The sequence below is a fragment of the Rutidosis leptorrhynchoides genome, chromosome 1 (assembly GCF_046630445.1).
Source record: "Rutidosis leptorrhynchoides isolate AG116_Rl617_1_P2 chromosome 1, CSIRO_AGI_Rlap_v1, whole genome shotgun sequence".
Classification (NCBI taxonomy): domain Eukaryota; kingdom Viridiplantae; phylum Streptophyta; class Magnoliopsida; order Asterales; family Asteraceae; genus Rutidosis; species Rutidosis leptorrhynchoides.
In genome coordinates, this window is record NC_092333.1 from 184,761,434 (window position 1) to 184,833,522 (window position 72,089).

A 72,089-nucleotide genomic window follows, 5' to 3' on the forward strand; every position below is an offset into this window, starting at 1 on the left:
ATCAATATATAATTATACGAATATAATTATATATGTAAATACATATACAGAATATCGTTGTATATATATATATATATATATATATATATATATATATATATATATATATATATATATAAATACAGCTTTACATATATAAACATATATACAAATATGGTTATTTATATAAGTACGGGGTATACAACACAAGAAAGTATTCTGCTGCTATCACAATCTAACTTTCTTAATTTGATTTTCCTGTCTGATTGATATCGTACCACAGTCAGCAATTATTTGAATCTGTTAGATGTCCTTGTCCAGTTTCAATTATTTCTGTTCTTTTCTCATTGAAACGAATATCCTGTCGACCATATACTGAATTTAATCGATCAACATTCACACTGTAATCCAGTGGTTCCAATCTCTCTTCACTATCCATATCAAATAACAACATTAATTAAATTCTGGTTACTAAATTGAAACAGAAACATATAGCTGAATGCCGTCGACCCTGTGTCACTTTCATTTTTTTTTAAAGCTTGATTTTGTATTTAAACTCAAAATGTAATAATGACGCTCTGTTAGGATTGTTTCATTAAATCTTTCTGCAAGAGATGATCTTCCAAATCATTATAACAAATCCAAATTTCAGGGTCAAAGTTTTTAAACTCAAAAGTCAAACTTTGTTCTTGAACAAAATTCAAAATTTCTGATATGAATTAGGTTAAATTAACGGATCATATAGTTTCTAATAATGATCTAAAATATTTTTCATGTTATAAGTATAGTCTGAAACGTCCTTAAAATTCCAATTTGATTTTGGGTTTATACGAACTAATACAGCCTTTTTAATTTTATTTCCTTTTTATATTTTTTGTTGTTTTAATCGATTTAGTCACCCATATGTCGTTTCTGTTTCTACTGAAGAATTTAAACTTGTTTTGTAATGAATTAAATTGATTACTATGCTCTGGTCGACCTGTTCATGGGAAGAGGAAGGAATAAGGAGGAGTTTATGGACGGCCTATAGAAATTAAAAGGTAGGATAAAACAGAAAGGAATGGTTGGAGCCGTGGTTAAGTGGGTTAACGGGTTAGCGGGAGGTCTAGAGTTCGAGTCCCGTCCGCGGAAATTCTTTTTACTCAAGGATTTTAAAGGGTATACTTTGTTATTTTATTTCTATTATTATTATTATTATTATTATTATTATTATTATTATTATTATTATTATTATTATTATTATTATTATTATTATTATTATTATTATTATTATTATTATTATTATCATTATCATTATTTTTATTATTTGCTAGTATTTAGTATTATTGTTATAATTGTTAGTATTACTATCATTATTATCATTATTATGAACATAATACAAATTATCACTATAAATATTATTATTAGTATCATCTTACAAATTGTTAGTAATATTATAGTATTATCAACAAAGGTATTAGTAATAATATCATTATTGTTGTTAATATGATTATCAGAACGGTTATAATTAAACTTATAACCATGATTAACAAAATAGATATCTCTATAATTATTATTATTATCACTATTAACATAAGTATTACTATTATTAATAATATCATTATCCTTATTAGTATTATTATTAAAAATTATTATTTTTACAACTATATTATTATTAAAATAATCATTTTAGTAAAGTTATCATTTTTATTGTTATTATTAGTGAAAGTATCATTTTTATAAAAATTATCATTTTTATTTTTATAACTATTATTACTAGTATTATAGGATGAAACGACTTTTATTTATTATTATCAATATTATTTTATCAAATAACTATTAGTTATATAAAACCATATTTACTTCGTATAACATAACTATATTAATAATTTTATTATAAATATCAATCAATGTAATTAATTAGATTATTAATGAAACACATAATTAAAATAATAATTAAATCACTAATAATACATAAATTTATTCGATTACCATTATATGTGTTAATATATATATAAATGATATAGGTTCGTGAATCCGAGGCCAACCTTGCATTGTTCAGTTCCGTCGTATGCATATTTTTACTACAAAATATCGTATGGTGAGTTTCATTTGCTCCCCTTTTAAATGCTTTTGCAATATATATTTTTGGGACTGAGAATACATGCGCTGTTTTTATAAATGTTTTACAAAATAGACACAAGTAATCGAAACTACATTCTATGGTTGAATTGTTATACCGGATATCGCCCTTGTTGAACTTGGTAGCCTAAGAATTGGTGTTTATTAGAATTGCCACCAATTGACGCGAATCCTAAAGATAGATCTATGGGCCTTGACAAGCCCCAGTCAGAGAATTTGAACTGCTTTGGTACTTCGATTATATGTTTGGGGATATTCTAGATGCATTTTGTTAATGTCGGTTACCAGGTGTTTAATCCATATGAATGATTTTTAAACACTTGCGAGTGTATGATTATTGAATAAAGGAAATCTTGTGGTCTATTAAAATTATGGAAATGATTGATTTCGATAAACTAATGAACTCACCAACCTTTTGGTTGACACTTGAAAGCATGTTTATTCTCAGGTTTGAAAGAAATCTTCCGCTGTGCATTTGCCCATTTTAAAGATATTACTTGGAGTCATTCATGGCATATTTCAAAAGACGTTGCATTCGAGTTATTAAGTTCTTCAAGATTGATAAGAAGTCATTGATAGTTTGATATATTATGAAATGGTATGCATGCCTGCCAACTTTCGATGTAATGAAAGGTTGTCTTTTAAAAACGAATGCAATGTTTGTAAAATGTATCATATAGAGGTCAAGTACCTCGCGATGTAACCAAATGTAATGTATTCGTCCTGATGGATTAGGACGGGTCATTAAAACCGCCTCCACCCACCACAGAATGTCAACAACACACAGCCTTCCTAAGTTGACTACAAAAGACAACCTCCAACCACCGTCGCTAAACACAACCTATAGCAGCCTTCCTAAGCCTATCTACCCCCCAACAACCGATACAGAAACCGGACACGGCCGTAACCACAAACAACTGCTGGCAACCCACAAAACAGTCACCAACCAACAACAAACATTCGGTCACCGCAAGCAAACACCAACAGCCATCAATGGCGTCCCACCAGAGACCCAGAAACATAAACAAAGCAGCAAATAACACCAGAGAAAACTCCGATGCCCCCGATCCAAACCTTCCGAACCACAAACACAGCACAACCCAAACAAAATAGTCACCCAAACACGACACCGGCCACAGATCTCCCGGAGGAGATCGCCACCTGCCACCGGCGGCGGAGAAAGGGCAGTAAGGTCGCCGGACAATAAAAAGGACAGTGGCTCACAAACACACAACGAGACAGAGAAGCCAGAAACCATACCTACGAAACGAACCCGCCACAGAATGCCTCAGAGGAGCCATTCGCCGCCTGCGCCGGAAACGAGCCAAGGATGATGACCGGAAACCACCAAACGCCGGAGAAGGAGCAAAAAAACGGTAAGGAACCAAGGGAAACGAAAAATTAAGCGTTAAAATCGTTCATCGGACCTCCGGCGAGGAGCCGGAGGCCGGAAAGTCCTCGCCGGAGGCCGGAAAGTCCCAACTGAACGGAGTTTGTGGTTATGAATGTAACCTTTGATGATGTTAATATTGGTGGTTTAATGGAAAAAAGGGATCTATCTAATCTAATTCAAATTGAATATTAATTCATGCTTCAGTTTTATTCAAATCATGTTTCAGTCTCACGAAATTACGAAAACATGTATTATAAACTAGTGGTAATAATAACAAAATGTTACGGAGTAATAGATACCTATCTTATAAATCATATCCATAATTCTGTTAATGAGTTAAATGATTGTATATTTTGAAGTAAAAGAACTTCAACTGCACATTGATCTTCATATAGTCAATATCCATTCACTTAACATTACACAAATATAAAGAATACTCATAATGTATAAATATTATAATATTTATATATTTAACTGAATTAAGGGAGTACTTATTCATTTAAAGATTACCAGTGGTAATTAATTAAAACAAAAAGACCTACATTCTATGGAAAAAGATAAAAAACGATTTTGATAACAGGGTTAAATCCAGGGAGGGGGTATACTGTATACAATCACCTGATAAAATGATGTTGTTCATCTTTTTCAGACTAATAATTAACAAGCGCAGCAGCAGTTTAGACCAACTCGTCTTAAGCTATCTCTCGTCTTCAGAGTCAGTTTCGATAGATAGATACAATCTTGGCCTTACAGATCGCTTTTGACGGGGAAATGAAAAAGGGTTATCCGATCTTTTACTGCCAGAGTTACTACTACTTCTATTCACTCCTAGAAACAAAGAAGCTGCACCATTCATCACCATAATTAAAATTAATTATTAGCTCCCACATAATTATTCTACTTCATTGTTAACAACAAACCAAGGCGTAGATTTCACTTATAAGACATAATAGCTAAAAACTAGAGAGCAAAGTTGCAAGTGTCAATGTTTGTCTCATATTAATTATGGGATTAACCCGATTAGACCATGTACATGAACGGGAAAAACATTATCTGTTTATGTTGCGTCAAATATAATAAAATTACAAAAATATATCACCACAATAGTAGCTAGTTCATTGTATAAAATAAGGGCAAATTTCACTAAAAGGTAACATTTTTACCTCAATTTTCTATTTTAGGTAATCTATGTTCATTTTGACGTTTAAATGATTGTTTTATCAAATGTTAATCAAAAAGATAAGTATAGTTACTTTTAAGTTAGAACTTCGTCAAAAAATTAACGATACTCCAATTTTTTATGTAAATCATATGCATGCCTAATAATTGGTACTTACCTAAGGATAATGAACATACGTGGGCCGTTAATCTTCTACGATTATATTACAAGCAAAACGAAAATTAAGTAAATATCCAGTTCGTAAGAATCATCATTCACGAGGTCTTCCATATCAAGCTTGCATTTGATTTACTTAAAAAAAATGGAGTATCGTTAATTTTTTAACAGATTTCTAACTTAAAAGTAATGATACCTTACATTTGATAAAGCAATCCTTTAAACGTTAAAATAAACATAGGTTACCTAAAATAGGAAATTGAGATAAAAATATTACCTTTTAATGGAATTTGCCCTAAATATAAATGATGCATAATGATGCATTTTTTCCCTTTCAGGCCCAAGTGTCAGACTCGCTTTGCGAGCAGACTAATCTCGAGGCGAAAACCTGCTTTGCGAGCTGCCCAGAGGCATGCATGGTGATTACCAACCTTTTTAGCTATTTTCTCTAGTTAAGGTGCAATTTTGTATACATATTTAGACACTTAAGTATTAACTAGCTAAAAAGAAAAAGTACCAGTATCTGCCAATGTATCCAGAGCACCATCTTTGGACCCTGGTTGCTGGCTCGTGTTCAACCCATCTGTAGTAGCCGGTTCACAATTTACACCACTGCTGCAGCCACCTAACCGTAAGGATATCCAGTCATCACTATGCAGACCACCTTTGGACACGCTCGGCTGATCTCGTGGGCCCACGTGGTCCGCCACTTGTGATGGTCTGGTGGGAAGAAATAACCGAAGTGACGGGTCATCGTTTCCAAAAGCTAACGGATTATCAACCAACCCATCGTTAATTTCAAGATTAGATTGATAAAGTGAAGAATCGGGTGCGGGACCCATGATAAGGTCATCTGGTAATGTAAAACCATCAATGGAAGAAGTACCATCAAGTCCATGATGCACCACATTATTATTATCATCTGAACCAAATAACTGAAAGCTGGATCCCACTTGACTAGTAGAAGGCAACGACCATAACGGGACCCCGTAATCATCATTGTTGTTAAAAAGACCTAAACTTGAACTCCCACCAGTGTTTATGGGCGGGTCTTCCATTTGTGGGTTGAGAATTTCATTAGAATAAACATTACCATTATTGTAAACTAGTCCAGACGACATTAGGTTTGGAGTATCGTCATCTGAGTCACTAAGAACGATGACATCAGCATCGCCAGCTGTAGCTGGTGGGTTGAGGTCAGCAAAATCAGCACCATTGGTGGTAGAATGACCAAAATGCCCTCCACCATCTTGATTAATACTCGCATCTTCACCATCTCTACCACTTCCAGTAGCACTACTCGTTAAAAGACCATTTTGCCCATTGGACACAAAGTTTTCGGGTAATTTATTGCCGGATGAAACCGAATCACGATTTTCAGGTTTGCTAACTTCCCAAATTCCGTTTGAATTTTTCTTAATCCCGAGTTTTAAACCTGTATTATGACCTTCGGACCCACCTTCTTGTTTAACCTGTTTTAAAGATTCTGGTTTAGGTTTAGACTCGACTTCAGTTGGAATGCATAGATTACCATCGGGTAAATGCCACTGGCCAAGTTGACCTAAACTTGGTTGACCCGTTTCAGCCTTTACACGCCAAGAACCGTCTGGTTTTACCTCGATTTCTGTTATATCTTCTCCACAATTTCGCATCTTTGCAGATCATATAAACATGGAGATGAATAAGAAACGAATTCAATATAATCGAAAGTGAAAATTCTTTCAAGAAATACCTTAGTTGTGATACGAGTGAAATACGGATCGATTATGACATTCTCCAAAGCGTAGTTCTTGAGACAAATAGGGCATTGCCACTGCAGGTAACCCAAGAACAATAAATATATATACATATGAGTATGCATATATGTATACATATATGTATATGCATATGTGTACGCATATGTGTGTGTGCATATGCATTTATGCACATGTGTATGCATATATGTGTACGCATATGTGTGCATGCATATGTGTGCATGCATATGTGTGCATGCATATGTGTGTATGCATATGTGTGTATGTGTATGCATATCTGTGTGTGTATGCATATGTGTGTCTGCATGTGTGTGTATGCATATGTCTGCATCTGCATATATGTGTGTGCAATTATGTATGCAATTATATGTATCTATACGTACATATGTATGCATATATGTATATGCATTATAACATGACATGCATATACAAATTAGCAATTGGAAATGTAACAATATAACAACTTGTTATATAATGCTTGCCTTTCGGGACCGTTGGTTCATTTGGACAAAAACTTCAAGATCAAAGCAGCCCATGTGAACACAAGGTTTGAATCTTCCAGCAATTTTCATTCTCGAGCCACTCATCTGAATCGTATAAGAAAAGCATATAAAGCCAGTAACAGAAGTATATGTATAAGATAACAGATTAACATAAAATGCAATTCTTTTGCTTAATAAAGTTATAAAAAATGACTTATTCAAGTATGTCAAGCATTTTTACTTACAGGACAGCGTAGATTAACAGGTATAGAATCGGACACGACCTCCAAATCACTGTCACTATCTGCATTTTCTGTAGTGGCCCCACCACCAACACATCGACAAACACGTGCAACAGCATCTTCAAATTTCTCACCATCAGATTCTTTCGGTATCAGGTTGAGAATCTTTGCAGGGTTGTCATGCAACAAAAACAACATCAGATGTTTGAACACTCAATGTTTTATATTAACTGTGGTCGGGTTAATATGACCCATGGGTGGTGTTACATTTTAAATAAAACCAAGTAAAAAAATTTAAGTTCAAAGGGGAACATATTAAATGAGTTGAAATTATAAATGTTTACTTTTTGATGAATAGAAAACTGTTAAATTTTCATCATTAAAAAGAGAGTCAAACCTGTTGAACAGTGCGGCGTCTGACGATTCTAACACCTAAACAAAACACACGAGCATCACAGCCTGTCAACGAGATTTTGTTACTTCCATCACGTGTGCAAGTCGTGATCTGTAAAATAATAATAAAAATAATAACCAAGTATACACCTTTAAAAGCTAAAAACTTTTTACAATTATCAAAGAAAGCAACAACTTATGAAATCATATGCCTTATATCATCCTTCATAAAGTCAAAGTCAACCACGAAAGTATAGAAACTTACAATAGGGCCATCGTCACGCCCATTGGCTCCCAGAAGTTGAGATCCAGGTCTATTGATTGCTCGCACAGACATACCTGTCAAGTAACATTATAATTTATTAAATGTTTGTGAATTTATGATATGATATTATAATTTATAGAGTCAGTAAAATCAAATGTTGCATACCGTTGACTTGTAAGTCAGCATATTGTGGCCATTGCATCCTAAAAGAAACCTTGTCATTCAAAAGCATACACCAGGCCTGTCATTTATAGTTAGTCATTTATTTATCATCAGCATCTTATAAAAAGGTCAATGCCATTTTAGGTAATCATCACACAAATATGTTAATGAAGGCCCCACCTGAAGTTCAAACTCTGGTTTCGTCAATAAATCCCTGTCAGCTTTTGTAAGCTGAAAAGTCTTCTCAATATTCTGCACTGGGCTTGTACTGAAATAATTTGTTTATACCATTCAAAAACATATATCAATAAAACCCAAATACAAGACCCACAACCATAAAGCGTAGTTTTTTTATACCATTCAAGAACATATAAAAAATAAAAAATAAAAATTATACCATTCAAGAACATATTCACAGACTCACCCATCAGTAGGATTAGTTGCAATAGCCAGCTTTACTGGATATAAAGGATGACCCATTGTTACCCAAAACCTGCATATCCATAAACAATTTTTTTAAATATATACCAAATGTTATTTTATATTCAGCAGCTCCAAAACTCAAAAAAGCTGTAAGCTTTAAATAAAATAGAATAAAATAAAAGAAATATTATGTGACTTACGGATCTGCACGACAAAGTCTACAAAGTTCACAATAAAAAGTTGCGGGTGGTACTGGCAGCATACCCTCCATTGGCTTTTCTGGAATAATAACACAACCAATATGTTGCCACACGTTGCATTTTTTATCTTCACACTGAAAGATAAACACAAACAGAGAGATGATGAATCAGCAACATCATAAAATGGTCGAATAGTAACAACAAATAATAGATAAAGAGATGAATTGTTAGACCTGTATCATTGAATCTGCTTGCAATGAACTTCCACATAGACAACGAACTTTTTCTGTCTGATATGTATCTTCAATTTCATCCTTAAATGTTGAACTGATATTGACATTTGATGCATTTTGACCTTTTGATGCCAAGTCTGTTGCACCAGGGATCTGTAACTTTCTGAACAAGGGAGAATTGTCAGGATAAGGTGAACTGAGACAAAGACGAATAATTATAATTACCAAAAAAATAAAGGCGAAAATATATTATTAATCAATACAAGTTGTCATTTTTAATATGAACCAAGACAAAAAAAAATAGAAAAAATAAGGTGCACCTGTAGATGTCTTCAACTAATTTAGCCACCTCTTCCTTCCTAACAGCACTTTTCTTTGCCCACATTCCAGAAACTGATGAACACGAAATAAAAATGCAATGTTTATTGGGTAAGAATATAAGTATAAGATCATGATAATAAGAATATATAATAACTTAAAAACCGTAAATAATTATACTAGTGTTTGCCAAACTAAACGTACATCAAGCATAAATATTATATTTATATTCTTCAAGTTATTCTATTAAAATTAACCTAAGAAAATAGAATCGTCTCTATGGAAACAGTATTCCTAGCATGTAAACTGTTGAGGCAAAGTAATCCACTCAAAAGTGTCTTTATTCAAAATACTCCAAGTGGATACAAAGCAATTAAGCATAATGAACATAAGAGGTCTAGACTCTACACTTAGATGTCATGAAACTAATTGTATCATACATGAATTAGGGTCCATACTTCAAACACTAAAGCACCTTAAAGATTTAAGCACGGTACACGGTTGATAAGAGTAAGCATCGATGTACACTAACACTTCACATTTAGCCTCTAAATCATAATTGATCAAATCAAATACTAAAGACTGGTCCTTATGAAATAACAAAGCAAATAATCATGTGAAGTCACAAACCCCAATACATGCTAGGCGCTCAAATATAAAAAATGACCGCAGAACTACCATTTACCTCGATCATCCGAGATAATAGCTATAATCCGGTCAATAAGATCCTACAAGCAAAGTCAAAGCGATAATTAAAGAGCTGTAATCGTTCATAACAAACGAACTGAACACTAAACAAGAGTAAACAACTAGTTGAGATATAAACCTGCTTCTTTCCTTGTTTGGAAAGGCCAAGGTGAGTAAGAATACCCTTCAGCTCTTTTATCCGAAAATGTGCCATTTTTTCCTAAAATACAATAAGAATTAAACATAAACTCGTTGAAAATGGAAAAAACTTAGGTCATATGATTAAAAAGATAACAGCCCTAATGCCTTCCTCCTTATAGAATGCTATTAAAAGATCTGTACCTTTATATTTATATATGTATATACAAGACTAGACTGAACAAATGAAAAAACAAAGTATTTCATGATTTAGACATTAAGTAGCAGAATAGAGACTAAAACCAAAGCTTTATGATGCTATTACCTCTACTCGGTATCCATATTAATCAAACGGATTACAAAATTGACATCTCCAGTCTCCTACTCCCTTCTCCAACAAACATAAATGTATACAAGCTTGTTTCTAATTTTACAAAACTACAAATTTACATCTCTACTCTTTTAGTAAAAGAACTAAACTTTCCTATTGTGCATCACCGTTTTCATAGCACAACCACACTGACTAATATTTCAATTTAGCTTGTAGCTAACTAACTACACCTCAGAAAAGGTTCTGCAACTTCAACACCAACTAACATTTTCAACAATAATCACAATCTAACATTAATTCAATTACATATACATATTAGCAATATTCTCTCTATTCGTAACCCGAGCCCATTTTCTTCCTAAATTGACAATTAATTTCACCATTCAAAGTATCATAAACTGTCAATCTTGACTTTTAGGGAAAAATTACACTAAAAGCAAATCCATACCTTGCAACTTGTTAGCAAATCCATCTTTAATCTGAATAATAATTGGTAATCAGCAGCAATAAAGCCAATAAAAACAGCTCATCTGCTTCCCTAAAATATTAATGATCGATCTAATTAAATTATACGAATATAAAATATATATATATATAATCAGATTATAAACGGTTATAATATAATACTAGAACATGAAATAAAACGGTGATTTCCTCACCTGCAACCTGACAGGAATATGTACTAGCGAATAATTGCAAAGTGGATAAATTAGGGTTTGATAATTTAGGGGAAGTCGGAGTAATTTGTGAAATGAAGGCGTCGGCGGCCGGATTACAGTTTTAATTTTTAGGTTTTGCGTTCACACCGATTTCAGTGGTGGTATTGATTTGGGAATCAAGGCCTGAAATCGATAATCGATAATCTAATCTAATCTAACGCCGATTATTACAATTACAAAGTTGAACGGACGTGTAGGGTCATTTCCAATCCGGTTAATTTCATGCAACCAAATCCGGGTTTGGATTCTCTGCTCCTTACGTGTATTTTAATATTCTAGGGTCTTTTTTGTATTTTATTTATAAAAAATTTATATTAAATTATATATAAAAAATTATTAAAAAAAAATAGAGTACATCTAATCTAATCACCTATATAAATAGGGTATTGATTTGTACCCAACCTTTTTTTGATTATACACAACCAAATTAATATTTTGGACCATTTTACCCTTCACAATCATACATCACCATTTTACCCATACATGATGAGGAGGGTAAAATGGTCCAAAATATTAATTTGGTTGTGTATGTCTATAAGCAGGTTGTGTACGAATCAGCACCCATATAAATATAGTACGGGGTACATTAATTCACATCTACGGTGAGTTTGATTGTTTCCTAATTAAATGAGTCAACGTTATATGTTGAATCGTTCAACATTTAGTGTGTCACTTTATAACATTTGAATGATAAATAATATTAGATCGTTTAGCAATCTGTGTTGAATTATTGATAGTTAAAATACTCTTTTAACCTTGTAACACATATGTTTTCTTTTTATTTTTAAAGTTAATATGTTATTTTACATTATTTATTTAGTTAATTCATAATAAAATTAGTCATTTCATATTTAAATCAATCAACGTTTAATTAATTGTTTTATTATACGCGCTCTCAATCTAAAATGATAAGATCTTATGCCTTTTTGTACATTCACTTGAAAAAGGACTCTATCATAAACCAGTCGCAATAAACCACCATAACTACTACACAAATTAACCGTATAAATGAATGAACGTCATAACTCGTATCTGCATAAACCTGTCCTAAGATCCAACATAAATAAGTCATCGATTTGTGAAGGAGAAAATGTTTCCAATCTGATAAACACGATAAACATCTGGAACCATTAAAAACCCATATAAATTTCAAATCTCCGATCCTACCGAACACCAAAACATGAGTGAGGCAGAACATATGATCTTGAAGACATAAGAGAAGCCTTAGCCCACATCTAAAAACTCGACAAACATGAAACTACAACAAGAAACTTTCACTCAAACCAAGAGCTCAAGAGGTCAAAACCTCAAGAACAAAATAGGTCAGTTGATCTATATAGTCGCTGCAATAGGAGACACGGGGAAGTAAGAAACTCGGGCTAGATACCGAAGATACAAACTGTAGTGACCCTAACTTTTTCATGTTTATATATATTAAATGAAATTGATATTTATATGATTAAGTGTTTCCAACATGTTAAGCAATCAAACTTGTTAAGACTTGATTAATTGAAATAGGTTTTATATAGACAATTGACCACCCAAGTTGACCGGTGATTCACGAACGTTAAAACTTGTAAAAACTATATGATGTCATATATATGGATATATATATAGTTAACATGGTATTACGATAAGTAAACATATCATTAAGTATATTAACAATGAACTACATATATAAAAACAAGACTACTAACTTAATGATTTCGAAACGAGACATATATGTAACGATTATCGTTGTAACGACATTTAATTGTATATATATCATATTAAGATATATTAATATATCATATTATCATGATAATATAATAATTTAACATCTCATTTGATATAATAAACAATGGGTTAACAACACTTAACAGGATCGTTAACCTAAAGGCTTCAAAACAACATTTACATGTAACGGCTAACGATGACTTAACGACTCAGTTAAAATGTATATACATGTAGTGTTTAAATATGTATTTATACACTTTTTAAAGACTTCAAGACACTTATCAAAATACTTTTACTTAACAAAAATGCTTACAATTACATCCTCGTTCAGTTTCATCAACAATTCTACTCGTATGCACCTGTATTCGTACTCGTACAATACACAGCTTTTAGATGTATGTACTATTGGTATATACACTCCAATGATCAGCTCTTAGCAGCCCATGTGAGTCACCTAATACATGTGGGAACCATCATTTGGCAACTAGCATGAAATATCTCATAAAATTACAAAAATATTTGTAATCATTCATGACTTATTTACATGTAAACAAAATTACACATCCTTTATATCTAATCGATATACCAACGACCAAAAACACCTACAAACACTTTCATTCATCAATTTTCTTCATCAAATTGATCTCTCTCAAGTTCTATCTTCAAGTTCTAAGTGTTCTTCATAAATTCTATAAGTTCTAGTTTCATAAAATCAAGAATACTTCCAAGTTTGCTAGCTTACTTCCAATCTTGTAAAGTGATCATCCAACCTAAAGAAATCTTTCTTATTTACAGTAAGATATCTTTCTAATACAAGGTAATACTCATATTCAAACTTTTATTCAATTTCTATAACTCTAACAATCTTATTTCGAGTGAAAATCTTACTTGAACTTGTTTTCGTGTCATGATTCTGCTTCAAGAACTTTCAAGCCATCCAAGGATCCTTTGAAGCTAGATATATTTTTCTGATTTCCAGTGGATTTATCCACAAAACCTGAGGTAGTAATGATGTTCATAACATCATTCGATTCATATATATAAAACTACCTTATTCGAAGGTTTAAACTTGTAATCACTAGAACATAGTTTAGTTAATTCTAAACTTGTTCGCAAACAAAAGTTAATCCCTCTAACTTGACTTTTAAAATCAACTAAACACATGTTCTATATCTATATGATATGCTAACTTAATGATTTAAAATCTGAAAACACGAAAAACACCGTAAAACTGGATATACGTCGTCGTAGTAACACCGCGGGCTGTTTTGGGTTAGTTAATTAAAAACTATGATAAACTTTGATTTAAAAGTTGTTCTTCTAGGAAAATGATTTTTCTTATGAACATGAAACTATATCCAAAAATCATGATTAAACTCAAAATGGAAGTATGTTTTCCAAAATGGTCATCTAGACGTCGTTCTTTCGGCTGAAATGACTACCTTTACAAAAACAACTTGTAACCTGTATTTTCAACTATAAACTTATACTTTTTATGTATAGATTCATAAACTTAAGTTCAATATGAAACCATAGCAATTAGATTCACTCAAAACTGATTTAAAACGAAGAAGTTATGGGTAAAACAAGATTGGATATTTTTACTTGTTGTAGCTACGTGAAAATTGGTAACAAATCTATACAAATCATATCCTAGCTAACTTATATTGTATTATACATGTATTCTAATATATCATGTAATCTTGGGATACCATAGACACGTATGCAAATGTTTTGACATATCATATCGACCCATCTATATATATTATTTGGACAACCATAGACACTTTATATGCAGTAATGTTGGAGTTAGCTATACAGGGTTGAGGTTATTTCCAAAAATATATATACTTTGAGTTGTGATCTAGCCTGAGACGTGTATACAGTGGGTCGTGGATTGGGTCAAGATAATATATATCAATTTATTTCTGTACATCTAACTATGGACAACTAGTTGTAGGTTACTAACGAGGACAGCTGACTGAAAATATTTAATACATTAAAACGTATTAAAAAATGTTTTAAATATATTTTGAACATACTTTGATATATATGTACATATTTTTTATAGGTTCGTGAATCGACCAGTGGCCAAGTCTTACTTCCCGACTAAGTAAAAATCTGTGAAAGTGAGTTATAGTCCCACTTTTAAAATCTAATATTTTGAGATGAGAATACATGCAACTTTATAAATGTTTTACAAAATAGACACAAGTATGCAAAACTACATTCTATGGTTGGATTATTAAACCGAATATCGCCCTTCAAGTCTGGTAGCCTAAGAATTAGGAAAATGGCCCCTAATTGACGCGAATCCTAAAGATATATCTATTGGGCTTAACAACCCCCATTCAGGTTATGGATGGTTTAGTACTTCGAGATTATTATACAGAGGAGAGGTTCTATTTTGGGGATATTCTATGCATTAAGTTAACGTCAGTTACCAGGTGTTCAACATATGAATGATTTTTATCTCTATGCAGTTTGCGAAATGCCTGATAAGAGATGTGTTATAAAAATGAAATCTTGTGGTCTGTTATTATGATTTAATAATATGTAGGTTAAACCTATAACTCACCAACAATTTTGTTGATGTTTTAAGCATGTTTATTCTCAGGTGATTATTAAGAGCTTTCGCTGTTGCATACTAAATTAAGGACAAGATTTGAAGTCCATGCTTGTATAATATTGTTTAAAAACTGCATTCGAAGACTTACGTTAATGTGTAATATTATTGTAAACCATTATGTAATGGTCGTGTGAAAAACGTTATATTTTAGATTATCATTATTTGATAATCGTCGTAATATTTTAAAGGTTATGGTTTGTTTTAAAATCGAATGCAGTCTTTGAAAAACGTCTCATATAGAGGTCAAAACCTCACGACGAAATCAATTAATATGGAACGTTTATAATCAATATGAACGGGACATTTCAGTTGGTATCCGAGCGTTGGTCTTAGAGAACCAGAAATTTGCATTAGTGTGTCTTATTGAGTTTGTTAGGATCTGGACTTTGACCATTTTTTCTTTAAAAACGATTGCTTAACACTTTTGTTGGAACTTATATATTATTAACATGTAAATATTATGTGATATATTAACCTCTTAATGTGTTTGATATTGTGTGATAGATGTCTACCACTAGTACAAATCCCATCGACTCACCTAATAATAATGAAGAGTCGAATATAATTTGGGAAGATTCACAAATTCCCGAAGAGGAACCGGAAGAAGAGGAACCGGAAGAAGAGGAACCGGAAGAAGAGGAATCGGAAGAGGAGGAACCGGAAGAAGAGGTTCCGGAAGAAGAAATATTGATACCTATAGTAAATCGATTAAATAAAAGAAAATCCTCAACCAACGGACCAAAGTTAATAATGGTCAATGGTGTTTCCGCCGAGGAAGCAAAATATTGGGAAGATTATCAATTTTTCGATGAATCGGATCCCGATGAGGATTCCGATGATGTTATAAAAATTACCTCGACCCAATTTAATAAAGCGAAAGAAAATAATAAGGGAAAAGGTATAAAAATAGAGAAACCCGATTCCAACCCCGATGAACTTTATATGTATCGGCAACATCCGTATTTCCTAAAATGTAACAATGACCCGGGAACCTCTAAACCACCAGGTTTTTCTAAACCATTGTGGAAAATGACAGTTCGTATTAGGGGAGCATCATATATCCCTAGGAAATTAGCAAAACGAACCAAGTCTGAAGAAGAAGAAGAAACGAGTGAGTCGGATTAAAGAGTTATAATCATGTTGTGTAATATATGTAATATAGTGTGCTTGTACTTTTATGTTCTATGTAAAAATTGCTTGTATTGTTTGTTAATTATCTTTTACGAATCTAATCCTTGTCTATTTTACAGTATAAAAACAAAATGGACGTTAAGGGTAGACAACCGAATATTTTAGAAGACCTACCAGAGGAAATCTTGTCTAGAGTCGGTCAGAATTCATCAGCACATTTAGTTATGGCGAAATTAACTTGTCAAACATTTGAAAGACTTTCCTGAAATGCCTTAGTTTATAAAAGGCTTTCCTTTGATAGGTGGGGTATATCACATTGGGGAGACCGTAAGTTACGCCGTGTTTTCTTTAAAGCGTTAAATGCGGGGAACCCAAATGCAATTTTATGCTACGGGTTAAGAACCTATTTTGACTCAACATATCCCAACATAGGATTTCGTGAGTTAGAAAGAGCTTCTAACATGCAACATAAAGAAGCATGTTATGCTTACGGGTTAATAATGTTCGCTTCTCATCAAATTGAGAAAAATAACATTGGGTTGCTACTTTTAAATAAAACATTCCCACAAGTGATGGACTCGGTAGTTGAGATGAGAAACAAGGTTTTTAGATTATTATGGGGCTGTTGGACATTACGAAACCCTCGTCCTTTTGATGACATTACAACATGATGTCTTGTCAACGGTCACAACGGTTATGTTCCACAAGACCAAGGATGGGAAGTAGTCATAGTAAAACCAGAATGCATGACTTGTTTCTGGACGTATGAATTATGTGTCTTTATTGCCTTTGTTGAACGACTTGCGTATTAACTAGAATTATCTTCACAACTATTTTGTATCAGAGTTTTTATGTGCTATATTTCATGCTATATGTAAATTAGCGGTATTGTAAGTTTGCAAAATATTGTATAAAAGTTTGAATGTGAAATATTATTATAATCAGTTTTCATATTGAATTGTAGTAGTTGAATTGTATGTTAGGTTCTAAGTATGAACTTAACGGGTAGGTATTACCCGAATTAAAACTTATAAAACGCTAATATAAAGAAAAAGCTTTAATAAATGAGTTCATATTATGCTACGGAATACTATTGACTACTCTTAATATTCTATATGATTAACTTAATTCTTTTGGCTATTTTTGAAGGAAATGACACCGACTACTCGTCAGAACTTGAACATGAGTGAGGAAGACTTCTGTGCTTTCCTTGCAGCAAATATAGCCGCAGTACAGGCTGCAATGCAAAACAACAATAACTCAGGGTCTAGCAGTGGAGTTAACTCCACAGGAAACCGTGTAGGATGCTCCTACAAGGCTTTCACTGCCTGTAAACCTCTGGAATTCGATGGAACTGAAGGACCAGTTGGATTGAAACGATGGACCGAAAAGGTCAAATCTGTGTTTGCTATAAGCAAATGTGCTGAGGAATATAAGGTAAAGTACGCCACGCATACCTTCACAGGTACTGCGTTAACATGGTGGAATACCTATCTCGAACAAGTGGGACAAGATGCTGCTTACACACTACCGTGGTCAGCATTCAAACACTTAATGAACGAGCAGTACCATCCCAGAAACGAGGTCAATAAGCTCAAGGTAGAGCTTAGAGGGTTACGAACACAAGGGTTTGATATTACCACGTACGAACGACGATTCACAGAGTTGTGCCTATTGTGTCCGGGAGCGTTCGAAGATGAAGAAGAGAAAATAAACGCATTTGTAAAGGATACAAGAGGATATAAGTTCACGCGAGCCCGCCTCCATACAAAAGGCAAGTCGAATGGCTCATAAACTTATAAATCAAATTGAGGAAAGGATTAAAGAACAGGCGGCCGAAGAAGCCAATACGAAACAAGTCAAGAGGAAATGGGAAGAAACCAGTGACAAGAGTCACAATTTCAATAATCAACCTAACAATCATAACTACAATCGCACCAATTTTCGCAACAACAAACGCAACAACAACAACCACCCCAGCAACAACTACAACAACCGTTTCAACAATAATAACAACCGCAACAACAACAATCCCAACAATAACAACAAGAGGCAGAAATTCTGCCAGAGATGTGAAGGATACCATCCAACTGGGCTCTGTATAGCAGTGTGTACTAAGTGTAATAGAAAGGGCCATGGTGCGACAAAGTGCGAAATCTACGGATCAATGGCTAAGGGAACAAATAATGTCGGAACAAGTTATGCAGACATTACCTGTTTCGGATGCGGGAAGAAGGGCCATTACAAAAATATGTGTCCAAATCAGGGGGATAATAATGGGCAAGGCCGAGGAAGAGTCTTCAACATTAATGCGGTTGAAGCGCAGGAAGACCCGGAGCTTGTTACAGGTACGTTTCTTATTGACAATACATCTGCTTATGTTTTATTTGATTCGGGTGCGGATATAAGCTATATGAGTAAGGATTTCTGTACTAAATTAAGTTGTCCATTGATACCTTTGGATAAAAAGTTTATACTAGAATTAGCAAACGGTAAATTAATTGCAGTAGATAATATATGTCGGAATCGAGAAATTAAACTGGTTAGCAAAACATTTAAGATTGATTTGATACCAGTAGAGTTAGGGAGTTTTGATGTGATAATTGGCATGGACTGGTTGAAAGAGGTGAAAGCAGAGATCGTATGTTACAAAAATGCAATTCGCATTGTACGAGAAGAAGGAAAACCCTTAATGGTGTACGGAGAAAAGAGCAACGCGAAGCTAAATCTTATTAGTAATTTGAAGGCGCAAAAGTTAATAAGAAAGGATTGCTATGCTGTTCTAGCACACGTCGAGAAAGTACAAACTGAAGAAAAGAGCATCAATGATGTTCCCGTCGCAAAAGAATTTCCCGATGTATTTCCAAAAGAATTACCGGGATTACCTCCACACCGATCCGTTGAATTTCAAATAGATCTTGTACCGGGAGCTGCACCAATAACTCGTGCTCCATACAGACTCGCACCCAGCGAAATGAAGGAACTTCAAAGCCAATTACAAGAACTTCTAGAGCGTGGTTTCATACGACCAAGTACATCACCATGGGGAGCTCCTGTTTTGTTTGTCAAAAAGAAGGATGGTACATTCAGGTTGTGTATCGACTACCGAGAGTTGAACAAACTTACCATCAAGAACCGTTACCCACTACCGAGAATCGACGACTTATTTGATCAATTACAAGGCTCGTCAGTTTATTCGAAGATTGATTTACGTTCTGGGTATCATCAAATTCGGGTGAAGGAGGACGATATTACGAAGACTGCTTTTAGAACGCGTTACGGTCATTACGAGTTTATGGTTATGCCGTTTGGATTGACTAACGCACCAGCTATGTTCATGGACCTCATGAACCGTGTGTGGGCCATATCTCGACAAGTTTGTCATTGTTTTCATTGATGACATACTTATCTACTCAAAGAATGATCAAGAGCACGAAGAACATTTGAGAAAAGTGCTAGAGTTGTTGAGGAAAGAAAAACTGTACGCTAAGTTTTCAAAGTGTGCATTTTGGTTGGAAGAAGTTTAATTCCTCGGTCACATAGTGAACAAAGAAGGTATTCAGGTGGATCCGGCAAAGATTGAGACCGTTGAAAAGTGGGAAACCCCTAAAACTCCGAAGCATAAATGCCAATTTTTAGGACTGGCTGGTTACTACAGAAGATTCATCCAAGATTTTTCCAAAATAGCAAAACCCTTGACTACATTAACGCATAAAGGGAAGAAATTTGAATGGAAGGATGAACAAGAAAAAGCGTTTCAATTGTTGAAGAAAAAGTTAACTATGACACCTATATTGTCATTACCTGAAGGGAATGATGATTTTGTGATATATTGTGAGGCCTCAAAGCAAGGTCTCGGTTGTGTATTAATGCAACGAACGAAGGTAATTGCTTATGCGTCTAGATAATTGAAGATTCATGAGCAGAATTATACGACGCATGACTTGGAATTAGGCGCGGTTGTTTTTGCATTAAAAACTTGGAGGCACTACTTATATGGGGTCACAATTATTATATATACCGACCACAAAAGTCTTCAACATATATTTAATCAGAAACAACTGAACATGAGGTAGCGCAGGTGGATTGAATTGTTGAATAATTACGACTTTGAGATTCGTTACCACCCGGAGAAGGCGAATGTGGTAGCCGACGCTTTGAGTAGAAAGGACAGAGAACCCATTCGAGTAAAAGCTATGAATATAATGATTCACAATAACCTTACTACTCAAATAAAGGAGGCGCAACAAGGAGTTTTAAAAGAGGGAAATTTAAAGGATGAAATACTCAAAGGATCGGAGAAGCATCTTAATATTCGGGAAGACGGAACCCGGTATAGGGCTGAAAGAATTTGGGTACCAAAATTTGGAGATATGAGAGAAATAGTACATAGAGAAGCTCATAAAACCCGATACTCAATACATCCTGGAACGAGGAAGATGTACAAAGATCTCAAGAAACATTTTTGGTGGCCAGGTATGAAAGCCGATGTTGCTAAATACGTAGGGGAATGTTTGACGTGTTCTAAGGTCAAAGCTGAGCATCAGAAACCATCAGGTCTACTTCAACAACCTGAAATCCCGGAATGGAAATGGGAAAACGTTACCATAGATTTCATCACTAAATTGCCAAGGACTGCAAGTGGTTTTGATACTATTTGGGTAATAGTTGATCGTCTCACCAAATCAGCACACTTCCTGCCAATAAGAGAAGATGACAAAATGAAGAAGTTAGCACGACTGTATTTGAAGGAAGTCATCTCCAGACATGGAATACCAATCTCTATTATCTCTGATAGGGATGGCAAATTTGTTTCAAGGTTTTGGCAGACATTAAAACACGCATTGGGAACTCGTCTAGACATGAGTACTGCTTATCATCCACAAATTGATGGTATGACAACCCTCAATTTTTTTTTCATTTCTGCTATATCTATTATTTCTGTTCCATTAATAGGACTATATGTACTCGTAAACTTTGTTTAACAACCGTTGATTGAATATTAACTTTTGATCGATATTTCATGTTATATAAAGTTTATGTTTTTGTGTATTATCTTTATTATACAAACTGTAAATGTATATAAATACTTATAAGTGATATTGTATAAACTATAAAAATTACTACAAACTAATTAGAACCAAAGTTAATTAATAGAAGTTAGGGTCTAATATATATAAATAAAATGTATCTAAATAAATGTAAACCTAATATTTAATAATAATAATAATAAAAGAAAATATATATAATACATAAATAAATAAGTAAAAAGCCGTATAAGAAAAATAAATAAGATCATATGTATCTGATATGTATCGGCTGCATATTTTTCAGCTTGAACTCCAAGTCTTTTTATCCTAGTTAATCTCTAATTTCTTCCTTAATCCCCAAGAATCATAGTGCAATTAGAAAACCTACAAACCCTATTTAAACCATCGTGCTTCTCCAGATTAATCACCACAATATCCTGATTCTGTCGACTAATTTTTCTCCTGCATTCCCTCTCTTCAGTCGCCAACTTTCCCTCACAAAACCCTCATCCAGCCTGTTTATGTCGACTATAAACCTCCACACAAGCCCTTCCTGCAATCGTGTATCACCACCACCATCACAGCTCTTTTTAATCTCAATAACCTGCTGTGTTTCTTCTGTTGTCTGCCTACTGCAACTGGCCTGCTGTAAGTGTTTCTGTTTCTGCTGTTTTTGTTCGATCCATACCAGCTTTTTGTGTTTGATGATATTTGTTTATTTTCTGTCTTCCTGTCGTGATTACACAGCCCAAAAGAACCTCCTCCTGGTCGAATATTGTTGCTGATCTGCTGTTATTTTCTACCGAATTGTTTCTGACCCAAACAGACCTCTCTGGGTCGAGTTGCTTCTGTTTTCTGTTTCTGTTTTTCGTACAGACTCATCATCAACCCTACTCTCAAACTTGCATAAGGTAGCCCTTTAATTCCTAGTTAAATCCTGCTTAAATCTATTAGGTGATAAATATATGTATTAAGATAAAAGATTATGATTTTATGTGGTGTTAAGGGATGAATAATAAGTATGTTTAAAGTAGATAAAAGATTTATGATATTGTAAAAGGTTAAGTAGGTTAATTAAAGTTAATTAGTAATAATAATAATGGTTATGATTTTATGTGAAAGGTGGTTAATTAGTTAGAAAAGATAGTTAGAGATTATAAATTGATATTGGCTAGAAAGACTACTAGTTATTAAGTTAAAAACCTATGATTTTATGTTAAGTTATAAAGATTGTGGTTAAAAGAATTAGGTTATGATTGTAGTTTCGTAACATAGTAATGATCATGGTGTACGTGCATGCATGCATGCATACGTACATATGTGCATGTATACACTGTATGTATATGTGTGTGTATATATGTAAATATATGCATTCGTGTATATGTATGTTTATATAAGTATGTATATGTACGTGTGAATGTATGTATGAATGTGCATTATGTAAAATACATAAGTTAGTAAACTTAATAATAAAAAGTAATGAGTATATATATATATGTATCATCTTACACCTATCTATATGTAACACCTAATGTATATATAAATATATTGTATAATTATGAACACATACATGAATAATAATAATAAAGAATATATGTATATGTATGTATCACATAGAAGTACATTTATAGATGTAACACATAATGGGAGATATATATAAAAGTTGAATAATTAAAGATTAATAATACTATTACTAGTATAACCTATACACATACCTATATAGTAACACTTAATAACACTAATTATATTATCACTCATATAAATATAACTTTCTCGAAAACTGTCACTGTTAATATAGTTTACTATATTAATAAACAAACTTTATGTCTATTAGACATTACTTAATTGAATATTATATCTCTTGGTTGAGATCTCTGCTTACACACTCCATTCATACTACTTGCGTGGATTTTTCTTGCTTGCTATTAAGGTGAACTTCATAGCCCCACTTTTTAACTGTTTCTATTACTTATTTTGAAATTTGGGGTGAGACACATGCTTGCTTTCAAAATGTTTTACGCTTAGACACAAGTACATGAAAACTTTCTTTTGATTAGTTCAAACTGTGCTGCATGCTTTGATTCATACTAAATCCCTGCCATGATATCGTTAATTACTGGAATTTGGTAAGCTTAGTTATTGTGAATTGCGCTATTGAGAGTGACGTCTCTAACCATTTGACCACTGGTCTTTGGTTACATAATAATGATTTAACGACACGAATGAATACAGTGATCACGGGGTAACTTTGTTTAGTCTCGATATCATACACCTCAGCACTACTACCGAACTGATTGAACTTTATAATCAAATCTTGTGGTCTAAAACTATATATTAAACCTATGTTGTTCACTCAACCTTTTTGGTTGACTCTTTAAGCATGTTTTATCTCAGGTGAAGATTGCTAAAGACTTTGTGTGCTATTTGGGTTTTGCTGCTTTGGAGTCCGCATTTTTATCATTTACGTTATGCAATAAAACAATTTAGTTTACATTTACATTTTGGATTTACAAATTGTAATAACTTAATACATTCTGCTGCGTTAATACATTGGTTTTTAATTAAAACATCTCATATAGAGTCATTCTCGCTTTACACTTATGTTATGATATTGGTTAGTCACAGATTACCCCCGGTTCTATTTAGGGGGTGTGACAGATTGGTATCAAATCCAGGTTGTTATAGAGAACCAGGATTGCATTTTATGTGTGCCTTATGTTTAGTTAGGGTACCTTAGCAATCTATAGGACTATAACCTTTCCTGCCTTAGTATAAGCACCTTACTTATTTGCCTATATTCTTGCCTTAGTTTAAAGTGCGATCCTCATTTATATGCTTGCCTTACTATGCTCTCCATATATCTTTACCGTCATACCGTGCCTTAGAATCTAGTTAGTACTCTTTCTCTAGGACGTATAGTCATCACCCAGTCACCGTTTTGGACACCGAAGGATCCGACACTAAAGGATCTATCCGCACACCCAATTACTCACTTGTTTCACCATCATTATCACTAATTAACCCATACTACCTTTTCTTATCCATTGGTGTTGCTACCTAGTGCACCATAAACTCTTCAACTAATACTATTTTTGTGTATTGAAGATCAATGGCAACTCGTGGTGCTAACACTCTTCCAAACGTCACTTTGACACCCGCACAATTTCAACAACTGCTTGCTGCCGCCCATGGCAACAATAATCAAGGGAACAATCAAGGGAATCCACCTACATCATGTACCTATAAGGAGTTCATGAACTGTAAGCCTCCATCCTTCAATGGGAATGAGGAAGCAGTCGAGTTAACTCGTTGGTTTGAAAAAGTCGAATCAATCTTTGGTATCTATAACTGTGCGGAAGCCGACAAGGTGAAGTATGCCACTCACACACTAGGTGGCCTTGCCTTGACTTGGTGGAACGCTTATTGTAGTGACCCGAACTTTTCCATGTTTATATATATTAATTGAGATTGATGTTTACATGATTAAATGTTTCCAACATGTTAAGCAATCAAACTTGTTAAGACTTGATTAATTGAAATAGGTTTCATATAGACAATTGACCACCCAAGTTGACCGGTGATTCACGAACGTTAAAACTTGTAAAAAACTATATGATGACATATATATGGTTATATATATAGTTAACATGATATTATGATAAGTAAACATATCATTAATTATATTAACAATGAACTACATATGTAAAAACAAGACTACTAACTTAATGATTTTGAAACGAGACATATATGTAACGTTTATCGTTGTAACGACATTTAATGTATATATATCATATTAAGAGATATTCGTACATCATAATATCATGATAATATAATAATTTAAAATCTCTTTTGTTATTATAAACATTGGGTTAACAACATTTAACAAGATCGTTAACCTAAAGGTTTCAAAACAACACTTACATGTAACGACTAACGATGACTTAACGACTCAGTTAAAATGTATATACATGTAGTGTTTTAATATGTATTTTTACACTTTTTAAAGACTTCAATACACTTATCAAAATACTTCTACTTAACAAAAATGCTTACAATTACATTCTCGTTCAATTTCATCAACAATTCTACTCGTATGCACCCGTATTCGTACTCGTACAATACACAGCTTTTAGATGTATGTACTATTGGTATATACACTCCAATGATCAGCTCTTAGCAGCCCATGTGAGTCACCTAACACATGTGGGAACCATCATTTGGCAACTAGCATGAAATATCTCATAAGATTACAAAAATATGAGTAATCATTCATGACTTATTTACATGAAAACAAAATTACATATCCTTTATATCTAATCCATACACCAACGACCAAAAACACCTACAAACACTTTCATTCTTCAATTTTCTTTATCTAATTGAACTCTCTCAAGTTCTATCTTCAAGTTCTAAGTGTTCTTCATAAATTCCAAAAGTTCTAGTTTCATAAAATCAAGAATACTTTCAAGTTTGCTAGCTCACTTCCAATCTTGTAAGGTGATCATCCAACCTCAAGAAATCTTTGTTTCTTACAGTAGGTTATCATTCTAATACAAGGTAATAATCATATTCAAACTTTGGTTCAATTTCTATAACTATAACAATCTTATTTCAAGTGATGATCTTACTTGAACTTGTTTTCGTGTCATGATTTTGCTTCAAGAACTTTGAGCCATCCAAGGATCCATTGAAGCTAGATCCATTTTTCTCTTTTCCAGTAGGTTCATCCAAGGAACTTAAGGTAGTAATGATGTTCATAACATCATTCGATTCATACATATAAAGCTATCTTATTCGAAGGTTTAAACTTGTAATCACTAGAACATAGTTTAGTTAATTCTAAACTTGTTCGCAAACAAAAGTTAATCCTTCTAACTTGACTTTTAAAATCAACTAAACACATGTTCTATATCTATATGATATGCTAACTTAATGATTTAAAACCTGGAAACACTAAAAACACCGTAAAACCGGATTTACGCCGTCGTAGTAACACCGCGGGCTGTTTTGGGTTAGTTAATTAAAAACTATGATAAACTTTGATTTAAAAGTTGTTATTTTGAGAAAATGATTTTTATTATGAACATGAAACTATATCCAAAAATTATGGTTAAACTCAAAGTGGAAGTATGTTTTCTAAAATGGTCATCTAGACGTCGTTCTTTCGACTGAAATGACTACCTTTACAAAAACGACTTGTAACTTATTTTTCCGACTAGAAACCTATACTTTTTTTGTTTAGATTCATAAAATAGAGTTCAATATGAAACCATAGCAATTTGATTCACTCAAAACGGATTTAAAATGAAGAAGTTATGGGTAAAACAAGATTGGATAATTTTTCTCATTTTAGCTACGTGAAAATTAGTAACAAATCTATTCCAACCATAACTTAATCAACTTGTATTATATATTATGTAATCTTGAGATACCATAGACACGTATACAATGTTTCGACCTATCATGTCGACACATCTATATATATTTCGGAACAACCATAGACACTCTATATGTGAATGTTGGAGTTAGCTATACAGGGTTGAGGTTGATTCCAAAATATATATAGTTTGAGTTGTGATCAATACTGAGATACGTATACACTGGGTCGTGGATTGATTCAAGATAATATTTATCGATTTATTTCTGTACATCTAACTGTGGACAACTAGTTGTAGGTTACTAACGAGGACAGCTGACTTAATAAACTTAAAACATCAAAATATATTAAAAGTGTTGTAAATATATTTTGAACATACTTTGATATATATGTATATATTTTTATAGGTTCGTGAATCAACCAGTGGCCAAGTCTTACTTCCCGACGAAGTAAAAATCTGTGAAAGTGAGTTATAGTCCCACTTTTAAAATCTAATATTTTTGGGATGAGAATACATGCAGGTTTTATAAATGATTTACAAAATAGACACAAGTACGTGAAACTACATTCTATGGTTGAATTATCGAAATCGAATATGCCCCTTTTTATTAAGTCTGGTAATCTAAGAATTAGGGAACAGACACCCTAATTGACGCGAATCCTAAAGATAGATCTATTGGGCCTAACAAACCCCATCCAAAGTACCGGATGCTTTAGTACTTCGAAATTTATATCATATCCGAAGGGTGTCCCGGAATGATGGGGATATTCTTATATATGCATCTTGTTATTGTCGGTTACCAGGTGTTCACCATATGAATGATTTTTATCTCTATGTATGGGATGTGTATTGAAATATGAAATCTTGTGGTCTATTGTTACGATTTGATATATATAGGTTAAACCTATAACTCACCAACATTTTTGTTGACGTTTTAAGCATGTTTATTCTCAGGTGATTATTAAGAGCTTCCGCTGTCGCATACTTAAATAAGGACAAGATTTGGAGTCCATGCTTGTATGATATTGTGTAAAAACTGCATTCAAGAAACTTATTTTGTTGTAACATATTTGTATTGTAAACCATTATGTAATGGTCGTGTGTAAACAGGATATTTTAGATTATCATTATTTGATAATCTACGTAAAGCTTTTTAAACCTTTATTGATGAAATAAAGGTTATGGTTTGTTAAAAAATGAATGCAGTCTTTGAAAAACGTCTCATATAGAGGTCAAAACCTCGCAACGAAATCAATTAATATGGAACGTTTTTAATCAATAAGAACGGGACATTTCAGTTGGTATCAGAGCGTTGGTCTTAGAGAACCAGAAAATTTGCATTAGTGTGTCTTATCGAGTTTGTTAGGATGCATTAGTGAGTCTGGACTTCGACCGTGTTTTCTTTAAAAATGATTGCTTAACATTTTTGTTGGAAACTATATATTTTTAACATATGAATATTATGTGATATATTAATCTCTTAACGTGTTTGATATTATGTGATAGATGTCTACCTCTAGAACAAGTCCCATTGACTCATCTAATAATAATGAAGAGTCAAATGTAAATTGGAATGATTTGTGGACTGATTCACAAGTTCCCGAAGAGGAACCGGAAGAAGAGTCGGAACCGGAAGAAGAATCGGAACCGGAAGAAGAATCGGAACCGGATGAAGAAATAGAACCGGTGGGGGAAATAATAAAACGGTTAAGTAAAAGAAAATCCTCAACCAACCGACCAAAGTTAATTATGGTCAATGGTGTTTCCGCCAAGGAAGCAAAATATTGGGAGGATTACCAATTCTCCGATGAATCGGATTCCGACGAGAATTCCGATGATGTTATAGAAATTACCCCAACTGAATTTAAAAAGGCAAAAGAAAATAATAAGGGAAAGGGCATAAAAATAGAGAAATCTAATTCCAACCCCGATGAACTTTATATGTATCGTCAACCCCCGAAGTCCTTAAGTTGTAACAATGACCCGGGAACCTCTAAACCACCAGGTTTTTCTAAACCAATGTGGACAACGACGGATCGTATTAGGGGAACATCATATATCCCTAGAAACTTGGCAAAACGAACCAAAACCGAAGAAGAAGAAACGAGCGAGTCGGAATAAGATAGTTGTATTCGTGTGGTGTAATATATGGAATATAGTGTTCTTATGCTTTATGATATATGTAAAAATTGCTTGTATTAATAAGTATTTTTTTTATGAATCTAACTCTTGTCTATTTTACAGTTTAAAAACACAAAATGGATAGACAACCCAATATTTTAAGAGACCTACCCGGAGACATGATTGATGAAATCTTGTCTAGAGTCGGCCAGAATTCTTCGGCACAACTATTTAAGGCGAGATCAGTTTGTAAGACATTCGAAGAACGTTCCAAGAATGTCTTGGTTTATAAGAGACTTTCGTTTGAAAGATGGGGAATATCACATTGGGAAACCCATAAGTTACGATGTGTTTACTTTGACGCATATATTGCGGGGAACCCAAATGCTATTTTACGCAACGGGTTAAGAAATTATTTTGACTCGATATATCCGAATATTGGACTTCGTGATTTAGAAAAAGCGGCTAACATGCAACATAAAGAAGCATGTTATGCTTACGGATTAGTAATGTTCGCTTCTCACCAAAGTGAGAACAAGAACATCGGGCTACAACTATTAAACAAAATGTTTCCACAAGTGACGGAGTCGGTAATTGGGGTAAGAAATGAGGTTTTTAGATTATTACGGGACTGTTGGACATTACGTAACCCTCGTCCCTTTGATGACGTTACAACACGCTGTCTTATCAACGGCCATAACGGTTATGTTGCACAAGACCAAGGATGGGAAGTAGTCCTAGTAAAACCAGAATGCATGACTTGTTTCTGGACGTATGAATTACGTGTCTTTATTGCCTTTGCTGAACGACTTGTGTACTAGCTAGAATTGTCTTCACAACTATCTTGTATCAAAGTTATTGTGTGCTATATTTCATGCTTTATGTAAAATAAGCGGTATTGTAAGTTTGTAAAATATTGTATAAAAGTTTGAACGCGAAATATTATTATAATCAGTTTTTCATATAGAATTGTAGTAGTTGAATTGTATATTAGCTACTAAGTATGAACTTAACGGGTAGGTACTACCCGAATTTAAACTTATAAAACGCTAATATGAAGAAAAAGCTTTTATAAATGAGTTCATATTATGCTACGAAATACTATTAACTACTCTTAATATTCTGTATGATTAACTTGTTCCATTTAACTATTTTGAAGGAAATGGCACCGACAACTCGACACACCGTGAATATGAATGAAGAGGAATTTCGTACTTTTCTAGCTTCAAACATAGCCTCAGTACAGGCTGCGCTACATACCAACAATAACCTTGGATCTAGCAGTACAGGAAATCGTGTAGGATGCACCTACAAAGAATTCACTGCCTGCAAACCTTTGGAATTTGATGGAACCGAAGGACCGATCGGATTGAAACGGTGGACCGAGAAGGTTGAATCGGTGTTTGCCATAAGTAAGTGTACTGAAGAGGACAAAGTGAAGTACGCTACGCATACCTTCACAGGTTCTGCGTTAACATGGTGGAATACCTATCTAGAGCAAGTGGGACAAGATGATGCGTACGCACTACCGTGGTCAGCATTCAAGCACTTGATGAACGAGAAGTACCGTCCCAGAACCGAGGTCAATAAGCTCAAGACAGAACTTAGAGGGTTACGAACCCAAGGATTTGATATTACCACGTACGAAAGACGATTCACAGAATTGTGCCTATTGTGTCCGGGAGCATTCGAAGATGAGGAAGAGAAGATCGACGCGTTTGTGAAAGGATTACCGGAAAGAATCCAAGAAGATATAAGTTCACACGAGCCCGCCTCCATACAACAGGCATGTAGAATGGCTCACAAACTAGTGAACCAGATTGAAGAAAGAATTAAAGAACAGACTGCTGAAGAGGCCAATGTGAAGCAAGTCAAAAGAAAGTGGGAGGAAAACGGTGATAAGAATCACCAATACAACAACAACAGCAATTACAACAATAATCGCAACAATCGCAACATCAATCGCAACTACAACAAACGCCCCAACAACAACAACAACAACAACAACAACAACAGCAACTACAACAATCATCCCAACAACAATAATAACCGCAACAACAACAACAATCAGAAGCAACTATGCCAAAGGTGTGAAAAGAATCACTCGGGGTTCTGCACCAAATTTTGCAACAAGTGTAAAAGAAATGGTCATAGCGCGGCGAAGTGTGAGGTCTACGGACCAGAGGTTAATAGAACGAAAGGAACAAATGGTGTCGGAATGAGTAATGGCGGAGCAAGTAGTGTCGGAGCAAGTTATGCCAATGTAGTTTGTTATAAATGTGGAAAACCAGGCCACATTATTAGAAATTGCCCGAACCAGGAGAACACGAATGGACAAGGCCGTGGAAGAGTTTTCAATATTAATGCGGTAGAGGCACAGGAAGACCCGGAGCTTGTTACGGGTACGTTTCTTATTGACAATAAATCTGCTTACGTTTTATTTGATTCGGGTGCGGATAGAAGCTATATGAGTAGAGATTTTTGTGCTAAATTAAGTTGTCCATTGACGCCTTTGGATAGTAAATTTTTACTCGAATTAGCAAATGGTAAATTAATTTCAGCAGATAATATATGTCGGAATCGAGAAATTAAACTGGTTAGCGAAACATTTAAGATTGATTTGATACCAGTAGAGTTAGGGAGTTTTGATGTGATAATCGGTATGGACTGGTTGAAAGAAGTGAAAGCGGAGATCGTTTGTTACAAAAATGCAATTCGCATTATACGAGAAAAAGGAAAACCCTTAATGGTGTACGGAGAAAAGGGCAACACGAAGCTACATCTTATTAGTAATTTGAAGGCACAAAAACTAATAAGAAAAGGCTGCTATGCTGTTCTAGCACACGTCGAGAAAGTACAAACTGAAGAAAAGAGCATCAATGATGTTCTCATTGCAAAAGAATTTCCCGATGTATTTCCGAAAGAATTACCGGGATTACCCCCACATCGATCCGTTGAATTTCAAATAGATCTTGTACCAGGAGCTGCACCAATAGCTCGTGCTCCTTACAGACTCGCACCCAGCGAGATGAAAGAACTGCAAAGCCAATTACAAGAACTTTTAGAGCGTGGTTTCATTCGACCAAGCACATCACCGTGGGGAGCTCCTGTTTTGTTTGTCAAGAAGAAAGATGGTACATTCAGGTTGTGTATCGACTACCGAGAGTTGAACAAACTTACCATCAAGAACCGCTACCCACTACCGAGAATCGACGACTTATTTGATCAACTACAAGGCTCGTCTGTTTATTCAAAGATTGACTTACGTTCCGGGTATCATCAAATGCGGGTGAAAGAAGATGATATTCCAAAGACTGCTTTCAGAACACGTTACGGTCATTACGAGTTTATGGTCATGCCGTTTGGTTTAACTAATGCACCAGCTGTGTTCATGGACCTTATGAACCGAGTGTGTGGACCATACCTTGACAAGTTTGTCATTGTTTTCATTGATGACATACTTATTTACTCAAAGAATGACCAAGAACACGGTGAACATTTGAGAAAGGTGTTAGAAGTATTGAGGAAGGAAGAATTGTACGCTAAGTTTTCAAAGTGTGCATTTTGGTTGGAAGAAGTTCAATTCCTCGGTCACATAGTGAACAAAGAAGGTATTAAGGTGGATCCGGCAAAGATAGAAACTGTTGAAAAGTGGGAAACCCCGAAAACTCCGAAACACATACGCCAGTTTTTAGGACTAGCTGGTTACTACAGAAGGTTCATCCAAGACTTTTCCAGAATAGCAAAACCCTTGACTGCATTAACGCATAAAGGGAAGAAATTTGAATGGAATGATGAACAAGAGAAAGCGTTTCAGTTATTGAAGAAAAAGCTAACTACGGCACCTATATTGTCATTGCCTGAAGGGAATGATGATTTTGTGATTTATTGTGACGCATCAAAGCAAGGTCTCGGTTGTGTATTAATGCAACGAACGAAGGTGATTGCTTATGCGTCTAGACAATTGAAGATTCACGAACAAAATTATACGACGCATGATTTGGAATTAGGCGCGGTTGTTTTTGCATTAAAGACTTGGAGGCACTACTTATATGGGGTCAAAAGTATTATATATACCGACCACAAAAGTCTTCAACACATATTTAATCAGAAACAACTGAATATGAGGCAGCGTAGGTGGATTGAATTATTGAATGATTACGATTTTGAGATTCGTTACCACCCGGGGAAGGCAAATGTGGTAGCCGATGCCTTGAGCAGGAAGGATAGAGAACCCATTCGAGTAAAATCTATGAATATAATGATTCATAATAACATTACTACTCAAATAAAGGAGGCGCAACAAGGAGTTTTAAAAGAGGGAAATTTAAAGGATGAAATACCCAAAGGATCGGAGAAGCATCTTAATATTCGGGAAGACGGAACCCGGTATAGGGCTGAAAGGATTTGGGTACCAAAATTTGGAGATATGAGAGAAATGGTACTTAGAGAAGCTCATAAAACCAGATACTCAATACATCCTGGAACGGGGAAGATGTACAAGGATCTCAAGAAACATTTTTGGTGGCCGGGTATGAAAGCCGATGTTGCTAAATACGTAGGAGAATGTTTGACGTGTTCTAAGGTCAAAGCTGAGCATCAGAAACCATCAGGTCTACTTCAACAACCCGAAATCCCGGAATGGAAATGGGAAAACATTACCATGGATTTCATCACTAAATTGCCAAGGACTGCAAGTGGTTTTGATACTATTTGGGTAATAGTTGATCGTCTCACCAAATCAGTACACTTCCTACCAATAAGAGAAGATGACAAGATGGAGAAGTTAGCACGACTGTATTTGAAGGAAGTCATCTCCATACATGGAATACCAATCTCTATTATCTCTGATAGGGATGGCAGATTTATTTCAAGATTCTGGCAGACATTACAGCAAGCATTAGGAACTCGTCTAGACATGAGTACTGCCTATCATCCACAAACTGATGGGCAGAGCAAAAGGACGATACAAACGCTTGAAGACATGCTACGAGCATGTGTTATTGATTTCGGAAACAGTTGGGATCGACATCTACCGTTAGCAGAATTTTCCTACAACAACAGCTACCATTCAAGCATTGAGATGGCGCCGTTTGAAGCACTTTATGGTAGAAAGTGCAGGTCTCCGATTTGTTGGAGTGAGGTGGGGGATAGACAGATTACGGGTCCGGAGATTATACAAGAAACTACCGAGAAGATCATCCAAATTCAACAACGGTTGAAAACCGCCCAAAGTCGACAAAAGAGCTACGCTGACATTAAAAGAAAAGATATAGAATTTGAAATTGGAGAGATGGTCATGCTTAAAGTTTCACCTTGGAAAGGCGTTGTTCGATTTGGTAAACGAGGGAAATTAAATCCAAGGTATATTGGACCATTCAAGATTATTGATCGTGTCGGACCAGTAGCTTACCGACTTGAGTTACCTCAACAACTCGCGGCTGTACATAACACTTTCCACGTCTCGAATTTGAAGAAATGTTTTGCTAAAGAAGATCTCACTATTCCGTTAGATGAAATCCAAATCAACGAAAAACTCCAATTCATCGAAGAACCCGTCGAAATAATGGATCGTGAGGTTAAAAGACTTAAGCAAAACAAGATACCAATTGTTAAGGTTCGATGGAATGCTCGTAGAGGACCCGAGTTCACCTGGGAGTGTGAAGATCAGATGAAGAAGAAATACCCGCATCTATTTCCAGAAGATTCGTCAACACCTTCAACAGCTTAAAATTTCGGGACGAAATTTATTTAACGGGTAGGTACTGTAGTGACCCGAACTTTTCCATGTTTATATATATTAATTGAGATTGATGTTTACATGATTAAATGTTTCCAACATGTTAAGCAATCAAACTTGTTAAGACTTGATTAATTGAAATAGGTTTCATATAGACAATTGACCACCCAAGTTGACCGGTGATTCACGAACGTTAAAACTTGTAAAAAACTATATGATGACATATATATGGTTATATATATAGTTAACATGATATTATGATAAGTAAACATATCATTAATTATATTAACAATGAACTACATATGTAAAAACAAGACTACTAACTTAATGATTTTGAAACGAGACATATATGTAACGTTTATCGTTGTAACGACATTTAATGTATATATATCATATTAAGAGATATTCGTACATCATAATATCATGATAATATAATAATTTAAAATCTATTTTGTTATTATAAACATTGGGTTAACAACATTTAACAAGATCGTTAACCTAAAGGTTTCAAAACAACACTTACATGTAACGACTAACGATGACTTAACGACTCAGTTAAAATGTATATACATGTAGTGTTTTAATATGTATTTTTACACTTTTTAAAGACTTCAATACACTTATCAAAATACTTCTACTTAACAAAAATTCTTACAATTACATTCTCGTTCAATTTCATCAACAATTCTACTCGTATGCACCCGTATTCGTACTCGTACAATACACAGCTTTTAGATGTATGTACTATTGGTATATACACTCCAATGATCAGCTCTTAGCAGCCCATGTGAGTCACCTAACACATGTGGGAACCATCATTTGGCAACTAGCATGAAATATCTCATAAGATTACAAAAATATGAGTAATCATTCATGACTTATTTACATGAAAACAAAATTACATATCCTTTATATCTAATCCATACACCAACGACCAAAAACACCTACAAACACTTTCATTCTTCAATTTTCTTCATCTAATTGAACTCTCTCAAGTTCTATCTTCAAGTTCTAAGTGTTCTTCATAAATTCCAAAAGTTCTAGTTTCATAAAATCAAGAATACTTTCAAGTTTGCTAGCTCACTTCCAATCTTGTAAGGTGATCATCCAACCTCAAGAAATCTTTGTTTCTTACAGTAGGTTATCATTCTAATACAAGGTAATAATCATATTCAAACTTTGGTTCAATTTCTATAACTATAACAATCTTATTTCAAGTGATGATCTTACTTGAACTTGTTTTCGTGTCATGATTTTGCTTCAAGAACTTTGAGCCATCCAAGGATCCATTTGAAATGTCCCGTTCTTATTGATTAAAAACGTTCCATATTAATTGATTTCGTTGCGAGGTTTTGACCTCTATATGAGACGTTTTTCAAAGACTGCATTCATTTTTAAACAAACCATAACCTTTATTTCATCAATAAAGGTTTAAAAAGCTTTACGTAGATTATCAAATAATGATAATCTAAAATATCCTGTTTACACACGACCATTACATAATGGTTTACAATACAAATATGTTACAACAAAATAAGTTTCTTGAATGCAGTTTTTACACAATATCATACAAGCATGGACTCCAAATCTTGTCCTTATTTAAGTATGCGACAGCGGAAGCTCTTAATAATCACCTGAGAATAAACATGCTTAAAACGTCAACAAAAATGTTGGTGAGTTATAGGTTTAACCTATATATATCAAATCGTAACAATAGACCACAAGATTTCATATTTCAATACACATCCCATACATAGAGATAAAAATCATTCATATGGTGAACACCTGGTAACCGACAATAACAAGATGCATATATAAGAATATCCCCATCATTCCGGGACACCCTTCGGATATGATATAAATTTCGAAGTACTAAAGCATCCGGTACTTTGGATGGGGTTTGTTAGGCCCAATAGATCTATCTTTAGGATTCGCGTCAATTAGGGTGTCTGTTCCCTAATTCTTAGATTACCAGACTTAATATAAAGGGGCATATTCGATTTCGATAATTCAACCATAGAATGTAGTTTCACGTACTTGTGTCTATTTTGTAAATCATTTATAAAACCTGCATGTATTCTCATCCCAAAAATATTAGATTTTAAAAGTGGGACTATAACTCACTTTCACAGATTTTTACTTCGTCGGGAAGTAAGACTTGGCCACTGGTTGATTCACGAACCTATAACAATATATACATATATATCAAAGTATGTTCAAAATATATTTACAACACTTTTAATATATTTTGATGTTTTAAGTTTATTAAGTCAGCTGTCCTCGTTAGTAACCTACAACTAGTTGTCCACAGTTAGATGTACAGAAATAAATCGATAAATATTATCTTGAATCAATCCACGACCCAGTGTATACGTATCTCAGTATTGATCACAACTCAAACTATATATATTTTGGAATCAACCTCAACCCTGTATAGCTAACTCCAACATTCACATATAGAGTGTCTATGGTTGTTCCGAAATATATATAGATGTGTCGACATGATAGGTCGAAACATTGTATACGTGTCTATGGTATCTCAAGATTACATAATATATAATACAAGTTGATTAAGTTATGGTTGGAATAGATTTGTTACCAATTTTCACGTAGCTAAAATGAGAAAAATTATCCAATCTTGTTTTACCCATAACTTCTTCATTTTAAATCCGTTTTGAGTGAATCAAATTGCTATGGTTTCATATTGAACTCTATTTTATGAATCTAAACAAAAAAAGTATAGGTTTCTAGTCGGAAAAATAAGTTACAAGTCGTTTTTGTAAAGGTAGTCATTTCAGTCGAAAGAACGACGTCTAGATGACCATTTTAGAAAACATACTTCCACTTTGAGTTTAACCATAATTTTTGGATATAGTTTCATGTTCATAATAAAAATCATTTTCTCAGAATAACAACTTTTAAATCAAAGTTTATCATAGTTTTTAATTAACTAACCCAAAACAGCCCGCGGTGTTACTACGACGGCGTAAATCCGGTTTTACGGTGTTTTTCGTGTTTCCAGGTTTTAAATCATTAAGTTAGCATATCATATAGATATAGAACATGTGTTTAGTTGATTTTAAAAGTCAAGTTAGAAGGATTAACTTTTGTTTGCGAACAAGTTTAGAATTAACTAAACTATGTTCTAGTGATTACAAGTTTAAACCTTCGAATAAGATAGCTTTATATGTATGAATCGAATGATGTTATGAACATCATTACTACCTTAAGTTCCTTGGATGAACCTACTGGAAAAGAGAAAAATGGATCTAGCTTCAATGGATCCTTGGATGGCTCAAAGTTCTTGAAGCAGAATCATGACACGAAAACAAGTTCAAGTAAGATCATCACTTGAAATAAGATTGTTATAGTTATAGAAATTGAACCAAAGTTTGAATATGATTATTACCTTGTATTAGAATGATAACCTACTGTAAGAAACAAAGATTTCTTGAGGTTGGATGATCACCTTACAAGATTGGAAGTGAGCTAGCAAACTTGAAAGTATTCTTGATTTTATGAAACTAGAACTTTTGGAATTTATGAAGAACACTTAGAACTTGAAGATAGAACTTGAGAGAGATCAATTAGATGAAGAAAATTGAAGAATGAAAGTGTTTGTAGGTGTTTTTGGTCGTTGGTGTATGGATTAGATATAAAGGATATGTAATTTTGTTTTCATGTAAATAAGTCATGAATGATTACTCATATTTTTGTAATTTTATGAGATATTTCATGCTAGTTGCCAAATGATGGTTCCCACATGTGTTAGGTGACTCACATGGGCTGCTAAGAGCTGATCATTGGAGTGTATATACCAATAGTACATACATCTAAAAGCTGTGTATTGTACGAGTACGAATACGGGTGCATACGAGTAGAATTGTTGATGAAACTGAACGAGGATGTAATTGTAAGCATTTTTGTTAAGTAGAAGTATTTTGATAAGTGTATTGAAGTCTTTCAAAAGTGTATAAATACATATTAAAACACTACATGTATATACATTTTAACTGAGTCGTTAAGTCATCGTTAGTCGTTACATGTAAATGTTGTTTTGAAACCTTTAGGTTAACGATCTTGTTGAATGTTGTTAACCCATTGTTTATTATAACAAATGAGATGTTAAATTATTATATTATCATGATATTATAATATATAATATATCTTAGTATGATGTATATACAGTTAAATGTCGTTACAACGATAATCGTTACATATATGTCTCGTTTCGAAATCATTAAGTTAGTAGTCTTATTTTTACATATGTATTTCATTGTTAATACACTTAATAATATATTTACTTATCATTTAACATAATTAACCAAGTGATTCAATATCTTAATATGATTCATATGTACCTAGTAAGACGTTGTTATAACGATAATCGTTATATATATCGTTTTCGAGTTTCTTAAATTAATAGTCTCATTTTTATGTATATAACTCATTGTTAAAATACCTAATGAGATACATACTTATAATAAAAACATGTTAACTATATATATAACCATATATATGTCATTGTATAGTTTTTACAAGTTTTAACGTTCGTGAATCACCGGTCAACTTGGGTGGTCAATTGTCTATATGAAACCTATTTCAATTAATCAAGTCTTAACAAGTTTGATTGCTTAACATGTTGGAAACATTTAATCATGTAAACATCAATCTCAATTAATATATATAAACATGAAAAAGTTCGGGTCACTACAGTACCTACCCGTTAAATAAATTTCGTCCCGAAATTTTAAGCTGTTGAAGGTGTTGACGAATCTTCTGGAAATAGATGCGGGTATTTCTTCTTCATCTGATCTTCACGCTCCCAGGTGAACTCGGGTCCTCTACGAGCATTCCATCGAACCTTAACAATTGGTATCTTGTTTTGCTTAAGTCTTTTAACCTCACGATCCATTATTTCGACGGGTTCTTCGATGAATTGGAGTTTTTCGTTGATTTGGATTTCATCTAACGGAATAGTGAGATCTTCTTTAGCAAAACATTTCTTCAAATTCGAGACGTGGAAAGTGTTATGTACAGCCGCGAGTTGTTGAGGTAACTCAAGTCGGTAAGCTACTGGTCCGACACGATCAATAATCTTGAATGGTCCAATATACCTTGGATTTAATTTCCCTCGTTTACCAAATCCAACAATGCCTTTCCAAGGTGAAACTTTAAGCATGACCATCTCTCCAATTTCAAATTCTATATCTTTTCTTTTAATGTCAGCGTAGCTCTTTTGTCGACTTTGGGCGGTTTTCAACCGTTGTTGAATTTGGATGATCTTCTCGGTAGTTTCTTGTATAATCTCCGGACCCGTAATCTGTCTATCCCCTACCTCACTCCAACAAATCGGAGACCTGCACTTTCTACCATAAAGTGCTTCAAACGGCGCCATCTCAATGCTTGAATGGTAGCTGTTGTTGTAGGAAAATTCTGCTAACGGTAGATGTCGATCCCAACTGTTTCCGAAATCAATAACACATGCTCGTAGCATGTCTTCAAGCGTTTGTATCGTCCTTTCGCTCTGCCCATCAGTTTGTGGATGATAGGCAGTACTCATGTCTAGACGAGTTCCTAATGCTTGCTGTAATGTCTGCCAGAATCTTGAAATAAATCTGCCATCCCTATCAGAGATAATAGAGATTGGTATTCCATGTCTGGAGACGACTTCCTTCAAATACAGTCGTGCTAACTTCTCCATCTTGTCATCTTCTCTTATTGGTAGGAAGTGTGCTGATTTGGTGAGACGATCAACTATTACCCAAATAGTATCAAAACCACTTGCAGTCCTTGGCAATTTAGTGATGAAATCCATGGTAATGTTTTCCCATTTCCATTCCGGGATTTCGGGTTGTTGAAGTAGACCTGATGGTTTCTGATGCTCAGCTTTGACCTTAGAACACGTCAAACATTCTCCTACGTATTTAGCAACATCGGCTTTCATACCCGGCCACCAAAAATGTTTCTTGAGATCCTTGTACATCTTCCCCGTTCCAGGATGTATTGAGTATCTGGTTTTATGAGCTTCTCTAAGTACCATTTCTCTCATATCTCCAAATTTTGGTACCCAAATCCTTTCAGCCCTATACCGGGTTCCGTCTTCCCGAATATTAAGATGCTTCTCCGATCCTTTGGGTATTTCATCCTTTAAATTTCCCTCTTTTAAAACTCCTTGTTGCGCCTCCTTTATTTGAGTAGTAATGTTATTATGAATCATTATATTCATAGATTTTACTCGAATGGGTTCTCTATCCTTCCTGCTCAAGGCATCGGCTACCACATTTGCCTTCCCCGGGTGGTAACGAATCTCAAAATCGTAATCATTCAATAATTCAATCCACCTACGCTGCCTCATATTCAGTTGTTTCTGATTAAATATGTGTTGAAGACTTTTGTGGTCGGTATATATAATACTTTTGACCCCATATAAGTAGTGCCTCCAAGTCTTTAATGCAAAAACAACCGCGCCTAATTCCAAATCATGCGTCGTATAATTTTGTTCGTGAATCTTCAATTGTCTAGACGCATAAGCAATCACCTTCGTTCGTTGCATTAATACACAACCGAGACCTTGCTTTGATGCGTCACAATAAATCACAAAATCATCATTCCCTTCAGGCAATGACAATATAGGTGCCGTAGTTAGCTTTTTCTTCAATAACTGAAACGCTTTCTCTTGTTCATCATTCCATTCAAATTTCTTCCCTTTATGCGTTAATGCAGTCAAGGGTTTTGCTATTCTGGAAAAGTCTTGGATGAACCTTCTGTAGTAACCAGCTAGTCCTAAAAACTGGCGTATGTGTTTCGGAGTTTTCGGGGTTTCCCACTTTTCAACAGTTTCTATCTTTGCCGGATCCACCTTAATACCTTCTTTGTTCACTATGTGACCGAGGAATTGAACTTCTTCCAACCAAAATGCACACTTTGAAAACTTAGCGTACAATTCTTCCTTCCTCAATACTTCTAACACCTTTCTCAAATGTTCACCGTGTTCTTGGTCATTCTTTGAGTAAATAAGTATGTCATCAATGAAAACAATGACAAACTTGTCAAGGTATGGTCCACACACTCGGTTCATAAGGTCCATGAACACAGCTGGTGCATTAGTTAAACCAAACGGCATGACCATAAACTCGTAATGACCGTAACGTGTTCTGAAAGCAGTCTTTGGAATATCATCTTCTTTCACCCGCATTTGATGATACCCGGAACGTAAGTCAATCTTTGAATAAACAGACGAGCCTTGTAGTTGATCAAATAAGTCGTCGATTCTCGGTAGTGGGTAGCGGTTCTTGATGGTAAGTTTGTTCAACTCTCGGTAGTCGATACACAACCTGAATGTACCATCTTTCTTCTTGACAAACAAAACAGGAGCTCCCCACGGTGATGTGCTTGGTCGAATGAAACCACGCTCTAAAAGTTCTTGTAATTGGCTTTGCAGTTCTTTCATCTCGCTGGGTGCGAGTCTGTAAGGAGCACGAGCTATTGGTGCAGCTCCTGGTACAAGATCTATTTGAAATTCAACGGATCGATGTGGGGGTAATCCCGGTAATTCTTTCGGAAATACATCGGGAAATTCTTTTGCAATGAGAACATCATTGATGCTCTTTTCTTCAGTTTGTACTTTCTCGACGTGTGCTAGAACAGCATAGCAGCCTTTTCTTATTAGTTTTTGTGCCTTCAAATTACTAATAAGATGTAGCTTCGTGTTGCCCTTTTCTCCGTACACCATTAAGGGTTTTCCTTTTTCTCGTATAATGCGAATTGCATTTTTGTAACAAACGATCTCCGCTTTCACTTCTTTCAACCAGTCCATACCGATTATCACATCAAAACTCCCTAACTCTACTGGTATCAAATCAATCTTAAATGTTTCGCTAACCAGTTTAATTTCTCGATTCCGACATATATTATCTGCTGAAATTAATTTACCATTTGCTAATTCGAGTAAAAATTTACTATCCAAAGGCGTCAATGGACAACTTAATTTAGCACAAAAATCTCTACTCATATAGCTTCTATCCGCACCCGAATCAAATAAAACGTAAGCAGATTTATTGTCAATAAGAAACGTACCCGTAACAAGCTCCGGGTCTTCCTGTGCCTCTACCGCATTAATATTGAAAACTCTTCCACGGCCTTGTCCATTCGTGTTCTCCTGGTTAGGGCAATTTCTAATAATGTGGCCTGGTTTTCCACATTTATAACAAACTACATTGGCATAACTTGCTCCGACACTACTTGCTCCGCCATTACTCGTTCCGACACCATTTGTTCCTTTCGTTCTATTAACCCCTGGTCCGTAGACCTCACACTTCGCCGCGCTATGACCATTTCTTTTACACTTGTTGCAAAATTTGGTGCAGAACCCCGAGTGATTCTTTTCACACCTTTGGCATAGTTGCTTCTGATTGTTGTTGTTGTTGCGGTTATTATTGTTGTTGAGATGATTGTTGTAGTTGCTGTTGTTGTTGTTGTTGTTGTTGTTGTTGGGCCGTTTGTTGTAGTTGCGATTGATGTTGCGATTGTTGGGATAATTGTTGCGATTATTGTTGTAATTGCTGTTGTTGTTGTATTGGTGATTCTTATCACCGTTTTCCTCCCACTTTCTTTTGACTTGCTTCACATTGGCCTCTTCAGCAGTCTGTTCTTTAATTCTTTCTTCAATCTGGTTCACTAGTTTGTGAGCCATTCTACATGCCTGTTGTATGGAGGCGGGCTCGTGTGAACTTATATCTTCTTGGATTATTTCCGGTAATCCTTTCACAAACGCGTCGATCTTCTCTTCCTCATCTTCGAATGCTCCCGGACACAATAGGCACAATTCTGTGAATCGTCTTTCGTACGTGGTAATATCAAATCCTTGGGTTCGTAACCCTCTAAGTTCTGTCTTGAGCTTATTGACCTCGGTTCTGGGACGGTACTTCTCGTTCATCAAGTGCTTGAATGCTGACCACGGTAGTGCGTACGCATCATCTTGTCCCACTTGCTCTAGATAGGTATTCCACCATGTTAACGCAGAACCTGTGAAGGTATGCGTAGCGTACTTCACTTTGTCCTCTTCAGTACACTTACTTATGGCAAACACCGATTCAACCTTCTCGGTCCACCGTTTCAATCCGATCGGTCCTTCGGTTCCATCAAATTCCAAAGGTTTGCAGGCAGTGAATTCTTTGTAGGTGCATCCTACACGATTTCCTGTACTGCTAGATCCAAGGTTATTGTTGGTATGTAGCGCAGCCTGTACTGCGGCTATGTTTGAAGCTAGAAAAGTACGGAATTCCTCTTCATTCATATTCACGGTGTGTCGAGTAGTCGGTGCCATTTCCTTCAAAATAGTTAAATGGAACAAGTTAATCATACAGAATATTAAGAGTAGTTAATAGTATTTCGTAGCATAATATGAACTCATTTATAAAAGCTTTTTCTTCATATTAGCATTTTATAAGTTTAAATTCGGGTAGTACCTACCCGTTAAGTTCATACTTAGTAGCTAATATACAATTCAACTACTACAATTCTATATGAAAAACTGATTATAATAATATTTCGCGTTCAAACTTTTATACAATATTTTACAAACTTACAATACCGCTTATTTTACATAAAGCATGAAATATAGCACACAATAACTTTGATACAAGATAGTTGTGAAGACAATTCTAGCTAGTACACAAGTCGTTCAGCAAAGGCAATAAAGACACGTAATTCATACGTCCAGAAACAAGTCATGCATTCTGGTTTTACTAGGACTACTTCCCATCCTTGGTCTTGTGCAACATAACCGTTATGGCCGTTGATAAGACAGCGTGTTGTAACGTCATCAAAGGGACGAGGGTTACGTAATGTCCAACAGTCCCGTAATAATCTAAAAACCTCATTTCTTACCCCAATTACCGACTCCGTCACTTGTGGAAACGTTTTGTTTAATAGTTGTAGCCCGATGTTCTTGTTCTCACTTTGGTGAGAAGCGAACATTACTAATCCGTAAGCATAACATGCTTCTTTATGTTGCATGTTAGCCGCTTTTTCTAAATCACGAAGTCCAATATTCGGATATATTGAGTCAAAATAATTTCTTAACCCGTTGCGTAAAATAGCATTTGGGTTCCCCGCAATATATGCGTCAAAGTAAACACATCGTAACTTATGGGTTTCCCAATGTGATATCCCCCATCTTTCAAACGAAAGTCTCTTATAAACCAAGACATTCTTGGAACGTTCTTCGAATGTCTTACAAACTGATCTCGCCTTAAATAGTTGTGCCGAAGAATTCTGGCCGACTCTAGACAAGATTTCATCAATCATGTCTCCGGGTAGGTCTCTTAAAATATTGGGTTGTCTATCCATTTTGTGTTTTTAAACTGTAAAATAGACAAGAGTTAGATTCATAAAAAAAATACTTATTAATACAAGCAATTTTTACATATATCATAAAGCATAAGAACACTATATTCCATATATTACACCACACGAATACAACTATCTTATTCCGACTCGCTCGTTTCTTCTTCTTCGGTTTTGGTTCGTTTTGCCAAGTTTATAGGGATATATGATGTTCCCCTAATACGAGCCGTCGTTGTCCACATTGGTTTAGAAAAACCTGGTGGTTTAGAGGTTCCCGGGTCATTGTTACAACTTAAGGACTTCGGGGGTTGACGATACATATAAAGTTCATCGGGGTTGGAATTAGATTTCTCTATTTTTATGCCCTTTACCTTATTATTTTCTTTTGCCTTTTTAAATTCAGTTGGGGTAATTTCTATAACATCATCGGAATTCTCGTCGGAATCCGATTCATCGGAGAATTGGTAATCCTCCCAATATTTTGCTTCCTTGGCGGAAACACCATTGACCATTATTAACTTTGGTCGGTTGGTTGAGGATTTTCTTTTACTTAACCGTTTTATTATTTCCCCCACCGGTTCTATTTCTTCATCCGGTTCCGATTCTTCTTCCGGTTCCGATTCTTCTTCCGGTTCCGACTCTTCTTCCGGTTCCTCTTCGGGAACTTGTGAATCAGTCCACAAATCATTCCAATTTACATTTGACTCTTCATTATTATTAGGTGAGTCAATGGGACTTGTTCTAGAGGTAGACATCTATCACATAATATCAAACACGTTAAGAGATTAATATATCACATAATATTCATATGTTAAAAATATATAGTTTCCAACAAAAATGTTAAGCAATCATTTTTAAAGAAAACACGGTCGAAGTCCAGACTCACTAATGCATCCTAACAAACTCGATAAGACACACTAATGCAAATTTTCTGGTTCTCTAAGACCAACGCTCGGATACCAACTGAAATGTCCCGTTCTTATTGATTAAAAACGTTCCATATTAATTGATTTCGTTGCGAGGTTTTGACCTCTATATGAGACGTTTTTCAAAGACTGCATTCATTTTTAAACAAACCATAACCTTTATTTCATCAATAAAGGTTTAAAAAGCTTTACGTAGATTATCAAATAATGATAATCTAAAATATCATGTTTACACACGACCATTACATAATGGTTTACAATACAAATATGTTACAACAAAATAAGTTTCTTGAATGCAGTTTTTACACAATATCATACAAGCATGGACTCCAAATCTTGTCCTTATTTAAGTATGCGACAGCGGAAGCTCTTAATAATCACCTGAGAATAAACATGCTTAAAACGTCAACAAAAATGTTGGTGAGTTATAGGTTTAACCTATATATATCAAATCGTAACAATAGACCACAAGATTTCATATTTCAATACACATCCCATACATAGAGATAAAAATCATTCATATGGTGAACACCTGGTAACCGACAATAACAAGATGCATATATAAGAATATCCCCATCATTCCGGGACACCCTTCGGATATGATATAAATTTCGAAGTACTAAAGCATCCGGTACTTTGGATGGGGTTTGTTAGGCCCAATAGATCTATCTTTAGGATTCGCGTCAATTAGGGTGTCTGTTCCCTAATTCTTAGATTACCAGACTTAATATAAAGGGGCATATTCGATTTCGATAATTCAACCATAGAATGTAGTTTCACGTACTTGTGTCTATTTTGTAAATCATTTATAAAACCTGCATGTATTCTCATCCCAAAAATATTAGATTTTAAAAGTGGGACTATAACTCACTTTCACAGATTTTTACTTCGTCGGGAAGTAAGACTTGGCCACTGGTTGATTCACGAACCTATAACAATATATACATATATATCAAAGTATGTTCAAAATATATTTACAACACTTTTAATATATTTTGATGTTTTAAGTTTATTAAGTCAGCTGTCCTCGTTAGTAACCTACAACTAGTTGTCCACAGTTAGATGTACAGAAATAAATCGATAAATATTATCTTGAATCAATCCACGACCCCGTGTATACGTATCTCAGTATTGATCACAACTCAAACTATATATATTTTGGAATCAACCTCAACCCTGTATAGCTAACTCCAACATTCACATATAGAGTGTCTATGGTTGTTCCGAAATATATATAGATGTGTCGACATGATAGGTCGAAACATTGTATACGTGTCTATGGTATCTCAAGATTACATAATATATAATACAAGTTGATTAAGTTATGGTTGGAATAGATTTGTTACCAATTTTCACGTAGCTAAAATGAGAAAAATTATCCAATCTTGTTTTACCCATAACTTCTTCATTTTAAATCCGTTTTGAGTGAATCAAATTGCTATGGTTTCATATTGAACTCTATTTTATGAATCTAAACAAAAAAAGTATAGGTTTCTAGTCGGAAAAATAAGTTACAAGTCGTTTTTGTAAAGGTAGTCATTTCAGTCGAAAGAACGACGTCTAGATGACCATTTTAGAAAACATACTTCCACTTTGAGTTTAACCATAATTTTTGGATATAGTTTCATGTTCATAATAAAAATCATTTTCTCAGAATAACAACTTTTAAATCAAAGTTTATCATAGTTTTTAATTAACTAACCCAAAACAGCCCGCGGTGTTACTACGACGGCGTAAATCCGGTTTTACGGTGTTTTTCGTGTTTCCAGGTTTTAAATCATTAAGTTAGCATATCATATAGATATAGAACATGTGTTTAGTTTATTTTAAAAGTCAAGTTAGAAGGATTAACTTTTGTTTGCGAACAAGTTTAGAATTAACTAAACTATGTTCTAGTGATTACAAGTTTAAACCTTCGAATAAGATAGCTTTATATGTATGAATCGAATGATGTTATGAACATCATTACTACCTTAAGTTCCTTGGATGAACCTACTGGAAAAGAGAAAAATGGATCTAGCTTCAATGGATCCTTGGATGGCTCAAAGTTCTTGAAGCAGAATCATGACACGAAAACAAGTTCAAGTAAGATCATCACTTGAAATAAGATTGTTATAGTTATAGAAATTGAACCAAAGTTTGAATATGATTATTACCTTGTATTAGAATGATAACCTACTGTAAGAAACAAAGATTTCTTGAGGTTGGATGATCACCTTACAAGATTGGAAGTGAGCTAGCAAACTTGAAAGTATTCTTGATTTTATGAAACTAGAACTTTTGGAATTTATGAAGAACACTTAGAACTTGAAGATAGAACTTGAGAGAGATCAATTAGATGAAGAAAATTGAAGAATGAAAGTGTTTGTAGGTGTTTTTGGTCGTTGGTGTATGGATTAGATATAAAGGATATGTAATTTTGTTTTCATGTAAATAAGTCATGAATGATTACTCATATTTTTGTAATTTTATGAGATATTTCATGCTAGTTGCCAAATGATGGTTCCCACATGTGTTAGGTGACTCACATGGGCTGCTAAGAGCTGATCATTGGAGTGTATATACCAATAGTACATACATCTAAAAGCTGTGTATTGTACGAGTACGAATACGGGTGCATACGAGTAGAATTGTTGATGAAACTGAACGAGGATGTAATTGTAAGCATTTTTGTTAAGTAGAAGTATTTTGATAAGTGTATTGAAGTCTTTCAAAAGTGTATAAATACATATTAAAACACTACATGTATATACATTTTAACTGAGTCGTTAAGTCATCGTTAGTCGTTACATGTAAATGTTGTTTTGAAACCTTTAGGTTAACGATCTTGTTGAATGTTGTTAACCCATTGTTTATTATAACAAATGAGATGTTAAATTATTATATTATCATGATATTATGATATATAATATATCTTAGTATGATGTATATACAGTTAAATGTCGTTACAACGATAATCGTTACATATATGTCTCGTTTCGAAATCATTAAGTTAGTAGTCTTATTTTTACATATGTATTTCATTGTTAATACACTTAATAATATATTTACTTATCATTTAACATAATTAACCAAGTGATTCAATATCTTAATATGATTCATATGTACCTAGTAAGACGTTGTTATAACGATAATCGTTATATATATCGTTTTCGAGTTTCTTAAATTAATAGTCTCATTTTTATGTATATAACTCATTGTTAAAATACCTAATGAGATACATACTTATAATAAAAACATGTTAACTATATATATAACCATATATATGTCATTGTATAGTTTTTACAAGTTTTAACGTTCGTGAATCACCGGTCAACTTGGGTGGTCAATTGTCTATATGAAACCTATTTCAATTAATCAAGTCTTAACAAGTTTGATTGCTTAACATGTTGGAAACATTTAATCATGTAAACATCAATCTCAATTAATATATATAAACATGAAAAAGTTCGGGTCACTACACCATTGAAGCTAGATCCATTTTTCTCTTTTCCAGTAGGTTCATCCAAGGAACTTAAGGTAGTAATGATGTTCATAACATCATTCGATTCATACATATAAAGCTATCTTATTCGAAGGTTTAAACTTGTAATCACTAGAACATAGTTTAGTTAATTCTAAACTTGTTCGCAAACAAAAGTTAATCCTTCTAACTTGACTTTTAAAATCAACTAAACACATGTTCTATATCTATATGATATGCTAACTTAATGATTTAAAACCTGGAAACACGAAAAACACCGTAAAACCGGATTTACGCCGTCGTAGTAACACCGCGGGCTGTTTTGGGTTAGTTAATTAAAAACTATGATAAACTTTGATTTAAAAGTTGTTATTTTGAGAAAATGATTTTTATTATGAACATGAAACTATATCCAAAAATTATGGTTAAACTCAAAGTGGAAGTATGTTTTCTAAAATGGTCATCTAGACGTCGTTCTTTCGACTGAAATGACTACCTTTACAAAAACGACTTGTAACTTATTTTTCCGACTAGAAACCTATACTTTTTTTGTTTAGATTCATAAAATAGAGTTCAATATGAAACCATAGCAATTTGATTCACTCAAAACGGATTTAAAATGAAGAAGTTATGGGTAAAACAAGATTGGATAATTTTTCTCATTTTAGCTACGTGAAAATTGGTAACAAATCTATTCCAACCATAACTTAATCAACTTGTATTATATATTATGTAATCTTGAGATACCATAGACACGTATACAATGTTTCGACCTATCATGTCGACACATCTATATATATTTCGGAACAACCATAGACACTCTATATGTGAATGTTGGAGTTAGCTATACAGGGTTGAGGTTGATTCCAAAATATATATAGTTTGAGTTGTGATCAATACTGAGATACGTATACACTGGGTCGTGGATTGATTCAAGATAATATTTATCGATTTATTTTTGTACATCTAACTGTGGACAACTAGTTGTAGGTTACTAACGAGGACAGCTGACTTAATAAACTTAAAACATCAAAATATATTAAAAGTGTTGTAAATATATTTTGAACATACTTTGATATATATGTATATATTTTTATAGGTTCGTGAATCAACCAGTGGCCAAGTCTTACTTCCCGACGAAGTAAAAATCTGTGAAAGTGAGTTATAGTCCCACTTTTAAAATCTAATATTTTTGGGATGAGAATACATGCAGGTTTTATAAATGATTTACAAAATAGACACAAGTATGTGAAACTACATTCTATGGTTGAATTATCGAAATCGAATATGCCCCTTTTTATTAAGTCTGGTAATCTAAGAATTAGGGAACAGACACCCTAATTGACGCGAATCCTAAAGATAGATCTATTGGGCCTAACAAACCCCATCCAAAGTACCGGATGCTTTAGTACTTCGAAATTTATATCATATCCGAAGGGTGTCCCGGAATGATGGGGATATTCTTATATATGCATCTTGTTATTGTCGGTTACCAGGTGTTCACCATATGAATGATTTTTATCTCTATGTATGGGATGTGTATTGAAATATGAAATCTTGTGGTCTATTGTTACGATTTGATATATATAGGTTAAACCTATAACTCACCAACATTTTTGTTGACGTTTTAAGCATGTTTATTCTCAGGTGATTATTAAGAGCTTCCGCTGTCGCATACTTAAATAAGGACAAGATTTGGAGTCCATGCTTGTATGATATTGTGTAAAAACTGCATTCAAGAAACTTATTTTGTTGTAACATATTTGTATTGTAAACCATTATGTAATGGTCGTGTGTAAACAGGATATTTTAGATTATCATTATTTGATAATCTACGTAAAGCTTTTTAAACCTTTATTGATGAAATAAAGGTTATGGTTTGTTAAAAAATGAATGCAGTCTTTGAAAAACGTCTCATATAGAGGTCAAAACCTCGCAACGAAATCAATTAATATGGAACGTTTTTAATCAATAAGAACGGGACATTTCACTTATGCCCAAACTATGGGGCTAGATGCTGCTAATGCTATTCCATGGGCCGTTGTGAAAAGAATGATGACGGATAAGTTTTGCCCAAGGAATCAAATTCAAAGGCTAGAAGTGGAGTTTTGGGAATTGAAGGTCATTGGTACTAACATTGAAGCTTATACCAATAGGTATATAGAGTTGGTTTCTCTGTGTCCGGATATGGTTCCTACTGAACAAAAGAAGATTGAGCGATACATAGAAGGTCTTCCCGATGAGATTCAAGGAAACATTATTGCTGCTAGTAAGGAGACCTTAGATGCAGTGATACTTATGGCTCAAAACTTGATGATAGCTAAGAGGACAAAGGTCGCGGCTAATAAACAAGCCGAGGCTAAGTCTAGTGAGGGTAAGAGAAAGTTTGAACCATCTCAAGGTTCAAGCCAAGGTTCAAACAAGAAAGCTGCCGATAGTTCTAGAAGTGGTTATGCTGGGATAAAACCACAATGTGGTCGCTGTGATAAGCATCATTATGGGAGGTGTATGGCTCATTGCACCAAGTGCAAGAAGACTGGTCATATAGCTAAGTATTGTAAAGCTTCCGCTACAAAGTCAAACGCGTTTGTTCCAACTTGCTATGATTGTGGAGAAGTTGGACATTTCCGCAATCAGTGTCCAAAGAACAAGGGTAACAATGGTAACGTTAAGAGTCGTGCTTTTGTGATGACTGCCGAAGAAGCCCGTGAGGACGATGAAGTGATAACGGATACGTTTCTTATTAACAATATCTATGCTACTGTTTTATTTGATTCTGGTGCCGATAGAAGTTATGTGTCTACTGAATTTTGTGCCTTATTCATCGAAAAACCACAAGCCTTAGAAATTAAACGACTTGTAGAAGTAGCTAATGGTAAGGTTATGAAAGTAGACAATGTGTATAAAAACTGTGATCTGATCCTAGTCGATAAACACTTTAAGATCGACCTTTTGCCAGTCGTGTTAGGAAGCTTTGACGTAGTTGTAGGAATGGATTGGTTATGCCCATTAAGAGCTGCAATCATGTGCTATGAGAAAACCATAAACATTCCTCTAGAAAATGGTGAGACCCTAATCGTTCAAGGAGAGACGAGTGGTTCTAAACTTAATATCATCTCTTGTATCAAAACCCGCAAATATCTAATGAAGGGATATCAAGCTATTTTAGCTCATGTTAAGAAAGTCGAACCGAAAGAAAAACGTATTGAAGATGTACCGGTGGTTAGAGACTTTCCCGAAGTATTTCCCGAGGAACTCCCTGGTCTCCCTCCCCAACGACAAGTTGAGTTTCAAATTGATTTGACACCCGGTGCTGCACCTATTGCAAAGGCACCATATCGACTAGCTCCATCCGAAATGAAAGAATTATCTAGCCAACTACAAGAACTTTTGGAGAAGGGTTTCATTCGTCCTAGCTCATCTCCGTGGGGAGCACCTGTTTTATTTGTCAAGAAGAAGGATGGCACGTTGAGAATGTGTATTGATTACAGATAACTTAACAAGCTAACCATCAAGAATCATTATCCTCTGCCGCGCATTGATGACCTGTTTGACCAACTGCAAGGGTCAAGTATTTATTCGAAGATTGATCTTAGGTCGGGTTATCATCAATTGAGAGTCAAGGAAACTGATGTTTCTAAGACTGCCTTCCGTACTCGCTGTGGGCATTATGAGTTTCTTGTTATGCCTTTTGGTTTAACCAACGCTCCTGCTGTATTCATGGAACTTATGAACCGTGTATGCAAACCTTATCTTAATAAATTCGTGATTGTTTTCATCGACGATATTCTAATCTATTCCAAGAACAAGAAAGAGCATGAGTAACATTTGCGATTGATTCTAGAGCTTTTAAAGAAGGAACAACTGTATGCCAAGTTCTCTAAATGTGAATTTTGGTTGCGAACCGTACAATTTCTCGGACATGTAGTTGATAGTGAAGGAATACATGTCGATCCGGTGAAAATTACTGCCATTCGGAATTGGGAAGTACTTAAGAGTGCGAAACATATTCGCCAATTTTTAGGACTTGCCGGTTATTACCGAAGATTCATCAAAGATTTCTTAATTCTAGGCAAGCCTCTCACTAAGCTAACTCACAAGGGGAAGAAGTTTGAGTGGTCCGAAGAATAGGAATCTGCTTTTAAGTTTCTAAAGGATAAATTGACCACAGCCCCGATTCTATCACTACCCGATGGCAACGACGATTTTGTAGTCTATTGTGATGCCTCGAACCAAGGTTTCGGATGTGTCTTAATGCAACGTAACAAAGTTATAGCCTATGCATATAGACAATTGAAGAAACATGAGAAGAACTATACCACGCATGACCTAGAGTTCGGAGCTGTGGTATTTGCATTGAAGATGTAGAGACATTATCTCTACGGGATTAAATTAACGTTGTTTACCGATCATAAAAGTCTTCAACATATATTTGACCAGAAGCAACTAAACATGAGACAAAGGCGTTAGGTCGAGTTATTAAATGACTACGACTGTGAGCTTAAATATCATCCCGGTAAGGCGAATGTAGTTGCCGATGCCCTTAGTAGAAAAGATCATGTCAAACCGATCCGAGTCCGAGCTTTAAACATACGTATTCGTACGAATCTTACATCTCAAATTTGTGAAGCACAACTTGAGACATTGAAGGAAGAGAATGTTCAACTCGAGGGACTTAAAGGTCTCGTGAAGCAACTTGAACTCAAGGGAAATGGAATAAGGTATTTCAATAACTGAATCTGGGTCCCAATTTTTGGAAATCTTCGAGAACTAGTCATGGATGAAGCACATAAGACTAGGTATTCTATTTACCCGGGCTCTAGTAAAATGTATCACGATGTGAAAGAGTTTTATTGGTGGCCTAATCTTAAATCTGATATTGTCGATTATGTGAGTAAGTGCCTTACTTATTTAAAAGTTAAGGCCGAGCATCAAAAGCCGTCTGGTTTACTTCAACAACCGGATATTCCGCAGTGGAAGTGGGAATGTATCACTATAGATTTCATCACCAAGTTGCCTAAGACTTCAAATGGCAATGATACTATATGGGTCATAGTGGATCGTCTTACTAAATCTGCACACTTCTTACCGATCAAAGAAACTGACAAGATGGAGAAATTGTCACAACTTTATATCAAAGAGATTGTCTCGCGTCATGGAGTCCCTATTTCAATCATTTCAGATCGCGATAGTCGATTTATCTCTAGATTTTGGAAAACTTTACAATCTGCTCTTGGAACTCAACTCGACATGAGTACTGCTTATCATTCGCAAACCGATGGTCAAAGTGAACGAACCATTCAAACATTGGAAGATATGCTTCATGCTTGTGTTATCGATTTTGGCAAAGGTTGGGATAGACACTTGCCGTTAGCCGAATTTTCTTACAACAACAACTACCATTCAAGTATTAAAGCTGCACCTTTTGAAGCCTTGTACAGACGAAAATGTAGATCTCCACTATGTTGGGATGAACTAGAAGATAGACAAATAACCGGTCCGGAAATCATTCATGAAACAACCGAAAAGATGGTTCAAATTAAGAAACGATTAGAAACTGCCCGCAGCCGACAAAAGAGCTATGCTGATATTCGTCGGAAAGATTTAGAATTTCAAGTTGGTGATAAAGTCATGTTGAAAGTATCCCCTTGGAAAGGAGTCGTTCGTTTTGGAAAACGAAGCAAACTAAGTCCGCGTTTTGTTAGACCTTTCAAGGTTATCGAAAGGATTGGTCCCGTGGCTTATCGATTAGAACTACCTGCCGAGCTTAGTAAGGTACACGATGTGTTTCACGTCTCAAATCTGAAAAAGTGTCTTGTTGATGACACACTCGTTATTCCTTTGGATGACATTCGCATTGATGATAAGATGCACTTCATCGAAGAACCACTTGAGGTCGTTGATCAAACTGAGAAACGCTTGAAATAAAGCACTATACCTATTGTTAAAGTCCGTTGGAATTCGCAACGAGGCCCCGAGTATACCTGGGAACGTGAAGACCAAATGAGACGGAAATACCCCCATCTCTTCTCAACCGCAGATGCATCCGAGAAGTCCACCTAAAACTTCGGGACGAAGTTTTTATTAACGGGGAGGTACTATGACAACCCTCAATTTTTCTTTTCATTTCTGCTATATCTATTATTTCTGTTCCACTAATAGGACTATATGTACTTGTAAACTTTGTTTAACAACCGTTGATTGAATATTAACTTTTGATCGATATTTCATGTTATATAAAGTTTATGTTTTTGTGTATTATCTTTATTATACAAACTGTAAATGTATATAAATACTTATAAGTGATATTGTATAAACTATAAAAATTACTACAAACTAATTAGAACCAAAGTTAATTAATAGAAGTTAGGGTCTAATATATATAAATAAAATGTATCTAAATAAATGTAACCCTAATATTTAATATTTAATAATAATAATAATAAAAGAAAATATATATAATACATAAATAAATAAGTAAAAAGCCGTATAAAAAAAATAAGATCATATGTATCTGATATGTATCGGCTGCATATTTTTCAGCTTGAACTCCAAGTCTTTTTATCCTAGTTAATCTCTAATTTCTTCCTTAATCCCGAAGAATCATAGTGCAATTAGGAAACCTACAAACCCTATTTAAACCATCGTGCTTCTCCAGATTAATCACAACAATATCCTAATTCTGTCGACTAATTTTTCTCCTGCATTCCCTCTCTTCAGTCGCCAACTTTCCCTCACAAAACCCTCATCCAGCCTGTTTCTGTCGACTATAAACCTCCACACAAACCCTTCCTGCAATCGTGAATCACCACCACCATCACAACTCTTTTTAATCGCCATAACCTGCTGTGTTTCTTCTGTTGTCTGCCTGCTGTAAGTGTTTCTGTTTCTGCTATTTTTGTTCGATCCATACCAACTTTTTGTGTTTGATGATATGTTGTTTATTTTCTGTCTTCCTGTCGTGATTACACAGCCTAAAAGAACCTCCTCCTGGTCGAATATTGTTGCTGATCTGCTGTTATTTTCTGCCGAATTGTTTCTGACCCAAACAGACCTCTCTGGGTCGAGTTGCTTCTGTTTTCTGTTTCTGTTTTTCGTACAGACTCATCATCAACCCTACTCTCAAACTTGCATAAGGTAGCCCTTTAATTCCTAATTAAATCCTGCTTAAATCTATTAGGTGATAAATATATGTATTAAGATAAAAGATTATGATTTTATGTGGTGTTAAGGGATGAATAATAAGTATGTTTAAAGTAGATAAAAGATTTATGATATTGTAAAAGGTTAAGTAGGTTAATTAAAGTTAATTAGTAATAATAATAATGGTTATGATTTTATGTGAAAGGTGGTTAATTAGTTAGAAAAGATAGTTAGAGATTATAAATTGATATTGGCTAGAAAGACTACTAGTTATTAAGTTAAAAACCTATGATTTTATGTTAAGTTATAAAGATTGTGATTAAAAGAATTAGGTTATGATTGTGGTTTCGTAACATAGTTATGATCATGGTGTACGTGCATGCATGCATGCATACGTACGTATGTGCATGTATACACTGTATGTATATGTGTGTGTATATGTAAATATATGCATTCGTGTATATGTATGTGTATATAAGTATGTATATGTACGTGTGAATGTATGTATGAATGTGCATTATGTAAAATACATAAGTTAGTAAACTTAATAATAAAAAGTAATGAGTATATATATATGTATCATCTTACACCTATCTATATGTAACACCTAATGTATATATAAATATATTGTATAATTATGAACACATGCATGAATAATAATAATAATAATAAAGAATATATGTATATGTATGTATCACATAGAAGTACATTTATAGATGTAACACATAATGGGAGATATATATAAAAGTTGAATAATTAAAGATTAATAATACTATTACTAGTATAACCTATACACATACCTATATAGTAACACTTAATAACACTAATTATATTATCACTCATATAAATATAACTTTCTCGAAAACTGTCACTGTTAATATAGTTTACTATATTAATAAACAAACTTTATGTCTATTAGACATTACTTAATCGAATATTATATCTCTAGGTTGAGATATCTGCTTACACACTCCATTCATACTACTTGCGTGGATTTTTCTTGCTTGCTATTAAGGTGAACTTCATAGCCCCACTTTTTAACTGTTTCTATTACTTATTTTGAACTTTGGGGTGAGACACATGCTTGCTTTCAAACTGTTTTACGCTTAGACACAAGTACATGAAAACTTTCTTTTGATTAGTTCAAACTGTGCTGCATGCTTTGATTCATGTTAAATCCCTGCCATGATATCGTTAATTACTGGAATTTGGTAATCTTAGTTATTGTGAATAGCGCTATTGAGAGTGACGTCTCTAACCATTTGACCACTGGTCTTTGGTTACATAATAATGATTTAACGACACGAACGAATACAGTGATCACGGGGTAACTTTGTTTAGTCTCGATATCATACACCTCAGTACTACTACCGAACTGATTGATCTTTATAACCAAATCTTATGGTCTAAAACTATATATTAAACCTATGTTGTTCACTCAACCTTTTTGGTTGACTCTTTAAGCATGTTTTGTCTCAGGTGAATATTGCTAAAGATTTTGTGTGTTATTTGGGCTTTGCTGCTTTGGAGTCCGCATTTTTATCATTTACATTATGCATTAAAACAAATTAGTTTACATTTACATTTTGGATTTACAAATTGTAATGAATTAATACATTCCGCTGCGTTAATACATTGGTTTTTAATTAAAACGTCTGATATAGAATCGTTCTCGCTTTACACTTGTGTTATGATATTGGTTAGTCACAGATTACCCCCGGTTCTATTTAGAGGGTGTGACAGATGGGCAGAGCGAAAGGACGATACAGACTCTTGAAGACATGCTACGAGCATGTGTTATTGATTTTGGAAACGATTGGGATCGACATCTACCATTAGCAGAATTTTTCTACAACAACAGTTATCACTCGAGTATCGAAATGGCACCGTTCGAAGCACTTTATGGTAGAAAGTGCAGATCTCTAATTTGTTGGAATGAATTGGGGGATAGACAGATTACATGTCCGGAGATAATCCAAGAAACTACAGAGAAAATCATCCAAATTCAACAACGGTTGAAAACCGCTCAGAGTCGACAAAAGAGCTACGCGGACCTTAAAAGGAAAGATATAGAATTTGAAATTGGGGAGATGGTCATGCTTAAGGTTTCGCCTTGGAAAGGCGTTGTTCGATTTGGTAAACGGGGAAAACTAAATCCAAGATACATTGGACCATTCAAGATTTTAGATCGTGTCGGACCAGTAGCCTACCGACTTGAATTACCTCAACAACTCGCCAATGTACATAATACCTTTCACGTCTCGAATCTGAAGAACTGCTTAGCTAAAGAAGATCTCACTATTCATTTAGACGAAATTAAAATCAATGAAAAACTACAATTCATTGAAGAACCCGTCGAGATAATGGATGGTGAGGTTAAAATGCTCAAGCAAAACAAGATACCAATTGTTAAGGTTCGATGGAATGCTCGTAGAGGACCCGAGTTCACCTGGGAACGAGAAGATCAGATGAAGAAGAAATACCCGCATTTATTTCCAGAAGATACGTCAACACCTCCCACTGCTTAAAATTTCGGGACGAAATTTATTTAACGGGTAGGTACTGTAGTGACCCGAACTTTTTCATGTTTATATATATTAAATGAAATTGATATTTATATGATTAAGTATTTCCAACATGTTAAGCAATCAAACTTGTTAAGACTTGATTAATTGAAATAGGTTTTATATAGACAATTGACCACCCAAGTTGACCGGTGATTCACGAACGTTAAAACTTGTAAAAATTATATGATGTCATATATATGGATATATATATATATATATATAGTTAACATGGTATTATGATAAGTAAACATATCATTAAGTATACTAACAATGAACTACATATGTAAAACAAGACTACTAACTTAATGATTTCGAAACGAGGACATATATGTAACGATTATCTTTGTAACGACATTTAATTGTATATATATCATATTAAGATATATTAATATATCATAATATCATGATAATATAATAATTTAACATCTCATTTGATATAATAAACAATGGGTTAACAACACTTAACATGATCGTTAACCTAAAGGCTTCAAAACAACATTTACATGTAACGACTAACGATGACTTAACGACTCAGTTAAAATGTATATACAGGTAGTGTTTTAATATGTATTTATACACTTTTGAAAGACTTCAAGACAATTATCAAAATACTTCTACTTAACAAAAATGCTTACAATTACATCCTCGTTCAGTTTCATCAACAATTCTACTCGTATGCACCCGTATTTGTACTCGTACAATACACAGCTTTTAGATGTATGTACTATTGGTATATTGATGTGCGTAGAGGTGTATACAAAATACTTATATTTTTACTACAAAATACTATTAAATATGATACAATTTTACACAAGTTATTTATTTATTTATAGAGTGGATATACCTAAACCTTGCTACAACACTTATAGGCAGTGTACCTAATTGTACAGGAGTGTAGTTTTTAGTAAGTCCGGTTCGTCCACAGGGAACTCGCCAAGTTTAACGCTATATTTTTAGAACTATAATTGTAAAAATAAAAAAATATATATAAGTAGTATTATTATTATAAAAGGGGGTTTTTACCGTTTAATGACCGGTTTGTCGATTTTAAAACTTAAGTCGCAGTTAAAACCTAATGTAAAATATTAAAAATAAATATAACTTAAATTAAAGCGTAAAGTAAAAAACGATAATGAAATTGTGATAAATAAAAGTGCGATAAATAAAATTGCGATAATTAAAAAGTACGATAATTAAAAGTGCAATTAAATAAAATGACAGTAAAAAAAAGTGCGATAATTAAAAGTGCAATTAAATATGAAATAAAGAAATTATGCTTATTTAAACTTCCGTAATCATGATGTTTGACGTGTTGATTTTAGTTTATTACCATGGTTAATTGTTCTTTGTCCTGGATTATTCACTATGTCCATACGAATTTGTCCATAATAGTCCATCAGTCATAATCATAATATGCGGAAGTCTTCGTCAAATTATTCTTATTCCCGAAGTCAAATATTCCAACTAATTGGGGATTCGAATTGTAACAAGGTCTTAATACTTTATTTAATGAATACACCAGGTTATCGACTGCGTGTAGTCCAAGGTTTTACTACTTTGTTAACAATTACACCAATTACCCTTGAATGTAATCCACCCCTGTTTCAACAAGTCTATTAACTATTAATCCAATCCCGTGTCCGGTAAAATGAACAATTATTGGTATTTATAGATATCCCGCCCACCGTACCCAGTCAAGCGTATGTGGTTATATATAAATACGTCAAATTATAAGTCTATATATTAAATCAACGAGGTATAATTTAGTTAATATAAAGCCTATTAATAGCCCATAGTCTAATTTCCACAAGTGTCGTTCTTTTGTCTAAACCCCAATTATGGTACAAAGCCCAATTACCCAATTTTAATATTTTGCCCAACATCATGATTACTTCGGCATTAAATAAGCATAATAATAACTTAGCTACGAGACATTAATTTAAAAAGGTTGAACATAACTTACAATGATTAAAAATAGCGTAGCGTTACACGGACAGAATTTCGACTTACACCCTTACAACATTCGCTAACATACCCTTATTATTAGAATTTAAAATTAAAATTAAAATTAAAATATAATATATATATATATGTATACGTGAGAGAGATAGAGAAAAAGATATATAATCGATCACCAAACTGCGAATTTATAGGCATGTGGCCATAAAAAGTAGCCCATGCGATCGCATGGATATTAAGCCTATAGGCCATGCGATCGCATGGAGGTAGGTACCAGCTCACATTGCTTTGTTTTCTTTCTTGCCAACGGTTTTTATAAATAAATATAATATATAAATAATTTTAAGAATTATTTAAATATTATATTATATTTATGTGCATAGTTGACTTGTAATTTTTAGTCCGTTGCGTCGAGCGTTGAGAGTTGACTCTTGTCCAGGTTCCGGATTTTCGAACGTCCTTGCGTACAATTTAATATCTTGTACTTTGCGTTTTGCATCTTGTACTCTTGTAATTTTGAGACGTTTCTTATCAATAATTTGAACCTCTTTGATTGTACTTTGTACTTTTGAGCTTTTTAGTCATTTGCATCTTCAATTTGTCGAATCTGTCTTTTGTCTTCACCTTTTATTATTTAAACGAATATTACTTGTAAATAGAACAATTGCAACTAAAAGCTTGTCTTTCTTGAGGGATAATGCTATGAAATATATGTTCGTTTTTAGCATTATCAAATATTCCCACACTTGAGCGTTGCTTGTCCTCAAGCAATATAGTCTTGAAATAAAAATACTAGAATCACTTCTTTATTCTTCACACTTTGTACATCAGTGATTTCTATACGGCGGTATAAACAGTGATAGTAACGTTGTGGTTTACAGTCCCACATGACTATGAAAATTTAGATCCTTAAGGAAATTGGATCTTTTATAAAAATATTTGATCTGTTGAAAATTCAATCTAGCTTTTACCCTAGATAAGTTTTCTGGAATAACCCTTCACCGGAGTTTGCAAATTGTTTTTTGTGGGTTTGGTGGGTTTCAGATTTAAAAATTTTAGCTCAAAACTTGCGGTTTTGTGTCACCCACTTGCTAACCTTGTATTGGGAAAGCAACACGTCCAGTTTACTTGCTTCGTATATTACCTTTCAGTAAACTACCGTCCGGTTGTAAAGGAAAGCGTTGAACAAGCAACTATTAAGGCAATGTCCCATGACATTCTTTTAATTATGGTCTATAACGTGTCGAATGCAATTACTATCCTTTGTAGGAGCAATAGTAAAGCTCACCCTTATGATTTTTTCGGTCTGGCACAAGGTCCTGTCTTCGACCATGCTATGCAACCACCGTTCTTATGGTTGACACCCGATTTAGTTCAAGTGACCTAATGAATTCCAGGTGAATTCCTAGGATTTTACGTTCAATGGTAATGAACGCATTAAAAATGGGTTTTTCAGAAAACAAATCTGTTTGTAATTTTGATCAAAATATTTTCTCGTTCAAGCTCGAGTTTAGATATCATTGAATTCCATGAGTTTGTAATTCTCAATATTTAAAAGTCAATCTCTAGGATTGAGTAATATCAGTCTTAAAAGTTGATTTTTGATCTTTAAGGAGATTATCCTTTCTGGAGGTCTGATTCATTAGTCTTATCAAGCTAATTTGCACGGCGCCCTCCCCATTTTACGAGACAGATCCTCTCATGATTAGGATAAGTCTGACTACTTGGCGACCCTGTTTGATGCTGAGGTCCGTGGATTTCCAGCTGATTTTCGAGAAAACTTTTCAAGGTTTTTCGTAGACTCTACAACTGGTCTGGACGACAACTTTCTGACCTAAATCAAGAAGGGCGTTTCTTTTTCGGAAGACTTTACTTCCTTTTAATGATGGAATTGATTCATTGTGTAGATCCATCTTTCTTTCAAATATATTACAGTTTTTCGGGTAAAACAGTTAATTTTGTCCAAAACAAAAGTATCTTCAATTATTTGTACACAAATATGTGATATATGTTCAAAATAACTTGGTAAATTTTTCCCACACTTGGCTTTTATTTTCCTTTTTATTGTCCTCTATTCCATTTTACATGAATTCTAACATTTTGGTTTGTTTCTTAATTTATGTCCTTTCCGAGGTAACAATAATTTCGGTATTAACACCTAGTTTTATCATTCATAAATATGTATAAACATGATTTTGAATTCATTTATTTGAAAAATTTTGAAAATTTTTACTAGAATTGGGTAGTCAGTATATAAGACTAGGGCTGTTCTTTATTATCAGAGGGCACTAGATTCTAATACAACTACTGCGTTACTAGTATTTTTAATGGTAACCAAGTGTATAAGTTAAAAATTTTAAAAATCCGAAAGAATTTAACCCCTTCCCACACTTAAGATCTTGCAATGCCCTCATTTGCAAGAAATCAGTAACAATTTAAATTATTGAGGGTGATTAGCATAGAAAAATGATTAAATTTTACCAAAGTTTCCAAACATATTGGCGTTTTTTTGTTGAATCATAAATGGTGCATATTATTTGTTCATTCCTGCAGTTGTTATTTCACATATATTTTGTATCTTGTCGTCAAAATTAGTTGCTTTTGCTGAACTTAATGTCAGTCTTTGAAAGCGCGCTGTTTTACCCTGTTTTGTACATAAGATAAACTACAAACATACATAATATTTTTATTATTATTTTTTTTATAAAATCTTTATTTATTAAAACAATTTAAATGAATAATTTTTTACAATTTTGTTTCCTTTTACTTTATGTAGTTTCGGTATGTTTACCAAGTCCGTCCCTCGACAAAATTTAAATTTTGTCGTTTTTAAAGCGATTGTTTTAAAAGCAAAGATTTTTGAGTTTTTTTTTTAAATGTTTTTGGCATACTTTAAATCAAATAAGATTAAAAAATAATGATAATAAAATTTCTCGTCCCGCCCCCGGGTAAAGCAATTTCGGTTCAACGACCTAGTTTTCAACTCACGACGAATTTTAAATGTCAAATTTTTAACTTAATGAAATAAAGTAAATTTTTGTTTTTAAATTCACACCAAACTTAAATTTAAAATGCATAAAATTAAAAATTCATATTATTAAAAATTCACACCAAACTTATATTATATTTTTGTTTTTATACATACAAACTTATATTAAAAATATTAATTTTTTAAAAATACTTAAAAACTTAAATATATTGATTTAAAAAGATTTACAATATTAATTTAATATTTATATATTAATTTTAAAAACAAGGTAAAAATGAAATTAAAAATCTTTTTGGTCTTTTATCCCACTTTAATCAATCAAATATTATCAAAAATATACGCCCCTCTTTTTGTTAAAGTAATTTCGGTTCAACGACCTAGTTTTACTCCTGACGAATTTCTGAAATATTTTGGGTTGATTGATTAAAGATATTTATACCTTAAGAATAAACGGTAAATTTCGCAGTGATGTAATAAATTTTTGTATGATATCAATAATTTCGGTTACGCATACCTAATTTTATTGAATACCAATTTAATACTTTATAGCGAACGATTCAGCGTTTATTATCAAAAGGTTAAAAGCAATAAAAATAAAAATAAAAACTGTACATACTTACCTGTGAGAAAGAATTCTCAGAGACCTGCATTAGCCGACTCATAGGAGAGTCGTGTGATTTGGTTCTCCATAGCTACGTAAGCATAATCTCGAATCTTCAATATCTTTTCTTCTAAACATATAAACGGTCCTTCTCTGCATAGAGTAACAAATTAGGTATTTGAATATGTTTGATTATTTGAACATTTACCTTCGTGTGACCATTTTCCGCATTTGTAACATCTTTCAAGGTGTCGTGCTCTTCTTTTTGTTGTGGATTTTGATTTTTCTTTTCCAAAATGTATTTTATGATGATCTTTCCTGAGTTCTTTTCTTACTCCGTCCATTTTGCCTCTTATGAATGATACCAGTTCACTCGGAAGTGTGTCATTATTACGTTTAGTAATCATAGCATGTAGCATTAGACCATGGTTCAGATCAAAGGAATTCTTCATCTTGTAAAACCTAAAAAAAATAAAAATTCAGAATGGGGGGAGAAGACTAGTTCTTTAGGGTCTGCTAGGGAAAGACCATTCGGATTCCATTCTCTAAAACTACACGAAAACAGAATATCTAACTCTAACAGAAATACATATTACCCTAAAAAGATTCGAATCTCCCCACACTTAGTTAGCTGTGGTGTCGTAATTATGATTAACTTCGTTGTCAACTTCCATCGGACCATGTATGTAATGTTTAACTCTGTGACCATTAACTTTAAATTCAATCCCATTTGAATTTATTAACTCTATTGTTCCGTATGGGAAAACTCTTTTGACTAAGAATGGTCCAGACCATCTTGATTTCAATTTTCCAGGAAATAGCTTGAATCGTGAATTTAAAAGAAGAACTTTATCTCCTTCCTTAAATTCTTTTGAACTTCGAATTCTTTTATCATGCCATTTCTTTGTCTTTTCTTTATAGATTAACGAATTTTCATATGCTTCATGTCTTAATTCTTCTAATTCATTTAGCTAACTTAATCATAGACGTCCGGCTTTATGTAAATCAAGATTACATATCTTCAAAGCTCAAAATGCTTTGTGTTCAATTTCTACTGGAAGATGACATGCTTTTTCGTAAACAAGTCTAAAAGGTGTGGTTCCAATTGGAGTTTTGTAGGCTGTTCTAAAAGTCAGAGTGCATCCTCCAATTTCATGGACCATTCCTTCGGATTTGATCCTACGGTTTTCTCTAGAATACGTTTTAAAGCTCGGTTGGTATTTTCAACTTGTCCACTTGTTTGTGGATGATAAGCGGTTGAGATTTTATGAGTTACTCCATATCTTTTGAGAACTTTCTCAAGTTGATTATTACAAAAATGAGTACCCCGATCACTTATTAAAGCTTTCGGTGTTCCGAACCTTGCAAAAAGATGTTTTAAAAAATTGACTACAACTCGTGCATCATTAGTCGGGAGAGCTTGTGCTTCCTTCCATTTAGATACATAATCAATGGCAACGAGAATGTAGAGATTATTATGAGATTTTGGAAATGGACCCATAAAGTCAATACCCCAAATGTCAAATACTTCACATACTTGAATGACATTTTATGGCATTTCATCACGTTGACTTATTTTTCCGGCCCTTTGACAAGCATCACAGGATTTGCAAAGAAGGTGTGCATCTTTGAAAATTGTAGGCCAATAGAATCCAGCATCGTAAACTTTTCTTGCTGTAAGTTGAGGCCCATATTGCCCTCCTGTTGGTCATGTGTGACAATGGTTTAAGATTTGACTAGCTTCATCTCCGAATACACATCGGCGTATTATTCCATCGGGACAACTTTTAAACAAATGTGGATCTTCCCAGAAATAGTGTTTTATATCACTAAAGAATTTCTTTCGTTTTTGGTACGACAACCCTTTTTCAAGGAATCCACATACTAAGTAGTTTGCATAGTCTGCAAACCATGGAATTTCATTATAATCTATCTTCAATAGATATTCATCAGGAAAGTTGTCTTGTATGGTCGATTCATTTAGAACTTCTAATTCAGGATTTTCAAGACGAGAAAGATGATCAGTGGCGAGATTTTCTGCTCCCTTTTTATCTCGGATTTCAATATCGAACTCTTGTAAGAGTAAGATCCAGCGGATTAATCATGGTTTGGCATATTGTTTCGAAAATAGGTATCTAAGAGCAGAATGGTCGGTATAGACCACCGTTTTAGCTAGAACGAGATATGAACGAAATTTGTCAAAAGCAAAGACAAAAGCAAGGAGTTCTTTTTCAGTAGTTATATAATTCGTTTGTGCTCCTTGTAACGTCTTACTAGCATAATAAATAGGTTGAAATCGTTTTTCAATCCTTTGTCCTAAAACGGCTCCCATTGCAAAATCACTTGCATCGCACATAAGTTCAAACGGTAGATTCCAATTTGGAGTTATCATGATCGGCGCATTAGTGAGTTTCTCTTTAAGAATATTAAAAGATTTGATGCATTCATCTGAAAAGATGAATGGAGCATCCTTTTCTAGGAGTTTATTCATAGGAGTGGCAATTTTAGAAAATTCTTTTATGAAACGTCGGTAAAAACCAGCATGCCCCAGAAAACTCCTAACTCCTCTAATATTGGTGGGATGTGGAAGTTTAGCAATTACATCTACTTTAGCTCTATCCACTTCAATTCCTTCCTTTGAAATTTTATGACCAAGAACGATGCCTTCTTTAACCATGAAATGGCATTTCTCCCAATTAAGTACTAGATTTGATTGTTCGCATCTAATAAGCATTCGTTTAAGATTAACTAGACATGTTTCAAAAGTATCACCGAAGACTAAGAAGTCATCCATGAAAACTTCCATGCATTCTTCTATCATGTCGTGAAAAATCGCCATCATACACCTTTGAAAGGTTGCAGGGGCATTGCAAAGTCCAAATGGCATGCGTTTGTAAGCAAAAGTACCATAAGGACATGTGAATGTGGTTTTCTCTTGATCCTCGGGTGCTATTGGAATTTGAAAATATCCGAAAAACCCATCAAGAAAACAATAGTTTGTAACAACCCAAACCAACCCACGTCTAAACCGCGTGAAATGCAAAAAAAAAATTTTAACTGTCCAGCAACTGGCGCGGCGCGCCAAGAAGGCCGCGCGGTGCGCCAAAGTGGTCTGTCCCACAAGTCTTTAAATGCGAAAAAGATCGACTAGTTCCCGAAATTTTTAGGCGAAACGCTTTTAACCACACATTCAAATATGTAAAACTAACACGATTCAAACATAAAAATGATGTTTTACAAGCGGGGCCCACACGACCCAAAATACAAGTTTAATACAATTCCTGAGTTTCGACCGCCAAAAAGTTTAAGTACCAAACTACACTATGAGCATGGCGTTTGGGATTAAACTACCCACGTCTCGGTCAAACTCCCAAAAGTCAACACATCCAAAAGCGTCCCCTACAATAAAGCGGGATCTCTAGTCCAAGGTAATGCCCTTACCCTTATCCACCATCGAACCTATAAAAAGAGTAAACAACGAGGGGGTAAGCAACGCTTAGTGAATGCAATAATTATACATACATATATATAACACATCTATTTGCAAACACCAACACCAAATACCTCATACGAACTGGTAACACAATTAGTATATCATCATACTCGTAATTACTAACAAGTCGTACATCATCCCAAACCCGCATTAGCATAAACTCATCACAATATATAACATGCTAAACAATCACAACACAATATGGTTAACCATAACGCTATGATGCTACCGGCACGTGGTTCACACCATACGCATTTGAGTCTCACTCTTTTATAGTGCTACCGGCACATGGTTTACACTTTGACGCTACCGGCACGTGGTTCACACCTCATTTTATAGTGCTACCGGCACGTGGTTCACACTCGATGCTACCGGCACGTGGTTCACATCATTATCTTTATAGTGCTACCGGTACGTGGTTCACACTCATAATACACATCACATACATGTTATGGCACTACCGGCACGTGGTTCATACCATAACATTTACAAATAAACACGCCATATACATGAACGCGTAATTATTCCACTCACCTTACGCCTTTGGTGATTAGTAGACCAAGCTTGAACTTCAAGGTAACGTACCTATTCCACAAGCATACAATAAATCAATCACTTGGCCCAAACTCACATTACCCACCATTACTAGGTCATCTTGACCCATTTGGACACTTAACCCTAAGTCGGGTCATCTTCACCAAAAACCCTAACCCTTGGCACTCAAGGCCTTCATACACATTTAATCACTAGGTTTAAACACTAAACACAAATATTAACCAACCTTGGTCCATTTTGACCCATTTGACCCAATTAAAAGTCAATACACCCATTTGGGTCATCCACACCCAAATAACACCCATTTACACATCATTAAAGTGTTCTAGCAATTTATTAGCCAATTAGGGTTCATTAACAACAATTATCACTTTTAAAACCCTAGCTAACCAAACATTGAGTCTACATGACCCAATTTACTCAAGAACACCCAATTTACCAACAAATGGGTCTTAGGGTTCATTTTCTACACAAACCTTAACCCATACACAAAATCAAAGTAAGAAATTAAAGTTAGGACATACCACAACTATCAAAACGTAGCAAATGATGAGATGAACAACTTTAGTGCTTGCACCTAGCTCCAATTCAAGCTCCTTCTCCTTTAAATTGAGCTTTCTCACTCTAGATTCAAACTCTCTCTCTAAAATAAATTGGGAGTGATAAGGTTGGTGTAAAGGGAGTAAATGAGCTCCCCAACAACTGATCTAGGCATTAAATTCGGCCTCCAAGTGTTTTTACCAAAATGCCCTCGTTTCTAATTAAATAAAACAAAGGGAGCTGACTGCCCGTTTTTGCGCCGCGCGCCCCCAGGCCGCGCAGCGTGCAACCTTCCATTTCCAGCTATTTTTGTAATTTAATTACCTAGAACAAAACCCCGCAACATGTACGATTATTTACACACATTTACAATTAAACACACGGGTCTTACAACTCTCCCCCACTTATTCGGATTGCGTCCTCGCAATCCAAGCCGCATGACAAGAGGGAAGATAAACCAACACAAATTCTTCGGGCTCCCAAGTAAACTCAGAACCTTTGCTTCGACGCCATTGAACCTTAAAAGTTCTCACTTCTTTGTTTCTCAACAATTTCACTTTCTCATCAAGTATAGCAATCAGCTCTTCAACATATTCCAACTTATTGTTTAGCTCGATTTCGTCTAATGGCATCCATGAAGAATCATCCGCAAGACACTTACGGAGATGGGAAACATGAAACGTGTTATGGATCTCCGCAAGCTCTTCGGGTAATTCCAATCGATATGCAACTTCACCAACACGAGCTAAAACTTTGAACGGCCCAATAAATCGAGGAGCTAACTTTCCCCATTTTTGAAATCGAATAATACCCTTCTGTGACGACTCCGTCAAAACACTTAACGGCTCCGTCACTTGGTCCCACAGCTTGATCGAAACTCTATATGAATTTAATAAAACAACCTTGCATTCTTTATTTAAAAATGATTTCCTATAAAGGAAATCTACTAAAATATATAAGTTTAGAAAAACTATACAATAATACTTTAACCAAAAGTTGACCAAAACAAAGTCAATAAACAACCACTATTTAATGTAACAAAATAGAGTGCAAGTTAATGTTTAACAAAAGCTGCTATCATAAATATGCAGACTCTCTAAGCACAGCGGAAGCAATCAATCATGAACCTGAGAATAAAACATGCGAGTAACTGTCAACAAAAAATGTTGAGTGAATTATAGGTTTAATATTGCAAACAATATTTAATTTAAACAATAAAAATTTATGTTTGAAAACATAAAACTCCTTTTTAAACCACCAAATTATATGCTAGAAAACATATAATAAAACATTATTCCATTTTCCGTGAGCCACCTGGTAACCACTTAACCCTTTATTTACCCTTGCCAAACACAATAAATAATATAAACCGAACAAGTGTATCTACAACAAAATACGAAGTACAAAACATTCCGATTATAAATTGCTAGCGCGACTAGCTCGAAATGGGGTTGTCAAACCCGATAGATCTATCCGTAGGATTCGCGTTCACCAGTAGAAACCAGTGATTACAGTTACCAGACTAGGGAATATTTTTGTTCAACTCACAATGAATAATTTAAACCGACTTCCACATGTGTCCAAAATATAAAATAAATTGCATGTATTCTCATCCCAAAAGATTTAAAATAGAAAGATGGGACTATACTCACCTTAATAGCAACGAAGTAACCAATACAATTAAGTGAACAGCAAATGTAGTACAGTGATCAGGAATGATCACAACGCCGACCTATAAATAAAGCAGGTCGATATAAATAACTAACTTAGGTCAAGTCTTAGTATGACAGCTATTGTACATGTTGCAAGTAGTCATAGAACAATACTCAATATGCATCGGTTTGATCGGAACAGCTTACGGACACACACTTTCTATTTTTGGAAAGTTTCTATTTTTGGAAAGTTTATAAGTTAGGAAAGTTTCCTTAATTAGAAAGTCAACAAAAGTCAACTGAAAGTCAAAGTCAACCGAAAGTCAACTCAAAAGTCAACCTTGGTCAAACATGGTCAATGTAAATTTTAAAAGTGTAAGTTATAATAATAATATAAGTTATAACGTTTATTAAAGTTAAATATGTCTAATTATGTCATAACATAAGTTTAATTAAATTAAAATGAATTATTAAAGTTAATATAAGTTTAAATGGTATAATTAATATAACATAAGTATTTAATTAATTAATTAAATATTAGTCATAATGTAAGTATTATTAATTAATAATAAATTTTAAATCATATCATAAGTATTATTAATTAATAATGAATTATTAATCATATCATAAGTTTCTAATTATAATTATTAAATCATAAGTATTTAATAATTAAATTATAATTAAATAATAACTAAGCCTTAGAATAATTAAATAATTAATTAATCCTTATTATAAGTCTTATAATAGTAATCTCATAATATAAGTTTAATACTTATCATAAGTATTTTCCATTAATAATGAAGTATCATTTATCATATGTTTAATTAAAATGTTAATTAAATCATAAGTATTAATTAAATGATATAATAAATATATATCATAAGTTGTAAATAATAATAATTACTTTTTTTATCATAAGTAATTAAATAA

At 34.1% G+C, this 72,089-nt stretch overlaps 1 protein-coding gene across 1 annotated transcript; it reads right to left on the reverse strand.

Annotated features, from left to right (window-relative positions):
• Nucleotides 1-3,936: 3,936 nt before the first annotated feature.
• On the reverse strand, nt 3,937-11,357 carry LOC139867500 (E3 SUMO-protein ligase SIZ1-like). The gene is made up of 17 exons (XM_071855871.1): nt 11,117-11,357; nt 10,906-10,995; nt 10,128-10,208; nt 9,987-10,029; nt 9,304-9,376; nt 8,984-9,146; nt 8,751-8,884; nt 8,552-8,620; nt 8,308-8,395; nt 8,131-8,206; nt 7,966-8,039; nt 7,705-7,812; nt 7,311-7,472; nt 7,066-7,170; nt 6,562-6,642; nt 5,347-6,481; nt 3,937-4,336 (listed from the first exon to the last, which is right to left on the reverse strand). The coding sequence occupies exons 2-17, from the start codon at nt 10,927-10,929 to the stop codon at nt 4,191-4,193; spliced, it is 2,562 nt and encodes an 853-aa protein (XP_071711972.1). The 5' UTR covers nt 10,930-10,995; nt 11,117-11,357; the 3' UTR covers nt 3,937-4,190.
• Between the last annotated feature and the right edge of the window lie 60,732 nt (nt 11,358-72,089).

Bases quoted from the DNA above. Each gene is read 5' to 3' on its own strand.
- LOC139867500 (XM_071855871.1), bottom strand. From the start codon at position 10,929: ATGGATTTGCTAACAAGTTGCAAG. The intron at 8,621-8,750 runs GTAAGTCACATA...ATGGATATGCAG, and splicing joins AGACTTTGTCGTGCAGATCC to GTTTTGGGTAACAATGGGTC. The intron at 8,207-8,307 runs GTGGGGCCTTCA...TATAAATGACAG, and splicing joins AACCAGAGTTTGAACTTCAG to GCCTGGTGTATGCTTTTGAA.